A 69,573-nucleotide genomic window follows, 5' to 3' on the forward strand; every position below is an offset into this window, starting at 1 on the left:
TAATCTAGAGGTGTTCATTTGTCTTAAAACTATGTTCTCAGATCAAGTACCTTGCTTTCCTCATGTGGTATGTTTGAGGTGGCTTTGTGGAATATTGGAGAGGAGAGGCTAAAGCCTCCCCCCCATTTAGGAGCCATTCCTTGACACACAGTTGAGAGAATACTTCTCAGCAGTTGAGAAAGGGAGGGGGTGTCCATGAAAGGGTCACTCCCTGTGGCCTTGGAGGTCAGGGCAGGTAGACAGGCAACACATTCTAGATGAACTCTGCCCTCTGACACCTCCCTCACACCACTATCCCCTGGCTGGGTCAAAGTCCCAAAGCCAAATTTAGAAAGCTTGGACCGTGGGCATCCACAGGCTGCTCCTGTGAGACCCAGGCCCCAGGTGCTGCGCCACCCAGGCAAGCAACACCAAGGAGGAGAAAAGACAGTGAGGTGGGAACTGCTTCCATTTCTTCCACTAAGACTGCTCCTGTGACTGGAGGCACCCGGGCTGCCACAGTTAACTCCCAGTTATCTAGGCCCCAGGCTGTAACATTTAATCCTAGGTAGACTTCACCAACTGCCCTGCCCCTTTAGGGTCTCTCCTCTGGGGGCTGTGCTTTCTCTAGCGCAGGAAGCACAAAGCCACCCCCACGAATTCCACAGAACTGAAGAAACTTTCCACGGGGCTTGCGCTATGGGTCTCTGAAGTGGCTATGGGTCTCTAAAGTGGCGAAGAGGTCGATATATGCAGCTTTAGGATTAGCCCAAGCTGGGCAGATGGGGGGGCCCCGGTGAATGACGGTGAGGATGTGCGGGTCCAAATCTGAATCCACCGGGCTTTTATCCTTTCAGCCAGTGTCTGTTGAACATGGCGCTGTGCTAGGCAGTTTCAGGCTCAGAGTTCACAGGCCACTGTCTCAGAACACCACTGTGTGGTCGCTTTAGCTTCAGGACTCAAGTATTTTGGTTGGGGGCGGCGTAGCAAACAAAATGTCCTTTCTCGAATCAGTTTCCTCATCTGTGTAATAGGAACAGGGACGTCTGCCCCCTTTCTCCCTGGGAACTAGAGCCCACTGAGTATGGGAAAGCGCTCTGGGAAGAGTGGACTCTGAACACTCGTCTAGTTCCAAGAGTGCTCGGCTAGGAGTACCCGGCCCCACGCGCACCTGAGCTGAGGGGCGCGGCTAAACCCTCCCTACAGGTCTTTGTAGCTTCGCGGCCGGCTGGCGAGGGATGGCGGATTTCCCCGTAAGGTGCGTCTTCAAGCCCATGCACTCCTTACAGAACGGGTGAGGTCCTCTTATTTTTTGTAAAGTTGCGGGAAAAGAGGTGAAGACCGGGCGCGCTGGAGAGCTGAGGCTTGGCCGACCTCGTCAGAGCGCGGGGAGCTAGAGGCGCATGGCTGCGGCTCCGGCCTGAGAGCCTGCGGCGTCCAAGTGGCCAGAGCTGCGTCGGGAGGGAGGCGGAGGGAGGAGGGAGGGGAGCCGAGGTGGCGCGGGGGTGGGGGGGGGGGGAGGAGGAGGGAGCGTGCAGTCCGGTCCGGGTTTTGCCGGCAGCCCCTGGGCAGCGTTCAGAGCTCCTGCCCGGGCGGGCGCGCGCCGGCGGAGCCTGAGCGGCGATGTAGAGGCGGCAGCAGAGGCGGCGGCGAGAGCAGGCGCCCGAGCCGAGAGAGAAGAGCAGCCGAACCTTGTTCCCCGAAGCCGGGCCCCGCGTCCCAGCCCTGCCCAGCCCTGCGCCCAGCCATGCGCGCCGCCTGCTGAGTCCGGGCGCCTCACGCTGCGCCCTCAGCCAGCCGCTCCGCGCTACGCTCGGGGGTGATTAGTTGCTTTTTGTTGTTTTTTAATTTGGGCCGCGGGGAGGGGGAGGAGGGGCAGGTGCTGCAGGCTCCCCCCCCTCCCCGCCTCCGGCCAGCCGCGGCGGCGTGACTCCGGCTCTGGACCCGGGCACGGCGGGCGGCGCGGCTGGAGCGGAGCGCACCGCGGCGGAGGTGCCCAGAGCGGAGCGCAGCTCCCCGCCCCGCCCCTCCCCCTCGGCCTCGCGGCGGCGGCGGCGGCAGTGGCGGCTTGGACGACTCTGAGAGCCGGTAGGTGTCGGGCCACGGCCCTCCCCCGACCCCCCCGGAGGCCGGCCCCCTCCCCTTCCCCGCCTACCTCCCTCTCTTCCCCCGGGGCCCGGTGCGCGGCCGGGGCCGGAGTTCGCTGCAAGTCTGCGGAAAGTTTGGCGGCGCGGGCTCCCCCGAAGTTCAGGTGCGGAGAGCGAGGGACGGGAAAAGAGGGGTCCGTGTTTGGGTGTGGCGGGGGGCGCCCGTAATCTGAGCCTCGGAGCCCCGGGGGCTAGGAGCCCTAGCTCCAGTGATCGCTCAGTGGCCTCTTCTATACTCAAGCCTCCCCAAGCCGCAGTCAGCTCGGTCGCAGATCACTGAGTTCAGACAAAAAGAGGGGTTTTAGGGTCGGGGACGGCGGCTTGGGCGCCTTGGATTGGGGCAGGGGCTCTCCCTGCGGGGTACTGTCCCCTCCCCAAGTACTCGAGCTTGAGGGCACAGGGGCGGCGGGAGCCAGTGTCTTTACCTCTCGGCGCTGGGCTCGCGCTCCGTCTGCGGGGGCGGCTGATTGGAGATCTTCGGCGCGCACTCCCCCCCAACAGACCCTATTCGTAGTCCTGTCTTTTGGGGGCATCACTCACTGCTCTTAATGTCCTAGACGACGCGCGGCTGAGTCTCCCCCTCCTTTTGGAGGGGGCGGTGGCCACTTCTACATTTCCCCTCAGGCTCCTCGCCCCCGCTGCCCGCGGGGTGTCTGGCGGGCAGATCAAGTTTGACCTTTTTTTTTTTTCGTCGGAGTATCACCCCCGACCACCACTGCACCCCGCGGCCTCTCTCTCCCTTCCTCACTAGCCTTAGGGAGTCTTTCAGCCTGTCTCCCGAGCCCCGCGTGGCCAAGCAGCATGCAAAGCCAGGGAGGGAAAATGGGGGTGTTCTAGCTGCGGAGCTGTGGGAGGTGGGTCCCAGCCGCCTGCTTCGCTGCTCTGGCCCCAAATTTACCCATGAAGTTTGGCCCCGAGCCCCTCTCCCTCTTTTCTTCCCCAGAGCGAGGGGCCGAACCGCCGTGAGAAGAATGTGTTAATTTTCTTGCTGGGGGAAGTTGTCCTCGCCCGTAATGGGCTGCTTTCCGGCGGGGAGCGCGGGGTGCGCCTGGCTTTGTTTATTTGTAGGATCCACAGAAAGTGAGTGACCCCGGTTTTTAAACGGGGGGCCGCCTCCCGGGACCTGTCAGAAGAGCTGAAGCGCCCAATGAGGGAGCAAAATCGCTTTTTGGTGCCCCCACCTCAGGAATCAGAAGGGGTCCGCGGAGTTGGGCTGGTGCCACGGGCTGCAAGGAGGAACCAGCAGATTTGGGGGTTCTGTAGGGACTCTTCCGGGAAGACCTGCTCCCTGTTGTCTCCTGCGACGGCGGTCTGAAGGGTTGGCAGCCGCGCCCTACTTTGCCCCCTGGACCCTGGGTGGTCTGAGAGTCGCGTCTTCGGATTGAAGGGGCTGAAGCGGGGGGCGGGGGGTTCTGGCGAGCCAGCCTCTTGACCTCCGCCTTTCCCTGCGCCGCAGCCGCTGTTCCGAGCCCGAGGTTTTGTGGTGGGCCAGCTGCCCCCCACCCACCCCCGCCTCCCCGCGTTTGCGCAGGAAGCGCTGGGGAGGGGGCGTGTGCGTTCGTTCGGCCCTCGCCCCCGCCGGAGCCGCCCCAGGGCGGCCGGCAAACAGAGTCCCTTTCAAGTTTTCCGCTGGGGCCGCCTGGCGGGGGCTGCGTGCGCGGTCGCTGCGGACTTGTTTGGAGCGCTATTTGAACGCCCGGCGCCACCTCAGCTGCCCCGGCCCGCGGGGGCGGGAGGCGGGGGCCGGGGGAAGGCTCTTCATGCAAGTGAGAGCATTTCAATTAGACGGTTTTAGGGGGCGTACTGGCCGAAGCTTGCCCTAATCCCCCTCCCGAATGACCCCCCCACCCACCCCGTACCCTAGGTGCCTACCGTCTTAGGAAACCAGGGACTGAGACCAGAAGCCGCCTCCCAAACGCCTTTTTGAGAGCGATGCGGGGAGACTGAGGCCCGCGTTACCTACTACTGCGTAGTGTTGATTTAGCAGTTTCCCTGGATGAGACTCAAGCAAGAGCTGGCGGGGTCGGGCGGGAGGGGGGTGGATAGTGGCCCGCTCTGCAGCTGTCACCCCCTTCCCAGAACGGAAATTGTCCTCTCTCCTTGGGGAGGAGGGAGAGGGGGTGATTTTTGCCCTGGGAAGGGGTGGAAACAGCTGAGGGAGGTTGGCCTCTGAGTTCTCAGTTAGTCCTGGGGCACTTGGTAGAAGCCCACCCCTCCCACACCCCCACCTCCAATCTTGGCAGGAACTGGGGCTCTCCCAGGGAAGCAAGAGCTAGCCTTGAGCCTCCCTCTCCCATGCCACCTCCCTTTCCTAGGTGGGGGCCAGAGGTTCCTCTGCAGAAGACAGACCCTTGGCTGACTGTCCGTTGGCGCCTTATTTATGTGTGTATTTGGGCCCGGCTGTTTTCCCGGCTCAGCAGGTGACCCTGGCCGGGGCCTCCTATCTCTCCCCCGACAGAGCCTGTTGACTTACCCGTGGGCCAGCGGCCTCGTCTTTATCACGTGAGGCCTGGAATGTCCACCCGGCAGGGCTGGGCTGGGTGGGGGAAGGGGAGGATTCTGCATCCAGGGCCCAGACCAGATTAAGCCTGTGTTCTGTGGGTTCCTACTGTGACCCTCAGCTCTTGCTGCCTCTTTTCAGCTTCTACCCATTTGGCAAATGAGAAGCTGAGGCTCATAGGATTGGGGGGCAGGCAGGTTCCATCTGGATAAAGAAACAAGTCTATGGGAATTAAATGCCCTGCTTTCTTTCGGACCTTACCTACTTATTCATGGGACAGTAGAATGGAGATTGGGGGGTCTCTCTGGGAGGGAGGGGTGTAGGCTGGGCCGGGGTCAGCTGACTTTCCAGGGTAAAGGATAGGGTGGAGGGATGCTGGGATGCTGATGAGCCAGAGTCTGGCCTACTTTCTTAGATCCCCTGTCTTTTTGGGGTGACCATGAAGTCAAAGCCCCCTGCCCAGCTTGGTGTTCTGAAGCATGTCTCAATCAGCCAAGGATGGGGTGGGGCTCACTTATCATTACTGTTGTTATTATTATTGCTACCCTTTACATGTGGTTCAGTTCTTCATTCATTGGCCCACTGTGTATTTATTGAGCACCTACTATGTGTCAAGCCCCACCCTCTGGGCTTGCAGAAATGAATCATTGACTCTACCCCCCACTGCCCTGGAGGTAGGCCCAGGGCTGAAACTCTGCCCTGTTTACCTGCCCCCTGGGCCCCTGAATGGAGCTTTCCCCTTTTTTATCTGCGGCTCTCCCTCTCTTACCGCCCCCCCCCCCCCACCACCACCTGGTCCCATCCTAGCCTCTGCGTATGGTTGTAGGGTGTGCGTGTGTGTGTGAAGTGCCCTTGATTAAGTGTATTAATAGTTAAACTCTCACTCATAGCTGAAACTCACCAGACCACAAAAAGCCTCCCCAGTTACTCACGCGCTACTGCCCAACAAGAATATCCCACTCAGGTTTTTTCATTTTTGCTTTCTCTTACTTCCCCCTTTATTCCCCCCAACTTTGAGCCCACCTCCCAGGCTGCAGGCAGTGAGAAAGGACTGCCCCCTCAAGGACCCAGGAATCTCCAACCATTCCACCTATCCTCTAAAGCCAAAGACAGTCAGCTGCTCAGTGAGGTTGTGTAGGTCTGGTCTGTTGGTATGGGATGCGGGAATCTGGGCAGTGTGTGTGCTAATGACTCAAGATGGATATATCTGTGACTATGTGTGTTGAATGTGTGTCTGTTTATCTTGGGGTGTTGGGAGTCTGAGCCTGTGTGTATTTGAATCAGGACGTGTGTTTATAGATCTAAAAGTTGTGTCTGCATCGCATATATATATACGTGTGTGTTGTGAGCCTGAGAGTCTATATCTGAAAGTTGAGTCTGTCTCTGTAAATCTAGGAACGTGTATATTCTAAGTTGTGTGGGCCTAGAATTTCGGAGAGGGTGTGTTCATGATTTGTGTATATCTGTGTGTTTTATATACGCTTGTAAATTGGGGACTGTATCACTCCTTGGGTGGTACTGAACTGGGAAAGCGTGTGTGACTCTGGGAGTGGGCATGTCTGAGCTATGCTAACAGTGGTCTATGTCTTTGGTAGCTGGTGTCTGTGTTCCTTGCTCTTTCTGTATCTCTGTCTGCCCATCTGTTTTTCTGAGTCTTTCCCTCCCTAGTTGAGGCCCTGAGTCTATGAACGTGTGTGGTGTTGAACCTCTCCCACCCGGTCCTTCTCCTCCCCTGCCCTCCCCAGCAGTAACTGGGCAGCCGCCCCGTCTGCCTGCCTGCTGGGAGTTTGGAAGCCATGGAGGGAGACAGGCTGGGGCCGGGGTGACAGCGCGTATCCACGGCAATGGCAGCCTGTGATTACGGGAATAAAAGGATTTTAAGGTCATGGGTGTATTTTTTTGTTTTGTTTTGTGTTTTTCCCCTCTTTGGTGGAGCCACTGGCAACAAAGGGCCATTGCTGTGTGTCTGCAGGTTGGGAGCCTGTCCCCATGCAAGTGGGCCTGTCCCCATGCATGGATCTGTGGGCCTTTCCTGGGAGCATGAACACGTGTGTATATGCATGAGTGGAGCCTGTGAGAACGTGTGTTCCTCTCTGCCTGCTCCCGGTGATAGAGTGCATAGGGCTGTTCTCTGGGGAAGAATTCTCAGGAAAACTTGATTTTGGGTATTTCATGGAGCTGGAACCCTGCAATCCTGTGTGTGCTGAAGAGTGGTCTGGCCCCAGTCTTTGCCTACCTGTCTCCTTCTCCCCACCCCACTCCCCATAGGGTGTCTCTGGCCAAAGACTGGCTCAGCCCAGTCACCTGGGCCAGGCCACATCTCAGGGTGTCAGTGCCCCTGGCCCTGCTCCAGCCCCTGTAATTGCATTCTGCCGCCTAATCCCCCGCCAGCTCAATTAGATCGCAAATTCTTCTTCATTTCCTGCCTCTGATGCTGGCCTCCCTCTGGGCTCACAGGGCCTGGGAGGGAGGGAGGGGATCTTGCCCCCCCTCTTCCGCCTGCACTGTGGGCTCTGGAGGTGGGGTGTGATTAGTTCCTGGCACACCGGCCCTCGGGTGCTGGTTGCAGCCCTGGGGGCCAATAGGACAGGGCTTTGCTGAGCCTTTAATGACCAGCCTCAGTAGCCCTGTGCTAGAGGGAGGGGCTTGTGTTGTCTGGTACCTGGGCTCTGAGTGGACCAGGCAGGTCACTCTGGCCAAGCCCCTAAACAGTATCTTCACTGTTGATCCCCACAGGCTCTGCCCATCTCCTTATTCCCAGAGGAGTTGCTGACCACCCCTTGGTCTAGCAGTTGTGACTTTGTTTTTGACCTTTTCCTGGTGGCTGTTCCAGGCACCGATAGCATCACTGAGCTCCCCCGCTACTGGCCCCTCCTAACTCCCAGCCTCGACCTCACCCAAACAGGTATATTTGACCACTGGCTCAGGAGTCAGACCTGGCTCCAAATCCTGGCTATGTCACTGCCAAGCTGGATATATGTATGACCTGTGGTCCATATATGCTCTGTGATCCTCAGTTTCCTTATCCCTGAAATGGGAATGTAAGAGTGCCTGCCTCACAAGGCTATTTTCACATGGACACAGGGATGGCTGTGCAGTGCCCACCATCAGTGGCTAGCCCACAGTCAGCATTCAATGGAAGCTGGCTTTTATGGTGATGAGGCCTTCCTGTCCCCCACATGGCTCATGGTTAGCGTTTTTGTCTTTATTCTGCTAGTTGCCAGGTGTATGACCTTGGGTATGTCACTCTGGCTTCTGGGTTTCTCTTCCCCATTTGTGAGATGGGACCCACGATGGACCTGACCTCACAGGATTACCTGCATGCTTGGCCCTAGCCCCCTCTGCAGGTTTTCAAAGTGTTACTTGTACTCTTATTTCTTTTCCTCACACCAAGCCTGGGGTGGGGTGGGGCTGGTGAAGACACAGGCTCGGGGACAGGGGGACTGGCCAAGGTCATGAGGTTGATGGTGGGGTGGGGGAGAGGGGCGGCGGTGTGAGGGCTGGGGGATGACCCACTGGCTTGCTTGCCCGTTGACTGGCTGGCTCAGCTGAGCTGTGAGGCATGGCCTTCCCTCCCGCTGATCTCTGTGGAAAGTGGTGGCGCGGCTGATTTTTTTTTTTTTTTTTTTCTGTGAAGGGGAAGCTGGATGTCTAACCCCTCCTTTCCCAGGAGGTGCCTGTGGCAGTGGCTGTGCTGACAGGCCTCCTGGCCTTCTGACTAGGGTGGCTGGCAGCTCTGGAGGGCTGGCTGTGCACAGATCAGCCGGAGGGAAGAGAGAACCGCAAAGGTCCCCTACCCTCACTAATCCCCTGGGCCCCTCCCACCCTCAGCCCGTCCTCCGTCTGGATGGAAAGACAGAAAGCAGCCACGGCAGGAGGAGAGCTGGGGGAGGCTGGCTGGGCTCCGGAGGTGGTAGAGGGGGACTGGGTGGGGGGGTGGTCTGCTCCAGGGTCCCTGTATCTCCCTGGCTAGTCTCCTTATTTCTATGACCTCTGTCACTCATTGGCCTAAGGTCTTTAATATTTCATGGCCTTCGGAGCCAGCCCCCTGCCCCAGACCACAGGCCCCCTTTGTCTGCCTGCTGCCCACCCTGGGGTATCCCTGTCACTGAATTGCTGAATTACTGACCTCGGGGCTGTCTGTGCCTCCCCCCCAGCCCTGATACCATCCGTATCCCTCTTGACCTGCCCCCCCAAACACACACCTCTGTCTGTCACAACTCATCTCTCCTGCGGGTCCTCTCCTCCTCTCTCACATCTCTGACTGTCCCTCTGCCCTTTCCCTCCATTTTTCTCTTTTTGTTGGCCTGCTCCTCCCCAGCAGGACAGAAACAGTGGCAACTGGTGTGCCTGGCCGCCCCCCCGCCCCAACCCTGTCCACCCCTTCCTGCCCCCGTCCCCCCAGCTGTGCTGGCCGTGAGAGCTGGTTTTATTTATTTTTCTGTTTGTTTGGGAAGAGGGCAGGGGCAGTTCTGGGCCCTGGCTGCTGCGCTCTGCCTAGAGCAGCGGGCAGGCGGGCCGCACTGGCCTCCCAGGAATGTGGCCGGGACGCCCCGCGCTATATTTACTTCCCTCCAGCTGCTGGCCCCAGCAGGGCAGAGCCAGGCCTGCCCGGTGGCCCCGGGGGAGCCCTGTGCCCACCCTCCCCTGTCCGGCAGACCCCACTTGGCCCTTGGGCCTACTGTTCCCTCCCTTCACCGTGACCTCCCCTGACCTCCTCGGACTCGCCCGGTCTGCCAGCAGGAACGCTCATGTGCCATGCTGGGACAAGCATAAGGTGCAGGCGCAGTAGCCTGCCCCATGTGGGACTGCAAGCACCTGGCAGCCCCCACATCCCCACCTAGGGGCCTAGTCTAGGCCTGTAATCTGGTGGCCAGAACTATGCAAAGCATCTTTTCGGGCCTCTCCCCACTGGCCTGGTCCTTGCTCTTGCCACAGTCCCCTCAGCTCTGCTGTGATCACTGGCCAGGGTGGGGTGGGCTAGGGAGGGAGGCCTGAGCCAGCGTCAGCAGTTGTGTTCCCTTCACTGCCGTCTCGCTTCCCACCTCACCTGCTGGCCCTCCCAGCTTTCATGTGTAGACATGTATTAATGTGCATGGTTAAAAGCTTGCTATACATGTGCAGCACCCATGAACACATGTTGGAGTAGACCTTCTGTGGAGGCAGGGCCATGCTTCTAACCATTGAGTCCCTTGATCATCAGATGCTAATGGGAGGCTACTGGGCTTGCTCCTTGCCAGCCTTGCAACGGGATGTGGCAGTGATTCCTTCCTGTCCTCTCAGTGTCTGGCACCAGTTAAGTGTTTGAAGAGCTTTAGCTGCTGCTCTAATCACTTGTTGTCTCCCAGTTATTACTATGATAATCATAGTAGGTCTTAACAATGGTGATGACAATGGCTAACCCTTCCCAGCCCCTGACTGAGGGTAGGCACTGTGTGGACGGCTTTCTAGCCTTCACTTCATTCTTTCCTCACAGTAGGCCAGTGATGTGGGTGCCATTAGCTTCCCCATATACAGATGAGGAAACTGAGGCTGGAGCGTTTGGGACTTGCCACTCCTGCAAGTGGGATTGGGTCCTGGCAGAGCCCTTGATGGGCCATGAACACCACAAGGACAGCCAAGGTTGGGCTGTGCGTGGCAGTCCATACTGCCTAGCACACAGCAGGTACTCCGTCAATGCCTGCGGGGTACAGGCCTTGTTCTCTTTCCTTCTTGAGTCCCCCAGACCCCTGGCAAGGGACCTGGCACTTGTTGGGAAGATGGGCTGATTGGCTAGTTGGGTGAATGAAAGAATGAATCAATGAATGAGCAGGTGATTGGCTGTGGAATTGAGTGCTCTCAAGGGACACCAGGAGGGGGAGATGTACTTATGTTGGTGATGAGACTGTTTAGGGGAGACCCACTGGCCCTGCAGAGGATTCTAGGAAGCAAGGTTGAGGGGCGGGACTGAGAGATGCATCCAGAGACCAGTAGGCTACCAAGGCTGAGCCCTTGGGGCAGGTCATGTCATCTTCTCCCTCCAACCTCAATTTTTCCATCTATCAAATGGGCTTGGGAACCTTGCCCCGGCTGGCTGGCTGCCAGCTGGCCTGGGCTGGGGCTGGCCTGGGAGCCTGAGAGGTGAGGGACTGTGGTGGGAAGGAGGAAGCAGTGGGTGGTGAAGACTGGAAGATGAAGCGTGGAGCTTGGCTTGGAACCTGAGAAGCAGGGAGACCAGCCCTGACCTGACATCTCTTCTCCCTCTGAGCTCCAGGGTGGGGGCACAAGCTGACAAAGCCCTGCCTACCTGCTTGCACTCTGGTGAGGTCTGGGCCTCCTGACAGCTGCAGCGTCCATGGCTGTGTTTGCCACAAGGTGGTGGCCTGTCCTCCAAGACTAGACCAGCTTGATCCCCATAACCCCTTGCCCTGCCTCACTGCCTCATGTCCAGTTCCTGGTGACCCTGATGGGAGAGCCCAGCTCCTTTCCTGCCTGACCCGCCTCCCCCACAGCTCGATAGAAAATTGCTTAGCTGGGCCTCCAGCAGCAGGTAGGAATGGACTTGGCCCCGTTTCTTCTGGTGGTGTCCGATCTCGGTGGCCTGGAATCTAAAGTCACAGAAGTCTAGAATCATAGAATGCTTGGAGCTGAGGGATTCTTGTCAGGATTCTTGTCGCGTTGAGAGTCTAGAATCACAGAACCGTGGGCTCTGCTGCTGGAAGGAAGAGTGAATGGTCATGTTTCAATCTTGTTCGATGCTAAGAACACTGAGAATCTGAGAGGAGGGGCTTCCCTGTGGTGCCCGCCAGTGACATGAAACCCAGTTCTGCCTCTGGTCTGCCCCTCTCTGGAAATAAACCACGCCAGCACGGGGAGTGGGCTGTGTGGGCCCAGGCAGGCAGTGAGGGGACGCAGCTAGCCTGCGGGCACGGGAGGGGTCCTCACGGCAGTGCCCACCCGCCCGCTGCCCACGCTTCCCCAGGCACCAGTGTGAGGAGGAAACGCAGGCTGTTGCTTCCAGCGACAGCCGGCAGGGCCGGGCGGCTTCCCAGCTCCCCCTCTGATTCACGGCCGCCTGCAGCTCCCCCCTCCCCTGGGGGCCTCTGCAGCCCCATCTGTGCAATGGGGAGAGGAGGCTTCACCCCACAGTCTAGTCACAAAGACAGTACAGTTGCGATTCTTTTAAAGCCCACCCTAATGCTTTGGGAGAGTTGGACCAGTGGTCCTGAATAGTCAGCTGGGCATTTGGCCCCAGAGCACTGAGAAATTCTGTTTGGAGTCACCCTGATGCCTGAGAAGCTTGGGAGGGCTGCACTGGTTCCTGGGGTAGAAAGTGTACCAGGTGGGAAACAATAGAGAAGGGCCCTGCCGCCAGGGCCATTCTTCCCATTCAGGAAGAGCCTGGATGGGAGCTGGGCTCGCTCCTGATCTCGGTATACCCATCTGCAAAATGGAGCGTGTCATTCCATGTGGCCATTCGTTCATTGTCTAATCAGTGCCTGGACATGTGCTAGGTACTGGGGATGCTGAGGCAAGTGGGAGGATGGTAGAGAGAGGAGGGGTGTCCTTGGCGGTGGGGTGAGAGTATGATTTGGCTGAAGGGGTGACTCTGGGAGAAGGAATGAGGTTGGGGGTGCATATAAGGGGCTGACCGGCGAGGCCAGTGTCCAGTGGAAAATCCCAGCTGTTCTCAGGAAGTGTTTCCTCCACTGGTCCCCAGGGAGGGAGGCAAGGCAAGCAGGAAGGAGGAGAGTTGGGGGCAAACGAGGCCCCCAGCCAGTCTGATGGAGGCGTCCCAGGCCTGGCAGCTGGGCGGGTGTACCCCTCACACTGCAGGAGGGCTGGAACGCAGCCCCTCAAGCTCCGGGGCTGGGCCTGTGGTGGGGGGCCGGGGCTTTCAGGAGGGGCCGGGCCATAGTCCAGATTTCAAAGCCTTCCCCAGGGGCCTTGCGGTGCCCTCCGCCCTGTCCTGAGCTGCCGCCGCGGGGGTGGCAGATGCTGTTTCATCGGCTGAGACGAGTGGGAGGCCTCCGGAAGGTCCTCCTGGGAGGTTCCGGGTGGGGGGGGCAGCGGGGGCGTCGGCAGCTGCCGCCCAGCTAAGGCTGGTTCATGGTGGCCTCCCAAGTCCCTCAGTTCCCCCAGGCCTGGGGATGGAGCACTGAGACTGATTCCTCCTGCTTTCACTCCCCCTACTGCCCACCAGGCTTCTTGGCTCTGGCCCCCCTCCCGTCCCTGGCTGTGTCTGCAGAGCCCCCCGGGGAAGGCAGGGGAGGAGGCGCAGCGGGCTCAGAACAGCGGGTGCCCGCGCAGCCAAGTATTTGCGCGAGCTGTCAGAGACAGACAGGCATGTAGGGAATTTGGTGCGTGTGGGGCTGGGGGAAGCAGCCGGGTGGGCAGGCAGGCAGGAGGGGGAAGCTGGGGCTGCCTCCCCCGCCTGTTGAACCCTGCAGAGACCACCGTTCTCCCAGCCCAGGCCAGAAGGTGCATCCGGCACCTCCTTCCTGTCTGTACCAGTGCAGGGGACAAGAGGGACTGGGTGGGACCCTGGCTGATGACGGGGCTGACACTGGGGAAGGGGTGCCCTGCTGAAGGCCAGAGCCTGGGAGAGGCTGTCCGGTGGAGTGTGGAGCTGGGCAGGAATCCGGGTTGTGCCCAACTGTGGCCTCCAGGAAATAGCAGCTGTCATGCTCCCGCGTCTCCCCCCTCCCCAAGCCTGGCACAACTTGTTTCCTGGCCAGGGTCCGGCTGGGGCAGATTGGAGGAGCCTGGTATTGCCCAGCCTGGGCAAAGAACAAGCAGGATGAAGGGGACCATGTTTATAAGCCTAAAGGTACTTGGGGATGCTGGCTAGAGCTTCCCCTGGTATTCTTTTGCTGAAGCGGGCTGGAGTCATTTTGAAGGAGGGGACTTCAGCCCTTACCTCCCTGGACAAAGACCCCAATTTAGTCACTTGCATCTTCTCTCCGATAAGGCCTATTAGGGCAGGTCAGGGCCTAGAGCTGAGTAATACTTCATGTTTCATAGCTGAGAGCCCAGAGAGAGGGATACACTGGCCTAGGCTCACACAGCGGGTTCTCCAGCCTTCTCCCTACCCTCATGTGGGTGGGATCAATGGGAAGAGGTGAACATTGGGGGTTTGCTGGGGTGGGGGCCTATATTTAGTTCAGTCCTGCAGAGCCAGGGGGCCCCTGGGAGCAGCTGTTGGGGGGGTACAGACAGAGGCCTTGAGCTCCATTTAGTCTGGACAGAAATATCCTCCCCCCACCCACCCACCCACTGGCTGGGCGGCCAGGCTGCGGGCTTGTCCCCTGAGGGGCAGCTTGCCTGGGCCTGGCGGCCAGCGGGACAGGCAAGATGACCCGATAGGCTTTTCCCAGCTCAGGTTTCGATGAAACAGGAACCGGAGCCGTAGCCTGGGCTGTGGGGGCCAGGGCCGCTGAAGCTGGGGGGCCAGGACTGCCTCCCTCCTGCTCCCCCCTGCTCCCTACCATGCAGCCTCCCCTTCTCAGAGGCCTGGGGAAGCAGCAGGTTATTTATCAAGCGGCCTCCCTGCCGCGTCTGCCCGCGCCTGCCTCCCTCCCACCCCCCCAGCCCCCAGCGCTGGCGGCCATGAGCCCAGCAGAGCAGGGTGAGCTGGGCGGGCTGGCGGCAGGATGAGCTCAGGAGATGTGAGTCACCCCATCCCCAGCAGCCCCACGGGGCCCTGCGGCCTGGCAGGCAGCGCGTACTCACGCACATCCCACGCGGCACACCCAGGGGCACACGCTTGGGACGAATAGTCACTCAGCACACTACTCAGCACACATTGCTGACACTCACGGGCAGGGCCCAGTCACAGTCGTCGTGGACACTCGCTGTCACACTCACAGCCCCAGCCTCTGGCGCACACACAGCACATGCTGACACGTACAAGCCGACGAATGGACAAACACAGTCACACATGGACCCCATACACGACTCCAGTGAGGCGCTGGTACGTGTGCTCCATCCTGTCACAGGCTCGGGCCGTTCTCCAGCCACAGCTCTCAGCCAGATGGTGCGAAGAGTTGGGCACAGGGCACTGACCCCATGGAGCCTGGTGTGCACACAGGCTCGCTCCCAACAAGGCTGGGGCTCCATTCACTGAAAGGCCCCTGTGTAGGCTCACACAAAGGAGACCCACCCTCAGCCGTGTAGAGTCAGCTGAATTCTGCAGGGTGGGCATGGGAAGGGAGATGTTTCCCCACCCCTGGGGAAGGAAGCCCCAGTCACAGGCATGAAAGTGTTAAACTCACTTGCCCTCCAGTATGGGGAACGCTAGCCCAGGCAGAGCCGGTTGGGGGTTGATGGGGAAGGGACAGGGGGAGCTCGGTAGAGGAAAGGCTGGAGAAGGAAAGCCATGGAGAATCGATTTTCCTGGGAGCGCCAAGTGGCCAGCTGCTCCCCCCACTTGGAGAGCGGGGTCCTTGAGAGATTGCAGGGTGCCAGAGACGGGAGGAATGAGACTCCCTTGATCTAGTGGGCTGAGTGCCCTCAGGAGTCTGTCAGCCCACCCTCCCTGGTCACCCCAGCCTCCTGCCTTACAGCCAGCACACTAAGACTCAGAATTCAGACTTAGCCCCTGATTTTTAGTCCCTGGCCTGAGTACAAGGAAGGGCTGGGCTGCTGGGTTAGGGGATGCCCTCAGGGAGCCTCTGTGCTTCTGCTGCCCATTGAGGCTGGCGCTTGCCTTCCCTGAGTGAGCAGAACTGGGGGCATAACCCATATTTCACACACAGAAAAAGGCATCCTTTTTCAGATGAGAGAATTGAGTCCAATGAAAATGGCTTCATTGCTCATGAAGGACTTTGGACACAGTCTCCTAACACTCAGAGGGCAGCTCATTCTGGTCCCACAGGATTGAGACAGCCTAGCAGAAGTCAAGGGGACAGGTGAACGCTGGCCCATGTTGGCTCCTACCACCTGGCCACATAGGTCTCCCCCATAAAGGCCTGGTTAGTGGTTGGGGAGAAGAGAGGACCAGGCAACCTAAAGAAAACAAACAGCAGTGGCCAGTCAGGAGAACTGGATGTCCCCCGAGCCATCAGCTCTAGAATTGGACAGGCCTGGGCTCCACACCAGGTTTGGTTACTGCCTGCTGTGTAATCATGACCTGGTTTGCCAACCTCTCTGACTTCACTTTAGCCACCTGTAAAATGGGTATGAGCCTTATCTCTGTCTTAAAACTGCAAGACCTGAAGTAGATGGTGGGGTGTGGTTCGCACCATGTCACACTTGGATCTCCAGGTGAGTCCAGCCCTCCTCTCCACCTGTTGGCTCCACCAAAGCTGGCATTTTTCTGGGAGTGGTACCCCACACCAAAGACTCCTTAATTAGAATGTGGATTTAGCCTTCTCTAGGGCTGTTCTTAGATGGGAATGACGGAGTGTGGGATTGAGGAAGCTTGGGAGGGGAATGGTTGGGAATGGATGGGACCCAGGACAGAGGAACCTGGAGTTCTTGGGTGCACACTCCTGGGGACTTCACAGTATGGTTAGATACACAGAAAGCCAACCATGGTTCTCAGTTTTTTTTCTAACCCCTAACCCCCAACAGATAGCAAAGCCACAAGTTAGACTCAGGCAGGGATTTCCAGGTGGCTGATGTGGCCTTTGCAGGGCAGTGAAGGGCTTGGAATACACCTATGGAAGGGCTGTTGGGACTGTGGGAGCTTGAAGAAGCGTGGACATGGAGCAGGCCGGGCTAGGGTGGGGAGGGGACAAGGAAATAGGAGGAAGGGTTGGTAAGAAGCAGAGGTGGGCTCTTCCTGTGGTCAGAAAAGCTCAGCTAAGTACTGCCCTCGCTGTAGCCCTCAGACCCCTTTCATGTGCGTACCTCCCCGGGTTCCTGCAGGTAAGAGGGCAGGACAGGGGATGCTCTACTTGAGCCTGGGGAAACTGAGACATAAGCGATTGGCTCAGACTCAAACAGTGGCAGAACTGGGGCCACAGCCTGGGTTACCCAACATCCTTGGTTCGAGCAGTGCTTTCACTCATTCTGGTGTTGGCTGAGGATGACGGTAAAAATAACCACACAGCCCTCATTTATTGAGCACCTATGCATGTTGGCCCTGCACCTCACATTCATCCTGTCTAGGACCCTGGTGGAGGTGGGGCTATTATGGTGGGCATTTCACAGATCAGGGAGTGGGCTCAGCAAGGTCAAGCCATTTGTCTGAGGTCTCCTAGCTTGAGGCTGCCGAGTGGGAGGGGAACCCTGGCTCCAAACCCCATGTAGACCTGTGCCTCAGGGGGGCTCCTACCCATCTCCCATAATTAACACAATGAAGAATATTCCTAGTTGAGCCAGCCCCCTCCCCACCTAGGCACTGCCCCATGACTCTTCTAGGGCCGTCTGTTACCTTGGACCCAAGAACCTTGGGACTGCTGATCCCGTAAGCCCGGGGAAGGTAAGCCTTGTTGCCCTTGGCCTCTGTGGAGACATGATTCACTGGGTGTCGGGTAGGAGTCAAGGCGTGGCCCAGGGAGCAGATTGAGTCTCCCTAGGGTTGCAGCGATCTTCTTGCAGACTTCTGAGAAGGTCAATTGCTAGGCTTGTGAGAGCTGCTTAGGGGCCTGGTCAGCATCATACACCTCTCCCATCCCTACCCTCCCACCTCCCTGGGGATGCCTTTCTCCTCTCTGGGGAGCCCTGCAGGGAGAAGTTAAGAAAGTGCCCTTGAGCTGGAGCTATCCTCCTGTGCACAGGGGTGACAGTGATCACCCCAACCCGATCAGTGTACTGTACTGGTTAGCTAAAGAGAGCACCAGGCACAGCGTGGCCCTGGGGCAGGTCTCACTAAAGGTCACCGAGTTGGGTTTGTTTTGCTGGAAGTTGGTGCTGGCCTGAAATGGAGGGGCAGAAAGTCTGGGTTTGGGGCCCTGTGCCATGTGGCAAGTTACTTCCCCTTTCTGGTCTCAGTTTCTGCATCTCTGAAATGACTGAGAGTCTGCCGAGCACATGCTCTGAGACAGAGGTAAGCCACAGTTAGACAGCCACACTCATAAACTCTGCAGCTGGTCTCCGGGTCCCCCAGGCCCAGGGCTCCTGCACACCTTGTGTCAGCAGGGATTTCAGCGGGCAGCAAGGTGGGCTCTAGAGATGGGCCACTTTTACCATCCACAACTTGAGTGAATTTTAACTCAGTTCTGAGCCTCAGTGTTCTTATCTGTGAAATGGGAAGGCCATGGTGCCTACCTCTTTGGGCTGCTGGGAGAATAGAAGAGGGTGTGGACAGAGCACTTGGCACGGACTCCATCAGTGTGGCCCCCGCCCCCACCTCCGCCAGCTGTCCTGGTTGCTGCCCCTCCCAGTCTTGGTCTCCGGGCTTCTGGGAAGGCGACAGTGCCAGTCTGCTGGCTCAGCCGGCTTGGCCACTGACCTTCAGAGCACCCAGGCTGTCAAGGCCGCCTGACTGCACTGCCTGCCGGGCGGGTGGGGGGAGTGCCAGCCAGCTCCTTGCCTGACGCTACCCGCCCCTGCTCCCACTCTCCTCTCCCTCTCTGCGCCTGTGTGTGAGCTAATTAATCTCAGCCCCTTTGGGAAATTAGAACGCCGCAGTCGTGGCCTCCTCAGCCTCGCAGTGCCTGTGCTGCTACTGGGCCCTGCCAAGACCCACTGTGGTTTGGGGGCACAGGGTGGGGGGTGGGGGCAGCAGGATGAGCTGGGTAGGCATGGGTGTCCCTGAGCCCTCCACCGCCTGGCTTGCAGGGGTAGGGGGGCTCTGGTTTCTTGGCCCCCTCCCCTTCCATTCAGCATCCATAAGGATACCAGACCATCGCCCTGCCGGGGTTAAATCCAACCTCCAGTCTCTGACTTCTTCCTGGGGCCAGTATGGTCACCCCCTGGTATGGTCACATTCCATCATTGCGGGGTCGTCTTGCCTGCCCAGCTCAGGCTGATGGTGACAGATGTAATTATGGAATTTTGCTTGGGAAATTAATTTGAAAAAGTTAATTAATTGGCGGTTCCGGAGGTGGCGGGCTCCACGCCCAGCTGGTCCTGCTGACGTCAGTGCTGACCTGCCTGAGATGGGCAGGCCGGGGAGAGGGACCCCGGTGACCTGGCTGGGCAGGCCAGTGTCCTGGCTCAGGGGGGACACCTGGGAAGTGGGTGTCACCTGGATCTGCTAAGAGGCACTCTGAAATATGAGAACTCAGCCACTTGTATGTTCACCAAGCAGTTGTCAAGCTTCTACTATACAAGTGCCCCCAGCCAACATAGACCACTGAGTGTTTCATCCAGTTCTTCTGAATCCCTTTTCTCAAGGAAAACCTCTAAACCTGTTCCCAAAGCTTTTCCATAGAGTTTGGATCCACTGTACCGATGAAACAACTGAAGACTCAGAGGGTATGACTTGCCCAAGCCATTCAGCTATATTCTCCAGCAGAATGGAGTAGCGGATGTATAACGGTTAGGCTTCTTCCCTTCTTCCACAGGCAGCCCCCTCCCTAGCGTGTGATAGGAACCTTAAAGTTGACTGTACCCAAGAGAGGGCCAAAGAACATGGCCAACCCCCTCCACCCTGACATCATTGTGCCTCCTCCACACCCCTCCCCAGACATTTGTGGTACTCTGTGTTTGTATCTTGGGACTTTTCCCACCCAATCTTTGGGATGACCCAGCTGGGCTGAGGCAGGAGGCCCCATACCCTAGGGCTCTCGGAGTATGTAAGGACCCCTGCTACCTCCTAGGCCCCCTCCAGGGCCCCTAACCACAATGGTCTGACCGAGATCTTGTGTCTGGAGGAGTGCAGATTCAGTATAGTTTTTGTCTAGACAGAAGATGGGTTGGGGCTTCGGCAAGACGTAGCCAGTCCTGGTTCAGGTCAGGGATGTGACCTGTAGGTGGCCAGCAAGGTGAGCAACGTGGGCTTTCAAGAGATTTGGGCCTGGGTTTTCTTAAGCTGTGTGGCCTTGGGTAAGTCCCTTAGCTTCTGCTCAGAGCCTCATTTTCCTCACTGGGACACAGGGACGATCACGTATGCCACTCAGGGCTGTGAGGAGGCACAGGGAAGAAGGAGACAGTGGGAGGTATAACCACTTGAAGCCTCTGTTTCACTGCCTGGTGGAGGCCGGCTGGGTGGGAGAGCAGGGAGCCAAGGGAACTGAGCAGGTGCCAGGGCCCAAGAAGGCAGAGTTTGTGGAGGGAAATCTGGTGCAAGTTGTTGGGACAGGAGCTGGAGGACACATGAGGAGGTAGTATCTATGAGGTACCCAAGAGCCGCCAGCTAGCGGCCCAGAGCCCTGGGGCCTCTAGGGGGAGTCAGTCCATACAGCATTTACTCTGTCACTTCAGTTGTGTCCGACTCTTTGCAACCCTACGGACTGTAGCCTCCCAGGCTCCTCTGTCCCTGAGATTCTCCTGGAGTGGTGGGTTGCCAGGCCCTCCTGCAAGGGATCTTACTGACCCATGGATTGGACCCATGTCTCCTGTGTCTAATGCATCAAAGGTGGATTCTTGACCCACTGAGCCACCAGAAAGCCCCATAAAGCATCTGCTCCTGAATTTGTTGAGTGCATTTACCTCCGGGATGTCCCCAGGGACCAAGTGGGCCTTGCAGATAATTGTGTAGACCTCACCTCTCATAGTTGTTCAGGATAAAAGTGACTGTCCTGGACAGACTAAGCTGGGCATTTTGCATCGAATATCCCTCTGATGTAGTCTGTAGTTCTGGGTTTCCTCAAGGTCTGACCTCTAGCCGAGGGTTTAAGTGGGTCACACCCATTCCCTGAGCATTCTGTGTGGGTTGTGTTAGTAGCTCAGTTGTGGCCGACTCTTAGCGACCCCATGGACTATAGCCCACCAGGGCTTCTCTGTCCATGGAATTCTCCTGGCAAGAATATTGGGGTGGATTGCCATTTTCTTCTCCAGAGGATCTTCCTGACCCAGGGATCAAAAACCCTGGTCTCCTACAGTGCTGGTGGATTCTTTACCATCTGAGCCACTGGGGAACGTGCTTAAAAGGGAGATGCTTCCTCTGCCCACCTCACCCCCATGAAGCCCTCAGCAGGTGACTGGCTGAGCTCTCGGAGTTCTCTGCACAGACTCTACCAAGCCCTTCTCTCTGTGTACATCCATGTTCCCCTAGACTGGGAGCTCCCATCTCTCTGATCCCATGCCCAGCACAAGTGAGCACTGGGTGGGGGTCATAGGGCTACTGTTTCCTATTTGACAGATGGGCCAGTTAAGGCTGTGTGAAGACATTGCTCAGTAAGGTCACACAGCCTTGTGAGGGGCGGAGCTAACCTGGCCCAGGTGGATATGGCGTCACTCGACCTTTCTGGGGTCTTCTGGAGGCTTCCTTAGGACCTGCAGCTCCTAACTCACTGGCAGTGTTCAGGTGTCCAGTCCTAAGCCCCAAGCTACTGAGACCTTGGGGAGTGAGGAGTTTGGGCATCGGAGGGGCAAAGGAGAGACCTTAAGCTCTCCAAGCCTCAGTTTCTTTCACTGCAAAATGGGGATTCTGGTACCTCTTCCTGGCAGTGCTTGGGGATTTAGGGTAGGTGGTTAAAAGAGATGTTCTTAACTGCATGTCCGAAACTTAAGTGAGAACTTTGTAAGTGTTCACCATCTTTATTATTACTATTAACACTTTTATTTTGTTATCATTATATTATTATTCACCCTCCCAGGGCCCCAGCAGCTGCAGTGGCTCTGGGCCTGGCTGCAGAGCTCTGGTCTGCAGAGAAGTCACAGTTGCTAATTAGTGCCCTGAGGAGAGGGCCGGGGGTTTTTATTTTTGCTGGAGGATCCCACCTGCCCGAGGCTTCCCCAAGCCCTGTATTCAACTGGGCAAAGGTTTCAGGCCCCTCTCCAGCCTCAGGTAGGGGGCCTGGCTCCCAAATTCCCCCTGCCACTCCCTCCCCTTCCCAGACCTCCAGGGCCATGAATCATTTATGAGGCAAAAATGAAACCAATTAAGGACAAACTTTGAAAGCCTCTAATTGCTGCGCCTGGTGGCACAGAGGAATGAGGGAAGGCAGGCCTGTTCGGGGCCGGCATCTCCTCAGCCCAGGCCTTCCCAGGCCGCCCGGCCGGCCCACCGCGTCCCAGGGCGCGCGGCCTCCCGGCTCCCCGCCGCCTCCCGGCCGGGCGCGGACGTGCCTGCGCGGCTCCGGCGGCCGCGTCTGCCGCCCCGGCGCCCGCCCGGGTCCCAGGCAGACTAATTAGGCCCGGCTGCCCTCCCCGCGCCGCCGCCTCCCGCTCCAGGCCCGAGGAGATGGCGGCTGTTCCTGCCGTTCTGGGGCCTGTGCCCCAGAGCTGGCCGCCCTTCTCGGGGCGGGAGCCAACCTTGCTGGCCTAGCTTAACCCAGCCGAGCCCAGGACGCCCTGTCCCTGAACTGGGAGCCTGGGGTTCCCTGCGCCCCCTCACCCTAGGATCCCGGCGTAGTTAGGGGCTGGGCGGAGCTGGAGTACCTGACTTGAACAGTCCAGTTCCAACTCAGGGAGAGAGCTGCTGGTGTGTCGCCTCCCACACACACCCCCCACCCCAGCCGAGAGCGGAGGGGGCCGGGGGATGACCAGTGAGATAGGGAAGCTGGAGGACTACAGGGGAGGGGAGGGTTTTGAGTTTTGGGGTGCCCCATTGGTGCTGTAGCTTTGCCACAAACACCATAACCTTACAAGGATTCCTTAGCCTCAGTTTCCCCATTTGTCAACTATCAGGACAGGCCAGTTTTCTGTTGGATTTGGAATTTGAGGAGCTGGGCTTTACATGTCCCCCGCACACCTCCACCCCCACTCTTGGGGGCTGCTGAGGCGGAGGAGGTGGGGGTCTGGACCCAGCTTACCGCTGGGAGCCTTGGGCACCGGTGACCAGCCTGCCCACTGTGCTGAGGGCCAGGCAGACCCTGGGCACTCAGGCACGTTGTTTGCTGAAACCGAATTTCTGTGCTTGTGTTTTTCCATAATTATATTAGCAGGTGGGATTTTTCCTCCGGGAAGCAGTGGGAGGGGGAGTGCCATGGCCGTGTCCCCACCCGCTCTGAGCGTGAGCTCACATGGCTCTGCCCGCCCGCCTGCCGTAATGATTTTTTAATTATGTAGCCAGTGCTCGGAATTGCTAATCCGCCTCTAGCCCAACATCCCCTCCTGCAGCTTGTACCCCAGCCCCTCACTGGTGTCCCCAGAGTGGTGGTGTCTAGCTCCAAGCCCATCTCTGTGCCTGGAGCACCCATGCGGGTGAGAAAGGGGAGGCCAGGAAGACCACAGGGCCACCTCTCCTCTGTCTTCTAGTGACAGAACTTGGTGGTAGCCAAGGATCAGGGTGCCTTTGGCTCTGTTTGCACCCCGCCACCCCTGACCCCAGCATGGGTTGCTCCTGCCAGGACCGGTGTGGCTCTGGAAGAGGGCAGAGGAGAGGTCGGTGACACCAAGGACACACACACACATATGATCTCCGTTATACCCACACTCACAACTTGCTTCTCGTAACCACACACCCTCAGCCTCTTAGCTACCCAAGCACAATAGTACGCTCTGCATCTTTTTCCTGCGCACACAGCCACACCTGAGGGCCAGGGTGCCCTCCGGAGACCCCATTGCTGCCTCCTGTGCCCAGGTCCTGCCCCCACTCACTCTCTTTGCCTCCATCTCCTCCCCCTACCCGCTGCCTGACTGGGTTACACTCTGAGGTCCCCCAGCTCCCACCTGGTGGGGTGGCTGCCTGCGGCTGGGGCCTGTCTGAACCTCCATCGACCCGGTCTGGGGGAGGTGGCGTGTTGCGGGGGGGCTGTTCTGCAGCGCTGTGGCGGCGGCTCCTCTCCAGGCGCCCAGCTGTGGCATCTGTCAAGGTCAGATAGCGACTCCGGAACCAGCCGGCTCGGCCCCATGGCCCCTCTCGCCTCATTATTTTTGTGTTCCGGGGCTGCGGCGACACCTCCCTCCCTCCTCCTGAGCCTCCCGCCTCTTGCCTGCCTCCCCCACGCCTCTGCAGGGAGGGCCTGCGGTCTGGGGGCTTTTGTTTTCCAGTTTTCTCCTCGCTCAGGCCAGGCACACAGGTTTAGATGCTGGCCAGAGTTGTTGGGTCTTGAATGGCAGATGAGGCAGGTGCCTCCCTTGAGGCTGGGACAGCTTTTTGGCTAGTGGAGCCTTGGGTTGATTTCTTAGGGGTACAGACTGAACCTGAGTGGAGCCCAATCTCCACCATAGCCCAGGTGTTCCTGTGGGCAGCTTCCTGTTTCCATAGGGGCCCCAGCACCTGGCATGAGTTCCTGTCTGCGCCATCCCCATGCCAGTTGAGCCCCAGACCCGTATCTCAGAACCCCTCAGAGGTCCTGATAGAATTCAGTGAGTGCATGCACACGTGTGCATACATGCGCGCGCGGGTACACACACACACACACACACACACACACACACACATTCACACACACACACGACAGGCCAGGAGAACCCACTGCACACTCAGTCATACACATACATCCACAGATGCAGATAGCCACACTCCACTCCTACACACAGGTCACACAGAGACCTCCACCTCCACTGGTATCTAAGCCCCATTTGTATATCAGTACTTAAAACCAGAGAGTAATAACTGAGACTGTACACGCACACCTGGGCACAGCCCCAGACACACATTCTCATGCATGCAGTGTGCACAGGTTTCTGACACACCTCCCAGGTGGACACACGCAGATATACTTGGCCCTAGTGCTGCTCCTCACCATATACACTCCAACTCGAGCGTGCCCCCTGGGGTTCTGTGTTCTTGAGCACTTGCAACACCCAAGGAGCTTTGGACCCCTGAAATGCTGAAGTGAGCTTGAGGCCTTCCCTTGGATGCAAGTTATATGTCCAGGGAGTTCCTGGAAAATAGGAAATGATGATTGACAGATGGGTCACCCTACCCACCTGGCCAGCCTCCATGGATGTCCACCAGCCTGGGCACAAGTGCACTGAGATGGAATGGGATGGCAGAGTCCTGGATGGGTCAGGATGGGCTTGGTGACAGCTGGTGGGGAGGGCAGGCTCAGGGGGGTGGCCTCTCAGGCTCTGTCTCTGGGTCCCTTTGCCCACCTCCAGCCCCTGATTAGGGTGTGTTGGGGGAATGAGATGTGGACACACGTCAGGCCCCGGGGTCTTTGGGGTAGCCCTGGTCATCACTCACTTCCTCCTCCAGCTGCGGACTGCTGTGACTGCCTCTAAGAGGCGGAGGTAGCTGGAGGTTTAGCAGTGGTGGGGCCCCCACCCCCCAGGAAACTCAAAACCCTGGGCCAGCCGCGGGTGGCGGGTTGGGGCAGGCACAAAGAGGGCCTCTGTGCAGGCCGGCTAGGCTGCCCACAGGATTCTGGGGGAGGAGGCAGGAGCCGGTTTCCGTCCCATTCTGCTTCCTGCGGAGGCCGCCGGAATGCCCGGAGCTCTGGCCCAGCCTGGCCCGTCCGGCCCACCCGCAGCCCCTTCCCCTGTCTTCCTGGGCCTTAGGGTACAGCTGCAGACTTCTCTGTGACAGCGTCCCAAAGTGTTTTGCTCAGAGCCTGAGAACTACCCCCCTCCCCCCCAGGACCGATGAGAAACCAAGAGGGTAACGCTAGGCTGAGGGTGCCCCTGGACCTCACCCTCTAGCCAAAATGTGCCTTGAAACTTTTGGGCAGTGCTGGAGAGCCAGGCCCTGGAGTTGCAGAGATCGGTTTCAAATCCTGACTCTTGTGCTGATTGACCTAGTGACCTTAGGCAGGTGACTCTCATTTGTAAATGGGGTTAATAGTAGTTACAGAGTTAGAGATTTCAGTAAGAAAATGCATGTGAAATGCTTAGCACGATACGAAGCAGAGAGCAAGTGCTCAATATTGAGGCCTGCAATTATCATGTCCTCTGGGGAGACAGGAAAGGGAGGGGGCTGGATGCTCCTCAGCCCAATCAGCCTCACATCCCCTGGAGCTTGGTCCCAACCCTATGGCCTGCTCAGAACCCTTTTCTCCAAGCTTCAGTTTCCCATCTGAAAAATCTCCCTTCCTCCTGGGATTTGGAGGTTGCTATCTGGATTTGGGTTGCTATCTGCAGTCTTTTTTCTGTATCTCTCCACCTCCTTCCCCACAGGACCTTCTGGGCTCATGGTTTCTGTAGCTTGGGGTGAGGAGCAAGAACCATTGATCTCTATTTTACAGATGGAAGCTGAGGCTGAGTGCAGGGAAAGGTGTCAAAGTTAGCAAGAAGGGACAGGATGGAGCCACAAACCTGGACCTGCCGACTCCAGGCCCTGGCCAGTCCTCTGAATACATGCCCTCTCCCAGTGGGGACCGAATATCTCTGAGTTGGCTTTCCCTGGCTTGTCCTGTGGTGAAGCCCACCGGGAGGGAGGTCCTAAGAAAGTGTGGGCTCTGATCCCAGGCTAGTGTCAGCTCAGACATCTCCACTTTGGGAAACCTTAGTCTATGATCCAGGAGCTCCCAAACAGGGAGGCAATCATTTTCTCACAATTGCTTATCAAACTGTCTGTTCTAAATAGGGCAATCATAGTACTTCCTTCAGAAAGTAGATATGAGGATTCTACGAGACAAGGCATGTCCACTGTCTAGCACATAGAAAGGTCCCCATATGTGTTAGCTGTTATCCTCATGGTGCCATGTTACAGATGGGGAAACTGGCTCAGAGGCCATATGCCACAGTCACACAGTAAGGAGAGTCCTCCGGCTCCTATGACCTTTCTAAAGAAGGAACCTCGCCCAAAGGAGGTGCCTGTTGAGGAAGGCCTTGTCTTTATCAGAGGTGTCCCAGGATCCTTACCTCATTCCCTAGAAGCCCCATGTCAGGGCATACCTCCTGCCTGGGGCCTCAGTGTTTTTGTCCATGAAATGGGTTGATCTCCTCCTTCAGCTCCTTTTGGGAGCTCTGTAAGGGCAGGCAGAACCCCATATACTCCTGGGTTTTCTCAGCAGCATGTATCAGTCCTTAGGGAAGGGGGCTGAGCCTGCCTGAGGAGTGTGGAGTCAAGGATATAGGACTGCAGCCTCCACCCCCATTCTGTCCTTGGCAGTTGGTCTTGGGGTGTTAGTCTTAGGGAGACCCTAGTGGCATTGAGGGTGTGGCCCTTTCCAGACCATCTGCTGGGTGCTAACAGTGGTCAATGTGTCCTTGTATGTGTGTGTCCATGCATAGCTGGCTGTGTGCCCTGGTTTCTCTAGTAAGGCCTGCATTTCTCCTGGCCTCCAAGACTAGTGTCCCCGTGTGTATCTCCTTAGGCCTGAGTAGGGCTTTTTTTTTTCCCCTCTGGAAACTCCCCAGGCTGAATCATGGAAATCAGAGATGGAAACCCCCACACACACCCAGTTGCTCAGCTTAGTTCAACCACCATAGCCTGTGGTCTGGCCTGCCCACCATCAGTCAGTCTGTCCAACGCCCCCTCTCCATTGGAGACCAAGGACACCAGCCCATCAAGGTGGATTGGAGGGATGTGAGGGGGTGTAGCACGTAAGTGTGGGGAAGGGTTCAATGAGCCAGGATCTGCAAGTCTGCAACACCGGTGGGCTCTACCAGGCCACACCTGGGATCCTGAAGGCCCTGATAATGCTGCCTCTTCGAGGAAGCCCTCCTTCGGCAGGCGGGACAGCTGTTCCAACCAGCAGAGGAGTAGGGGATAGTTGCACAACTCCATAAATTCACTAAAAATGATTGAATTACATACTTTGAAATGGGTGAATTTTGTAGTATGTCAACTATACCTCAGTAAATGTTAAAAAAAAATTCTGCTCTTGACTTCAAGGCCCCTCCCAGTTGAAACCCTGCCAACCTCATAGCCACACCTCGCCCCCGCTTCCCCTTTTCTTGGGAACCCTTTCAAGCTTGTGTCCACGTTGGTAACCTCTCCTTATCCTTAACTCACAGGCTAAGCAGCCCCTTCCTCCAGAAAGGTCCCGGTGTCCCGCTCGATCCTTTTCCCACCCTCCCATTTCACGTTGGTTCATGTGCCCATCGGCCCAGCTCCTTTGTAACCCTCCAGAGCAGTGCCAGTCTGGTCTGTATCTTCCTAGGATCACAGAGCATGGGGCTGCTACTGCTACTGTGTGCAAGGTCTAGAACATCTCACTGTGGCCACCTGTGTGCAGGTCTCCATGCAGACAGCTCCAGCCCACCCCACATGCCCTCCTGCCCCACCCCCTGCCCATTGCTGTGTAGCCTGGAGGACCCGGGATAGAGCCCTGCTGAGGACAGTTTGGGCTCCCCTGGCACAGAGGGTGGAGTGAGCACTCTGCCACCACCTCTGGTGACCTCATTGCCAGCTGGCATTATGACGTCACTGGTCCAGCATTCCCTGTTCCTGCTTGGGTATCTCCAAGCTCCCGGGTGGGGATACTCCCCTGGGGCCTGTGACAGCTCATGCCCCCAACCCCGTAAAGGTGACAAGCATGGTAACAACCCGCAGGGAGGGGATGAGGGCAGCCTCAGGGTGGCTGGGTCACCTTTCCCTAGTAAAGCAAAAGCAGTCACAAAGCAAGGTGACTAACATTTGGGCTCTGGGTTCAAGTTCTCCCCCTACAGGGAACCACTCTTTGACTTTGGCCCTACAGCTTGAACCTCTCTGAACCTCAATTTCTTCATATCTGGAATTGGTTCATAGTTCCGGTTCCTTGAGTCCTGGGGAGGAATCAGAAGGGAGAGAGAACGTGTAGAACATGGGAGTACAGGGCCAGGGACACAGTAGGTGCTCACTAAATGCTAGCAGATAGGGTCCCTTAGGTAAGGGAGCCTGAATGTCACTTGGCGAGAGCTGGTTAGGGAGGGGCCATGTCCCATATTTTCTGGGGCTGGCCTGGGTCTGGGAGTAGAAGGAGGAGTGGCCCCAGCTTTGACTGTCTCTCACGTCCCAGGATAGCCAGTGAGCTCCAGCCTGCAGGAGGTGGGGCCCCACAGCTCGGCCCTGAGAGCAGGAAGCCCTGACCCCCAGCCCTCCTTCCTGTCTCTTCCTCCCGGGCCTTGGACCAGAGCGGCCCAGGGCTCATCTGGTCTCCCCCACCTCTGCCTCCACTTCCCTCTCCCAGGGGCATGTCCAGCTGCCTTCTCTTGGTCCCCAGGCCCTCACATCTGGGATTCCCCTCAGGGTTCTGTCTCCATGTCTCTCAGATCTCTCATCCCTGGGCTGGGCCAGGTAGCCTGCATCTCTGAACCCAGTTGCCCCAGTCTCTGCTCCGCACGATGCTCTAACCTTGACCCTTTACTCTGTCCTCCCTCAGCCCCTTTCTCTGACCCACCCCTTGAGTTCTGTGTCTCGGATTCTCTGTCCCCACCACCTGTCTCTATTCTTCCCCCTCTGCCCCCTAGTGCTCCATGACTGGTTCCCCCCCACCCCCGCCCCCTGGGCTCTGTCCCCGCCCGTCAGCCCCTGGTCCCCACTCCCGGCCGGCCTGGCTCCTGCATGGACAAAGGGGTCCTTTGTGGGCTGACCGCGGCTGGCGGGGCGGCGGGGCGCTGGCTCCGCATTGCTGATGAAACGGAGCCCTTTGTTGTCCCTCCTCAGGCGCAGTATTTCTTTTTGGGGGCTGGATGCGTTCCTGGCAGGGCCGATGATGGATGCGCCCGCCGCCGCCCGCCTGCCCGCCAGCTTTCCCTCCCGCTCATTCCCGCTCCGCTTCAACGCAGCCCCGGCTCCTCCCCTGCCGCCTGGGCACTGCCAGGCCCTTTCTGGCCTGGGAGAGGGTTGCTGTGTGCCTTGCGGTAGAGGCTGGGGCCTGGGAGAAGGTCTCCTCTTATGTCTTCCCCTTTCATGAGTAGAGCCCATGAGGCCTGTGGTCAGTCGTCCGCTGGGACAAGGGCGTCAGCTTTTCCCAGGGTCTGAAGGAGATGGGCCAGGTATGCGGGGATCTGGGACAGCCTTGGTTGGGGACCAGGCCATGGGGACTAGAGGTTGGTATCTGCCCGCCCTGGGGTTTCAGGACAGAGTTACCCTGTGTGCCAGTCCTCCTTGCGTACCCCCAACTTCACTTTCTGAGGCTGACAAACCAGCGATCACTGCCTGCAGCACCTGTTCCATGACATATCACGTCCTCTGGGCCTGAGCTCAGCATGTCCCAGGACCTAGTTGGGGGGGTTGGGGGCGTGGTGGTGGGGGCGGGGGGCTGGGGGAGGGGAGTCCCTGGGGAAGGACAGAAAATGACAGATTGGAGACATTCAAAAAGGGGGCCAGAGACTAACAACGTGAGATTAGGTCCCCACCAAGAGAGACTCGGTATGGAGACAAAAGCGGAGAGAGACTTAGCCTGAACACAGGCCTGGCTGTGTGGCTGTGTCTGTGTCGGAGGGAGCTGACTTCTAATTGACCTGCCCGCCCCACACGCAGAGCCAGATCGTGGAGCTGGAAGGAGGGAGGGAGTGGAGCAAAAGCAGCGTTAATGCAGCTATCGATTTCTGCCACCAGCCTGCAGGCCTCAGAGGCGGGGGACGCACAGAGGGGCTGGGGCACAGACTGCTCCCCTCCCCACCTCTCCAGCCCGCGGGCGCCTGCCTCCTCCTATCTTTTCCCTCACCCTGCATCTGGGGCTGTGGTCCAGGGCAGGGTAGTTGCGCTCAGATGGGCCAGGGGCTGGGTGACTGGGCATGATAGTCACTGGCCCTGGTCTCAGTGGTTATGGTCCCCCACACCCAGCCAGGGTCCCTGATGCCTGGAGGGGCCCTGATCTCTGATGACAAGGGCCCAACGGCCAGCCTGGGCTAGAGTCTTAGTGGGTAGAATAAAGCATGGCTATCCTGGGATGTATATATGCACTCTCCCTCCTTTCCTCTTACTGTGACTCTGACCCCTCTGACACTCCCTGGCCCAGTCTGGACACCTCGCCAGGCCATCCTGGGTTTGTCCTAGTGGAATCTGCCAGCTTGCCCAACTCTTCCTCACCACTCATCCACCTTCACTACGAAGGAGCTTACATGGGCCAGTACCTGCTGGGGAGGCAGAGTGGCTGGCTAGCTGCTGATGCCTGCCCTTTGCCTCACCCCGGAGAATGGAGCTTTTCCCTTGCCAGCACTCGCTTCTCCCTTGCCAGCTCTCGCTTCTCCTCATGGCTGCTCCTTAGCAGTCCTGGGCCAGGGGCCCTACCTGCCCAGGGCCTCGATTTCCCCTTCTGTCAGTTCACAGGCTTGGGCTGGATGACCTCCCAGGACAGGCTGAGTTCTGTGACTGGGGGATGGTGGGGTTGCCTGGGGACAGAGATGCAACGTGCGCCACCCCCAAGCCCAGGGTGGGACAGGCCTGGCCAGATGTGCGCCTCCCCCGTGAGTCGCCAGCTGCTCCTGGCGGGGCCCTGTCCTCCCACCCCTCTCTTGGGGGTTGCTGGGCTGCAGCAGGCAGATGCTAGGGAGCCAGGGCTGATGAGGAAACTACCACTCAGCTCCATCTGGAACAGTTTCTTCCAGAGCTCTGGCCAAGGAGCCTGGCTGCTCACATGCCTTAGTCTTGGGGCCTGAGCAGAACAGGCTCTGTCTTGGGAAGGGGCACCCCTACACGTGGACATGGCCAAGGAACAGACTTCATTCCTGAGAGGGTCACACCTCCTCTTGGTCCCAGCTTGCAACAGCCAGAGTTCCCTTTGGCCCAGAGTCCACTCTGTGCTCTCTGCTCCCACTGGGAGCTCCCTCCAGACCCATCTGGGAGCCAGGCTGGGCACAGCAGTGAGGCCTGTCTAGAGACAAACGTGGGTCTTGAGGTTTGAGAGGGAGTGGGAGTATGTGCTGATGGATGCACAAGGGTGGCCCCCTACTCTTACAGGAGGAGGCTTGTCCTCTGGCACAGGGCTGCCTGCCCTCTAGCAGGAGGGTACGTGCTCCTTCAAATAAGGGCCCTGTGCTCTATTTGGCAAATTCTGTGAAACAAAGTCACTTACCTTTACCTGCAGGACTTGACAGAGCCTTGAGATAATTAATGTGTCTTAGGCATCTTCGGCTTCCCTGGTGGCTCAGATGGTATCTGCCTGCAATGCGGGAGACCTAGGTTCGATACCTGAGTTGGGAAGATCACTTGGAGAAGGAAATGGCAACCCAATCTAGTATTCTTGTCTGAAGAATCCTGTGGACAGGGGAGCCTGGCAGGCTACAGTCCACAGGGTTGCAAAGAGTCGAACGCAACTGAAGGCTTAACACAGCAATTAGGAATCTCTAATAAGCATCCAGAAGCAGCTTCCATACTTTGGTCTGTATTGCCAAGCTCTGTGTCCACCCCTCTTCTCCATAATTGGGTCAGTGAAAGATTAGGAAGCAAAGGGTAACCTCTGAGGTTAATGGAGCTCTTCCGCTCTCTCCATCTCCACTCCCCCGACAGGAAGGACCGCCTGCCTCCTTGAGGTCTTCCCAGACCCTAGCAGGGGGACCCGGCTGAGCCTCCACTGCGTTGCTGAGTGGTCATGTATCCATGGGACAGTCAGTTCTTCTCCCAAACCTTGTCTTCCTCACCTTATCAGATAGGGTATTCCTAGCCAACATTTGTACGTTTTTTATGAGTCTTAACTGAGATAGTACAAATGAGAAATTCCTAACTTTGGCTGGCACTTGATGAATGCCCTGGTGAGGCTGTGGTGGTTACCGTGGCGATGCACTTGGTAGCAGCGGGAGGTGTTTGCCACTCTGACCCTGTATCCATCCTCTTGTCCCGACAGAGTGAAAGCACTTCCACGTGGACACCCGACCATGTACCTGCGCTGAGGGGCAACTCCCACCAGGTCTCTCTGTCCTGGGCGGCAGGACCCCGGTGCTTGTCTGTGGACCCCCCGCAGTTGGCAGGCTCCCCCGGCAGCGGGGTCCGGGCCTCGGCCCCACCATGTCGAGCCTCAGCAGTAGCCCCCAGGACACCGGTGGCAGCGGCAGCAGCAGCACCAATGGCAGCAGTGGCCCAAAGGCGGGAGCGGCTGACAAGAGTGCGGCGGTGGCCGCTGCTGCGCCAGCCTCGGTGGCAGATGATGCCCCACCCCCCGAGCGGCGGAACAAGAGCGGCATCATCAGTGAACCCCTCAACAAGAGCCTGCGCCGCTCCCGCCCCCTCTCCCACTACTCTTCATTTGGGGGCAGCGGCGGCAGTGGCGGTGGCAGCATGATGGGCGGGGAGTCAGCCGAAAAGGCGGCTGCAGCTGCCGCCTCCCTGTTGGCCAACGGGCACGACCTGGCGGCGGCCATGGCTGTGGACAAAAGCAACTCTACCTCAAAGCACAAAAGCAGTGCTGTGGCCAGCCTGCTGAGCAAGGCGGAGCGCGCCACGGAGCTGGCGGCCGAGGGACAGCTGACACTGCAGCAGTTTGCGCAGTCCACGGAGATGCTGAAGCGCGTGGTGCAGGAGCACCTACCGCTGATGAGCGAAGCGGGCACTGGCCTGCCCGACATGGAGGCTGTGGCGGGTGCCGAAGCCCTCAATGGCCAGTCCGACTTCCCCTACCTGGGCGCCTTTCCCATCAACCCAGGCCTCTTCATCATGACCCCCGCAGGCGTGTTCCTGGCTGAGAGCGCGCTGCACATGGCCGGCCTGGCTGAGTACCCCATGCAGGGAGAGCTGGCCTCTGCCATCAGCTCCGGCAAGAAGAAGCGGAAACGCTGCGGCATGTGTGCGCCCTGCCGGCGGCGCATCAACTGCGAGCAGTGCAGCAGTTGTAGGAACCGAAAGACTGGCCATCAGATTTGCAAATTCAGAAAATGTGAGGAACTCAAAAAGAAGCCTTCCGCTGCTCTGGAGGTAACGGCGCCTTAGAGGGAGGTGTGTGGGCTCTTGCGTCTGTCTGGCAGTCCAAACCCACCCCCATCCCCATCCCCACCTTTCCTGCTTGGGCCTGTGTCCGGGATGCCCGGCTGTCCCTGGGCTCTGCTGTTTTAGGCCAGGCTCCAAGACACCAGTTCACTGCCCCGAGAGTCAGAGCCACATCCCAAGATGCCCTGAGGTTGTAGTCTGCAACCTAGGCAAGCACGTAATTCCACATGGGGCCCTAACATTCCCTCCAGGCCCCAGGACTCCGAATGCCACCCCCCCCCAGCCCCCACCCCACACCACCCAGCATTCTGGGTCAGATATAGAGATTCCCACACAGGTCCTAAGTCTCTGACTTTCAGACATGTCCTAAAGTTTCCAGTTTGTGACCTAAGATTCTGGGACTTTGCCCTGCCCCACTTGAGGGGTTCTGTCCCCTGTAGATCCTCTGGGTTTGAGGGATAAGCCCTCCGTTTGTCCCTTCAGACCCTTTCCCAAGAATAGAGCAGCTCCAGTGCCAACTGCTCTGCCCTGAGTCCTGGAAGCCCCTAGCTCTGGGCATCTAACTGACAGACTTGGGGTGCCTAGAGGCTCCAAGTTCAGTCTGGCTGCATAGTTAATGGCCAGGGTTCCTATGGGCCTGGGAGGTGGCTTGAGCCTGGGATGTGGGCAAAGCTTGCCCACTGTGGATTGGTTTCGAGAAGGCAGAAAGATTCCCGTGATGCTTTCTCTCCATCCTCGTGGCAGGGCCTGTCCTCATGTCCCCAGCCATGACAGCTTCACTGTGATGCCAGGCCTGGGTACAAAAGCATCTTTTCAGCCTGCTGTCTCTGCCCTGCCTCGCCCCTCTGCAAATGGGCTTGACACAAATGTCCAAAATGGTTGCAAAATGATAATGGCACCCCAGCGTGGCTGTCCCTTCCACCTCACCCAGCTCTAAACCTCATATGTCTGCTCTCCTGCCCAGAGAACATACCTGGATGCACACAAAGGCACCTACTCTCCTCTTGTGTAGAGTCAGACAGATACACACACACATCCTGCCTTGTACACAGTCTTATTATAGATGCAGTGTCTTAATAAACACAGCAAGCATCCTTCCACTTCACCACAGCTCCAGACACACTACACACTGTAGAATAGCTCAAGGCACACATCCTTGTGTGTGTCCAGTGCACATGCGTACACGCTCATTCAACAGAAACGTGAACACAACTAGAGGCACCAGGGTCACCTGGCGCTTGTGGCCTCTGGACCAGGGAAAGGGGTCTTCTTGGCCAGAAGGAGGGTTCCTGGGCACAGTGGCTCAGCGGGCCTCAGGGTGCTCCGGGTGCTCCAGGCCCTCCAGTGGCCAGCGGGCCAGGCTCCTCTGGCCCAGCCAGGATGGCAGGAACTCCACGGGGTGGCTGCTTTTACTCCATGCCCATCCCTCTGCCAGGAGGCCATCCACGGGGGAACGTCTTTGCGCCAGGCCCAGCCGGACCCTGACTGAACTCTCTCCTTGTTTTTGTCTCCCGCCCCCGCCAGAAGGTGATGCTTCCGACGGGAGCCGCCTTCCGGTGGTTTCAGTGACGGCGGCGGGAACCCAAAGCTGCCCTCTCCGTGCAATGTCACTGCTCGTGTGGTCTCCGGCAAGGGATTCGGGCGAAGACAAACGGATGCACCCGTCTTTAGAACCAAAAATATTCTCTCACAGATTTCATTCCTGTTTTTATATATATATTTTTTGTTGTCGTTTTAACATCTCCACGTCCCTAGTATAAAAAAGAAAAAGAAAAGAAAAAAAATTTAACTGCTTTTTTTGGAAGAAGAAGAAGAACAACAACAACAAAAAACAAGAGGTAAAGACGAATCTATAAAGTACCGAGACTTCCTGGGCAAAGAATGGACAATCAGTTTCCTTCCTGTGTCGATGTCGATGTTGTCTGTGCAGGAGATGCAGTTTTTGTGTAGAGAATGTAAATTTTCTGTAACCTTTTGAAATCTAGTTACTAATAAGCACTACTGTAATTTAGCACAGTTTAACTCCACCCTCATTTAAACTTCCTTTGATTCTTTCCGACCATGAAATAGTGCATAGTTTGCCTGGAGAATCCACTCATGTTTATAAAGAGAATGTTGATGGCGCCGTGTCGAAGCCCCTCTGTATCCATTCATGCGTGTGGAGCTGCCGCTAGGTGCTCACAGCGCGGGAGGGGGCAGCCCACCTACCCCCGGGGCACCCAGGGGCCCCAGAATGGGAGGCCCCCCAACCCTAACAGTGATGATTTTGCAAAAATGAAAGTTCTGTTCATTTATCCATTGAGATCTGGGGAGCCCATGTCTCTATTTCTGATCCTGGCTACTTACCTTAGAGAAAATAAGTTCTTTTTTCTGGCCTTACTGATGGCAACAGAAGAAAGGACTTCCCTGCGTGGCCCCCTGCCGGTGGTGGTGGGTGCCCAGGGCCCCCCTATGGCCTGGGCCCGCTTGCTCATGGCCAGCTTCCTGCTGATGAACATGCTGTTTGTATTGTTTTAGGAAACCAGGCTGTTTTGTGAATAAAACGAATGCATGTTTGTGTCACGAAACACCACTGGCTTCTTGCTGTCCGGGTTTGGGGCCTTGCTTGGGGACTGTTGCCGGGCAGGGGTTGTCTGGGACAATCCTGGGAAGGAGGAAGGACGGCCTGGGGACACTGAGAGTAGGATTTCTCGGGAAGTGAGGTCTTCACTGAATCCAGAAATGGGGCAAGCCAGAGCAGCCAGCCTGGCAGACAGGATGGAAATGCTCTTAAATCTGAAAGTGGCCGGTATTGGAGCACCTCACCTGCCTGATTGTGCCCCCCGCCCCCTGCTGAAACCTGGACCACCAGGGACCATCACTTATGTGGGGCCACCTTCCCTCTTCACCTCAAGTCACCAGGTCCCATCAGTGTACAGTAGCCAGCAGTTCTAGCTGGGGGTAGGGCCTGAGCTGCCTGTTCAGGTTCTCATTTCTTCATCCTTGCAGGGATCTAAAAAAGTGAAGCTGCAGGGAGCAGTTTCAGCCCAGGTTCATGGGGACCTGGCTGTGCCCAGCATGCACACACACAGACAACGCCCCCCCCCACACTACCCCTCCATGCCCCCCTTCAGAGCTGCGGGAGTAGGGCCTGGAGGTGTCCCAGGCTTGGGCTCTTGTTTCCACCCCACCCTCCCCTCTCCCCACTCACCCTAGAAAGACTGTTGGCGCAAGGTTGTCTGGGGCCTCTGAGGCCAGGTGTATGGGGAAGTCACCACAGCCACATGGTCTAGGCCAGGGCAGCCTGAACAGGAAGGGGTGGCAGCTGCACGCCCCAGCCCTGGATGTCACAGAGGCTGGATGTGTGCAGGATGCAACCATCATCCACTTGACCAGGAGGGGCTCTTCCCACGCAGCAGCTTTGAGCCTGGCTGACATGGAGCTAGACTCAAGGAAGAACTTCCTGACAACATTGGAGCCTGGCTTCAGGTGGGTGAGGGCTTTTCAGATGATGGAAGGGGCAACTTCTGAAGCTAAGTGGGTGGTCAGGTGGGGGGAACATCTCTGCTATTGTTCCTGAGAGGAGAGAAAGCAGCCAAGTTGGGTGGGGGCTCTGAACCCCCGACCCCTCCCCAGGTGTCACAAGCTCCCTCCGAGCACCTGGAGCTCGGCAGCCTGGCCTGGCACAGCAGGGGCAGGCGGGGTAGTGGGAGGCAGCTTTCAACTTCATCTCTGCCTGGGAAAAATTCCCTTTCATGTGGCTGCCTGTGATCTCTCCAGGCGGCTCTGCCGAAGGGGGGTGTCCAGCGGGGAGCAGGGGGAGGTGTTACAGCCCAGGGCACCCTCACCCCCTGCACAAGGCAAACTGCAGCACCTGCAGAAGCTTCTGAGGACAGGGAGGGCCCTCCTCGGGGGAGTGGGGATGGGAAGCCTGGCCAGCAGGGGGCACCCGGGCAGGAGGCCCCAGCCTGCCCCCGCCGGGCTGCTGGCAGTGCATTGGCCGCAGATGGCCTCGGCCAGTCCTCATTGGCATGCCTACAGGTGTGGGGTGGATGGCTCTGGTGCCAGCCCCAAGGGGGGTATGCCGTGACTCAGCCAGCCTGTCCCCTTTTCGCGTGCCAGCCCGTAGCCCAGCTCCTGGGCTCACCCTCCATCACAGAGAAGCCTGGAGTCTGAGGCCCCGTACCTGTTCCCACTTTGTCCTCTTGGGCTGTGCTTTGTGGAGAGGGCAGGCCTAGGCAGGGGTGGGGATGACTGCGAGGTTGAACACATGATGAGACCTCAGTTACCTCATCTGGGAAATGGGGACAATCATAGTCTCTCCCCCATCAAGTTGCCTGAGGATGAAATGATATCACTCTAGGGAAGGGCCTGGCTCCTTGTAAGCACTCTCTCAATAGTAGCTGGTGCTGTTATTTTAAAACTATTATGCACCTAAATCTAACCAAATGTCCCCCACCTCAGGGGGTGCATCCTCCCTAAAGCCCAGCCACCCCAACTCCAATCTGCACAGAGTGGCCTAGCTGCTGCCCCAGCCCTGGACCCTGCTCCCGCATGTCCGCCTCTTTCTCTCTTTTTTAAATATTATCTTTGGTCACACTGTGCAGCTTGTGGAGGTCATAGCTCCCCAGCCAGGGACTGAACCTCAGCCCCAGTGCTGGAAGCACTGAGGGACCCCCAGCCCACCAGGGGATTCCCTGTCTGCCTGTTTCTCTCTGGCTCTGTGTCTTGGTGGTCCTTGCTTGCTTCTGACTCCATTTTCTGTGTTTCATCAGCTTGCCATGCACCTCAGTCTCCAAGTGTCTCTTGTGTCTCTCTCCCTGTATCTCTCACTCCTGTCTTTCTTTTGTGGGCTCACCCCTGCTGCTCTCCCATCTGACAGAGAAGTTCTTAGAGGCGGGCTCCCCTGTGGAGCTGAGTGTCCAATTCCCCTCCCTGGGGGTGCCCTCAGCTCCCTTATGCTACAGTTGGGAGCCTGACCTCCTGGTGACCTGAGAGCTTTACCTCAAGTACCCTGTACCCCCGCTTGGATGGCAGGGGGTGGTTGGAGAGGCTGGAAGTGAGCGCACCTGGGGTTGGAGATAAAGCCAGCCTCCATGTAGCTCTGTGTGTGTATGTGTGTGTGTGAGAGAGAGAGAGAAAGAGACGCTTCAAGGCCCTGACAACCAGGTGAGGTCTTGAACAGCAGTGTGGCTATACGTGAGACTGAGACATTATGAAAATGGGTCTGTGCAGTGTGTGGTAGACTGATGTGAGGCCTCATGTGGCCATGGATTAGAATGGGGTGTCAGCGGCCCCACACTTTGGGATGTCCTGTGACACTGCATGTATAATCCTGTGACGTTGTTCAATCCTGTAACAGACCCAGTGTGATACCAGGTTGTACAGCCGAATGTGTGGTACCGGATATGCGACGCATACTGTATGGTACACATGACCCTGAGACAAGATTCTGGGTGGTTCTCTGCGGTTTGCGATGCCGTGTCTGTGTGGCCATCATGGGTGCAGCCCTGGGGACTGGTACCAGGATTCTGTGTGAGTGTGTGCTGCCAGCCTGTGATCGTGCTGTGACCTTGTGACGCTGCCTGGGTGTGTGCTCATGACATTGTGTGTCGGTGTGCACCTGGGCTCCCCTCGGTGATGCTCACGTTATGCGCCATGTGTCTTTGTCTACAGCATTTCCTGGGTCTCTGCCCTGACAGCCGTGCCACTCTGGGGACAGAGCGAGGGCCCTGGCAGCCCCTCTTACCCCAGCCTGGCCCTGAGGCCCAGTCTGGGCGGGGGAGCTGGCGTGGGGGCAGCAGGCACAGTTCCCACGGCCACCACAGTCCCTCTCCCAGCCCCACTACCGCCGGTTTCAGCTCTGCAGAATATCCTGGCAACCCCAGCCTCTTTGTTCTCTGTGGCCGCCAAAGGCCTCTCCCCACCCCAGCCTGCCCAGAGCCTGCCAGGCGCCCCCTCCCCCCCACAGCAGTGGGGTTTGGCCTGACCTAGTCCCTTGCTGCCCTTAACCCCCACTCAAACTGGGGCCCCTGTTTCATGCCCTGAACCTGACTCAGCATGCCAGACTGGGCCTCTGACCCCCTGCTGTGAGCCTACTGTCCTTGTGCAGGAAGAAGGAAGCAGGACAGCCCCTGTAATATACTGGGTGACTGTGGGCCAGGAACTAGGCTCTCTGTCTGGGTACTTCTCCTTGGCGCAAGGCTAGTTGGAGGCTGTCTTCAATCTGGGATGGTTTCAATTTGTTCAATAAATTTGCTTCTTTGGCTCCAGAAAATCATCAGGATAGAGATGATCTATTTTACAGATGAGCAACTGAAGCCCAGAGAGAGTTGCAGACACACCCAAGTCACAGAGCAAGATGGTAAAGGGACCTGATTAGAACTTGGACTCCTGGCTGTCAGATGCCTGCGCCAGGCCTCTGGGAGGATCACTTGCTGCCATGGATGGGAAAGAAGGCAGGGCCTGGGAGTCTGAGTCTAGACACAGAAGTTCTCCCCTCTTCTTGGTCACTATGTGTCAAAGCCACATTCTCTGTGTGTGTGTGCCCTTGTGGATGACCTCGGCTAAATGCCCTTGCCTCTCTATTCCCAGGAAAAAAGGGCAACATAACCAGGGACCATAGGGGGAGGTACTCGGTGGGGTGCTTTGCAGAGCAACAAGGTCACCTCATGGTGCCAAAACCCATAGCACCTCCAACAGGGACATGGGGCTACTGGGCCTGGAGGCAGATTCTGCTGTAGGGCCCCAGTCTCTACTCCCAGAGCCAGCCCAGCTCTGCTGTCACAGAGGCGGTGGTGGTGGCCCCATGGCTCTGCTGCATTCAAGGCCACTTCGGCCTGACCCGATTGCAGCCCCAGCTCCCACTCCTTCCAGGTGCCGGAGATGGATGGATGGAGGTCACTGTTCGCTTGGCCCTGGCCCCCACCACCCACCCACCCGCCACCTTGTACTGACGACAGCCAAGGTCGGGGAGGAGCAGGCAGCCACCAGCATGTTATTAAGACCTTGACCTAGGCACCCTGCAGGCAGTTAAGCGACACAGAGAGGCCCAGCTGCCCCCCAAGCTCACACAGCCCTGCAGGGAATCCTGTCCCCCGAGGTCTACATCTCCCCCAAGGGCCCCTTGAGGGCTCCTCCTGCCACACCGAGTGGAGAACGGCTGGGGAAGATAGAGGGGGTATGGGAGGGTCCCCCGAGGCCATCGACCCAGCTGCCAGAGCGGACACTTTCATCTCTCTTCGCCTGTCGACCTGCCATCCCTCAGTGGCATTAAATTCCCCTCCTGCCAGAGAACAAGGGCTGCCTCAGATTCCAGGCAGCAGGGCGTGAAGATGGGGTGGGCCCAGGGGAGGGGAGCCAGGCCCTCCAGGGCTCCGGCCTGGGCTGGGGGCAGGGCTTGGGCTGGGCTCTGGCGGCCAGCGACAGGTCTCCGTCCAGATGTAGTCTGTTTCTGGCAACCTTCTCCTCCCTGACTGATGCCTTCCTCCCCTTTCAGGTGCTACCTCCTCAGGAGCTTTCTTAACCCTGCAGGCCATGTCTATTGTCCCAGTGCCACCCCCATCACTGCTGACCACTCTGGGTGACATGGCCTGGCTTCAGGGCTGTGTTCTGCAGCTCAGTGAGGCGTCACTGGCACCAGAAACCTTCCATGGACTGAATACACACATTATCTCCTCTTTCTGGGCACGTTTTCCCTCTTGTGTGTTTCCAGCTCTAGTTGACATACCAGTCACAGGTGAGGGGAAACGTACCAAAAAGAGCCCTCTTTTCCCAGCCCGCTGGAAACTGCAGATTCTGCATCTCTGCCCTTGGTCAGAGGTGCTGATGACATCGCCGCCTCACAAGAGGCAGAGCTTGTTGCCTGTGTGCCAAGCATTGGGTCAGTCCATTGCATTTACCAGCTCACTCAATCCTCACAACCCTGTGAGGACAGCAATGATCAGTTATCCCATTTTCTAGATCAGAAAGTTGAGTTTCAGAGAGGTAGGAGTAGAGAGACATACACAATGTCACAAAGCCAAGTTCCTCTGCTTTCAGATGATAAATACCTGGTGATGCCTCAGGCTTTGGCTGGAAGAACCCCCCACCCCCACCCCACATGTTGCCTGTGATCCTGCCCAGATGCGGGATTAGGGTCAGACATTACTTACTTAAACTTCTCTGCACTTTTTGACTATTTTTTTTACTTTATTTTTTTTCCCAGTAAATATGTATTGCTTTTCAAATCAGAAAGCCCAATAAAGTTCTCTAACCAAAACTTCTTAGGCCCAGGAAGGTTTGGAAACAAAGAGCACAGTGTGGAGTGAGGGTGGGGGGATGAGAAGGGAGCCCAGGATCACAGACCCCTCCCCTGGAATGACAGGATCAGGTATAGGGGCCCCGAAGTGGCTGCAGCCTGAATCTGCAGAAGCCTCTGCCCTTCCACACACCCCCGGCCCTCCCTGACCTGTCCCTATCACCCTCCCAGCCGCTCACCCAGCTCTGAGGCTACCCAGGAAGGGGCACCGCCTGTGGCTGAGTTGGCTTGGCTGCAGTGGGATCCACAGGCAGCTGCCAGGGTCCAGGGGGAGTGACTGCGAGGGTGAGGGCAAGGGCAGTGCCCGCTGCTGCTGTTGATAAGGCGACGGAGCCCTGGGGAGCCAGGACGCAGTGAAGCCATGGAAACAAGGCTGAGGTGTGAGGCTGAGGCTGGCTCAACCACTTCCCCCAGGTGGCCGCCTCCCAGGCCTGGCGTGGCGGGGCCCCAGCGAGACAGGTCCACTGGCTCCCTGACCCCAGGGGCCGGCTTCTAGCAGGCCGCTGGGTAGGCTTGATGTCACCCCAGCCCTCTTTCCCCAGGGCCAGGCTGGGGTCAAGCCTTGGGCCTGAGTGGAGAGGGTTGGGGACAGGGGCAAGGGTGCTCTGAGCCCTTGGCTCCAAACCCCCCTGACCCCTTCAGTCCCTCCCACTTTCCACCACCCCCTCCTCTCCTATGAATCTGTGTGCATTATTTACCTTAAGCATTTTGATAAATCATAATAGGAGAGACATCTGCCGTCAAAACTGCAAACTGCATTTGGGGCTCAGCCGTCGGCTGAGGGCTAGAGGCTAGGGGGTGCACCAGCTCTGGTGGTCTGAGGGGGATAATACAGACACCCCCTCCTTCCCCTCATCTAGGGCTGAGCCTTGAAGGGGACACAGGCCCCATTATTTGGGACCCCCTCTTCACCAGCTGCTGACCACGAAACCTTCCCAAGGAGTCTATCTACTCCCCCCGCCACCCCTGCCTGCCTCCCTCTGCCTCAGAATTAATGCAGCCGTGACAGCGGCTGAGAAGTCCCCCGAGCGGAGATTAACTCCCGGGGCAGCGCGGGCGGGGTTGACCATGGGAGGCTGAGGAGTAGGGGGCTGACGCACAGGCCTCACAAGATTAATCGCCCTGCAGCCGGCTTCATCACGAGGGTGCCCAGTGCTCCAACCCCCACCCCCAGGAGGGGCGCTGGGTCCTGTGTTAGGAGCCCGCCCTGCCTCCTGCAGCCCCCGTGGTTCTGACGAGTGGGAGGATTTGAGAAGCCAAGACTGAGTTCTTTCTCATTTTCTCTTCCCTTCCTTGTGGCCTTTGGGGATCCTGAGGACCAAGCAGCAATCCTGGGGCCTCTTTCCCTCCTCTGTTCCCAGCTTGGCTCAGCAGCTGGAAGAGGCGGGGCTCTGACCCTTGCCTGTCTACCTACCACCTGCTAGACCCCACTGATCCCAAAAGCAGAGCTGAGGGGTTGGGGGGTGCTCAAAGAGGGGTGTAATGGATCTGTTTGTCCTAGGCCTGCTGGGCCTGTGGTCCAGCTAGCCCCTTTGACCATCTTGGTGGGTCTGTGGAGACAATGGAGGGAGGGCCATCCCCAGCAGAAACAGTGAGATTGCTGGTTAATACAGCGCTCGGGGCAGGGGCCTGGGTTTTGGGCTTTCTCGGCCAGTTGTCTTTCAGGGGTTGCTGCCAGTGGGACTGAGGTTAGATATGGGAGTACAGTTTCCTAAGCAGGCAGAACCTAAGGGATGCTGAGCTGTGGTTGGCATCCACCTTGACTCCGTAGGTCCAGCTGGAGAACTCTCTTCTCTGTACCCCCTGCCCTGGATGCTCCCATCACAGCCCTGCTGAGATCAGACTGAATGAACCCTCCTCTGTTCACTTGCTGGTCTTCCCGGCTAGAAAGTAAGCTCCAAAGGGGACAGGCTTGTCTACCTGGAACATGTTAGGTACTCAATAATGTGGAATAAATAGCTGAAGTGGAGGTAGAGAACATGGGGTGTGTGCGTGCGTGTGTGCCTGCTCAGTCATTCAGTCATGTCTGACTCTTTGCAAACCCAGGCTCCTCTGTCCATGGGAATTTCCCAGGGAAGAATACTGGAGTGGGTTGCCATTTCCTCCTCCGAAGGATCTTCCCGACCCAGGGATCGAACCTGAGTCTCCTGTGTCTCCTGCATTGGCAGGCAGATTCTTTACCACTGTACCACTTGGGAAGCCCAGAGAACATGGGGTGGCCCTCTATATACAAGGAGTTGGAAAAGGACCTGGATCTCAGCTGGAGGATCCCAACTGCAAGGTCACAGGCTGGTGACTGCCAAGAGGGGCCCCCCAGAGAAAAAGGGACTTGCCTGGAAGCTGACGCTCGCAGGCTGCATACCCTTCTACAAGAAGCTTCTCTCTCTTGGCTTTGCTTCCCAGAGATACTCTGAGAATGGAATGAGACATCTTGGGTGATGTCCTTGTTATCTCTCAAGCCTTGTACCCCTCAGTGAACAAAAGATCTATGTGGATGGGAAAAACCAAGAAGGCTTCTTAGAGGAGGGGTGAGTAGAACTGAGCCTTGAATGACTGTGTTGCTTACCTAGGAGACTTAGAGATTCAAGCAGTGAGGAGACCACACTGCGCAGAGCCAACAAGACTGTGGTGTCAACCTTGAGCTCCAGGATGAGTGAACTGTGTTTTGTTCTGGGCACAGTGGGAGCCAGTGATGGTTCTGGAACCTGGACAGTCTTTGAAGGAACTTAAGTCTGCAATGAGGTATTCCAGTCAACCAGGGTTTGTAGGACAAATTCCCAACCGCATTCTGGACCCCTGGGGCTGGGCTAGGGAGTCAGCAAGAGAACATGGTCATGCTACTTACCATGCCCCTTCCCAAGGAAACGTGCTCTTAATTAGGAACTAGGGGGCTGGGCTTGCCAGAAGTGACCTATCTGTTCTGGGGCCTTGACCACTCATTACAGTATGGGGAACCCAAGTTGCAGAATGGCCAGGTTGGAGAGCTTCAGGACCTGTTCACATCCTGGGGACATCTGGGTCCCAACTCCTATCCCCCAAACCTTAGCCTTGAGGCAGCAGAGTCCTGGGCTGAGAGGCAGGGGGCTAGGACTTCCATCCAAGCTGTAACCTGGTAGCTGGCTTTGTGATCATGCGATCAAAGGTATAACCAGTCCCCCTGTCTAGTCTTTCCAATGGATGCAAAGGAGTCCTTTCCAGCATCAATCAGCCAAAGTTCTAGGCCTTTCCTAGGGGTTTAGACATCAAGAAGGAGCTATAATTTGGGGGTTCTTCAATACAGCCCCCTCTCCCACCTCCGTGCTGGGCTTCCTCCTTTCCTTTGCTCTGACACCCACACCTCCTCACCCCTGACCCTGTGGCCAGCAGCCTCTGCGGCTGTCATCCGTTGTCATGGGAACCTCATAGCTCTGACCTGGCTGCACAGGAAGGAGCTGGCCCGGAGCTCCTAGCAGGGGAAGCTGAGGGTAGCAGGGGATGACACGGGGGTGCCTGTCCTTCCCAGCGTGGCTGGGTGATGATGCACCCCACAGGAAGGGTGTGTTGGAAGGATGACCTGAATGGGGGTGGGCTGGGGTGCAGCGTTTCAGGGCCTGATTTCTCCCAGCCCCTGGGTTCTGTGCTGTTTCCTAGGCTGCCCCCACTACCTAAACCTGGCTCCACACTGGTGATGGTAGGGAGGGGTGGCGGGGACCTTCCCATTTCCCTCACTGCTGGTGGTTGCTCAGAGCCCTGAGCTCAGCTCATTCTCGAGGCTAAAAATACCAGGGAGGCGGCAGCGCCAGCTCCCCTGACACCCTGTCCGTCGCACCCCCACTCCCAACCAGCAACACACATACGCCCAGCCTGGACCAGGTGCCAAGGTGCAGCTTAACTCACTATGATCCATGGAGTTTCCTAAAGTCCCATCCCTGTGCAAGACTCAAATCTTGGTTTTGCTTCCCAATCTGCTATGAGATCTACAGTAGCCCTCTGGCTTCTCTGGGCCTTGCTTTCCCTTTCCATGTAATGAAGGTGCTATGAGGAAGAGGGGCGACTTGAGAATGGAGTAGATGGCCAAGCCCTGGCTGCCCCAACTCATTCCATTGCCATGGAGGTCCTGGCAGCACCCCAAACTACCCACTGGGCCATTATCTCCCTTTTCTGGATAAGCACACTGAGGCTGCAAGGTAAGTGTGGCTCAAGGGTGCTAATCAGGGCTTTGGGTTCCAGGATGGCCCTCTCTTGTCCTGCAGTAGTAAGTGGAGCTTCTGGGACCCCCGGACATCTGCTGAAAAAGAGGTCTGTGCCTGTGTAGTAGGGGAGGTGTTAGCTCCCTCAAAACTCAGAGGAGTCCCTGGTTCTGTAAGCATGACTGGGATTGAGGAGGAGTCCACATGGCTCTCCACCTGCAGTCTGGCCATGCTGCCCATCTGCAGTTCTGGCCGAGGCCAAGGGGTCACACTGCCCACAAGGCGCTGAGGTCAAAGTGAGTACCCACCCCAGCCTTCTGCCCTGAGCCTATGTCTTCTCTCCACCAGCCCTGAACTCAGCCTTCGTTTTAGGTTTCATACTCTCCCTTCTCTCCTAGACACCAGATTTCTTTTTTTTTTTTTTTGACCATACCACGTGGCATGTGGAAGTTCCCTTAACCATGGATTGAACCTGTGCCCTCTAAAGTGGAATCTTAACCACTGAACCAGGAGGGAAGTTCTGGAAACCAGAATTTTTGCTCATCTACCCTGCTTTATTTATTAATATATTTATTTTTATTTATTTATTTGGCTGCGCTGGGTCTTAGTTGCAGCATGCAGGATCTTTGATCTTTGTTGTGGCAAGCGGGATCTTTAGTTGTGGCATTCAAACTCTTAGTTGCAGCATAAGGGATCTAGTTCCCTGACCAGGGATGGAATTCAGGGCCCCTGCAATGCGAATGTGGAGTCTTAGCCACTGGACCACCGGGGAAGTCCCTACTCTGCCTTAGAGAAAGCCTGGTTTCTTTCATATGGGGAGCAAAGGGGAAAAGAAAGATGGGTGCCACTGCTAATTCCAGCACCCTACATGGAAGACACAACCATTGGGTGCTGAGAGGCTGGGAAAGCTATACCCAGATCTCAGCAAACCCTGGGGGTCCACGCTGTGAGACCTGTGTTACTGAGTCCTACTCTTCCCTACTCCATCCTGGCACCCAATTCCACTGACATCCTGAGAACCACAGGGCACACTTCCCCTAAGGTCTCAAAGGTTGGAGCTGGTATCTGTACGACCAGTGCATGGGTTTTCTGAGGGGGGTCACTCAATCCTGCAGTGCAGAGAGTAGGCTTCAAGTCATAGACCCTAAGTTTGCCATGCTAGTCCTTCCTAAGTGACCTTGGGTAGGATACTTCCTCTTCCTGGGTTTGTCCATCTGTAGAACAGGTGTTTAACAGCACCAGTCTGTAAGGGATGGTGAAAGAATTAAATGAGATATTCCCATAAAGTGCCTGGCAGAGTAAACTCTCAATAATCATCATTTCATTCTGAAGGCTGGAAGAGAAGGGGCATTTTCTGAGAGGGTTCTGGGATACCTGTTTGCTAAAGAACTATGTTGTTTGCTGGGTCATAGGACCTAAGGCCCCAGCTGGAGTCCCTGGGTCTGAACTAGGGGACTCCAAAAGAGAAGCGTTGCCCATTAGTTTTCTAAACATATTTTTAGCCCATAAATAGATGCTCTTAGGTAAAACATTAATAAACTGCATCACGTTGGTGGGGAAAATTAAATGTAAATTGGATAATTAAAAATGAAGCCTATGCCCGCTGCTTGGTGCTATTACTTCTTATTAAAAGTTATGAGAGGTGGATCTGGGTGAGGTGGGAGGCTGGTTGTGAGGTTTCAAGGAGGGTATGGTCTGCAAGAGATTACCAACTGGAGCCCAGTCGGGTCTTTGGAAGAATCGGACCTAGGGGATGCTGGAGGGCCCTAGGGGTGCTGTAAAAACAGCCCTGGGGTCCCTGAGTCAGTGCCTTCCCCTCACCAAACTTTAATGTTCCCTTATTTGTAAAAGAAGAACAACAGGACCTACCCTCACAGGACTGAGGCAGGGGTGATGTGAGATAACTTCTAGAAAGTAACCAGCCTAGGGCTGGCATGTAGTAGGTGTTCATTAAATAACTGTGGTTACTAGTAATGACATCACTACCATCATGGCGATTAGGTCTCTCTCAAGCAGCAGACAGACCCCGAGCTGAGGACCTTATAGACCAAAGTTTCTGCACAGGCCACCTTGGCTAGCAAGCGGGGTCAGTACTACAATCTTACTGTATAAGATGAAGTAAGGCTCAGACAAGGGGAATAAGGGATCCAGGGTGGCACAGCCTAGGAAGTAGGTGGCACTGTTTGCTATTCCAAGGTCACTGGAGGGGAACGTTGGAGGAAGACCACTTCTGTCTCATTGCTCTGCTTCCCTAAGGTAACAGGTTACACTGACTCCTTTCTCTTTTCTGCACCTGCCCTGTGTTTCAGGCTCTTTGACAGTGGGGACCCAGAGGTGAGTGAGTCATCCCCGAGTGAGGGAAACAGCCTGAGGGGCTATGTCCCTAAGAAGCTAGTCTTTAGAGCGAGACTGGAGAGAATAGACAGGCCAGGGGAGGGGGTCTGAGATCTGCCCAGGAGGTGTGATCTGGCTGAGCAATTTGAGGCTGATGGAGCCTGGAGGGCAGGCAAGGCAGGTAGCAAGACCAGCTGGAGCAAAGGCAGGGAGGCTGGGAAGCCTGCGGCCGGGCCGGCGGTGGGCTGTGGAGGGTGCACGATGAGGGGGTGGGAACACGAACACGGAGCGGGTGAGTCACCGTTTCTGGGCCAGGCAGGCGGCGGCTGCGGAGCGGGGGGCGCATTCCTGGCTGGCAGGGCGGCCGGCACTAATGTCTTTCCCACATGGCCCCGAATTCCCGGCTCGGCACGATCACACGGGCAAGACGCTCCCGCGGCCACCCCCGCCCCAGCTGCCTCCTTCCCACGGAGAGGGGAAGGAGGGGGGCAGGGAGTGTGGTGGAGGCAGGCTGAATGGCGCCCCCAGGGCAGTGGAGGAGGGGGGTCTTCAGCTTAGCTTCCCAGAGAGCAGCGCCCAGCGCGCCTTGTGCACCGTGACGGAGTAACACTATGGTGTCGGTCAAAGAGCAAGGTCCAGCCTGCGAAGCAAGCGAGGGAAGGAAGGAGGTCCTAAAGAGCCATGGGTCCTTCTGGACGCGTCCCTGCTTCTCTGGTCCCATTCATTCACCCCGCCCGGTGTAAGGCCCTGGTGGCAGGGAAGCGTTATTTACTTATTTTTCTTGAGCGTTTGGCCTGATTCAGAGCCATCTGCCCCTACCCCTCCTTGCTGCCCCTCAGACTCCGCAGTCTGGGGTGGGGGATTATCTGAGGCTGTGGGGCCTCCAGCAGGGGACTGGAGCTGGGGTTTCTGGAAGAGGCCATACCCAGTCCCCCATTCCATGGGGCGAAGGACAGGCCCAGCTCAGACTAAGGAGACTGTGAGCCACTGCTTTCCCACACAGACCCTGTCGCTGGGCCAGGCCCTTGAGGGGAAACTGAGGCTGCAGGGGTGGCCCACCCAGAGCTCCCTGTCTGCTGGGGGAAGATGGTGGTTGTCCATCCAATCTGGGTTCAGAGGCGCTAATGAGAGTTAAATGTGGGGCGTGAGTCACTTCAGAGGGGGAGGCTGGACCCACCTCCAGATGTGGATCCTGGGTGGAATGGAGTTCTGTCCAGACGGCTCGGCCTTTCCCCTAGTCCTCTGTGCTTTGGCAAGGGGGATGGATTTCTGCCCTAGCAGATCAGGCCCTGTCACCTGAGCCAACCTCTTCCAGATGGCTGGCTCCTTAAGGGCAAGGGGCCTATGGAACCACAGGGGGATAGAGATGGGGCTCAGTTCCTCAGGACTTGGGGATAGACCAACACCTGGAGTCATCTAGTGATTATGAACTCTGGGATATGGTGATGTGTTTGGGATGGGGGTGGGCAAAGGGCCCAGGCCACCTGGAAGGATTCCCTCACCCGCTACAGCCCATCTGGCCTCATTCAGACCACCAGGCTTTGACCACACAGGGTGCCTGTCCCCCCACCCCCCAGACCTGACCTCAGGCCAGCACAGGGACTTCAGTCTGCAGTCCCTGTGTCAGGACAGATTCTGTGTGTGTGTGTGTGTGTGTGTGTGTGTGTGCGCATGCTCCTGCGATTGGGTCTATTTGTGTGTATTTGTGACTGAAAATACTTTTGTGTATATTTATGTGTGATTGGCTGTCTGTGTGGGTCACAGTATTGCAGGGAACTTGAGAGGGGATGGTGGGTTTCTGCACGTCTCATGTATGTCTTCATGGATCTGTCCGTGTGACTGGGTGTCTGTGTCAGGCTAGCCCCATCCACAAGTTCGCTGGTTCCTCCTTGAGCATCCTATCACCACCATCAGGAGCCGCAGGGTTAGGGGAGTAGATCAGGAAGGGAGCTCTGGGCGGGGGGGGGGGGGGGGGGGGGGGTGGGGGATGCAATGCCCACTGTTCCCAGAATGTAATGGCCTGGTTGGGTGGGGCAGCACCAGGGGGTGGGCAGGGGCGTGGGCAGCCCCAGGAGAGAGAGGAAGGGGGACAGGGGAGGGCCGCTGCTCAGCAGTCCCCTCCCTTCTCCCTCCGCTCCCAGCCCAGAGCCTCCTGGCAAGAGCTTATTTGCATGGTATTTACATTTCATTTGCATCGCGTTCAATTAAAAACCTGACCAGCTCCCGCCTGCCTGGCGCTGCCTGCCCAGCCTGGTGAAATCGTTGGTTGGGCATTGCCTGCTGCCTTCCCTCCTGGCCCCCACAACCCACATGCATTGACTGATGTGGGAGGGGTCCTCTCCTCAGTGAGATCATCCAAGTCACCCATCCTAGGAGTCAGAGGGCTGGAGGTCCAAATGGAGAAACTGAGGCTCAGAAAGAGTTGCTGGTGGCCCCAGGCTAAGGGCCAGACTTGGACAGAGCTAGAAGAATATTAGCTGCCCCTTTATGGCAGAATCTGTGTGAGGAGGGGTGGTAGCACCTGGATGCAATATCTCATTTGAATGAGGGCAGGCCTTCCATTATCCCCATTTTACAGATGAGAAAACCAAGACTGGAGAACGCAAGCCCAAAGTCATTCAGCTGACCCAGAATTCAGATCTTTGTTGGTATGACTTACAAGTCTATGCTCCAAACCCCAAGCATAAGCATGCCTGCCAAAAGTACGGTGCTTCCCTCTCTCTTCCTGGTGAAAGAAGCTCGTTACCTCCAGAGTCATTAGCTCTAAGATGAGCTATTACAGCTATCACTCTAACCTGGGGGGCTGACCCAGCTGTTCCCTGTTCTCTGGCTTCCTAACTCTGACAGTCATGTCTATCCCTTGCTACAGGGTGGAACACTCTCCCTCTAGAAGTCCTTCCTGGAACCTGGCCATAGTCTTTCCTGTTGCAAAACTGCTCTTCTTGGCAGTCAGAGCTGGTGACTTTGTGAAAGGCAATTAAAGACCCTGCTAATGAAACAAACTCTAGGGGAAACAGCCAGGCTAAGGGTGAAGGATAGATGGAGAGATCAGGCAGGCCCTTGGAGAGACATCCAAGGCCCCGGAGCAAGCTTGGACGGGGGAAGTCTCAAGGCCTAGATCAAGAGGCTTCCTGGAGCTCCTTCTTACCTGGCCAGAGCTGGACTGGTGGATGTCATCTACCCAGGTAGGAATTGGGGAGAGTAGAGGTCCTCAGGCTGCCCATGGAGGAGTCATTCAGGACCCAGAATCTAGCCCTAGTAATGGGGAACCCTGGTGTTGACTGGCCCCAAATGCCTCCCCAATTCAGGGACCTCCTTTACCTTCCCCGTCCACCCTTAGGGTCTTAGAGGGACTCCATCTATTCCTGGATTAGTTCAGGGTCTGGCCAATCAGATTAAACCCCAGGGCTTTGGTTGGAATTATGGGGTGGGGGTTGTCTAGTATGTTGTGGAATTTGAGGCTGCTACCCCTTGGGGACAGTTATCCATGAGTGAAGCAAGAAAAGGGAAACTGATCCTTGCTCTTGAAGCCACTCTTATACTTGATCCTCAAAATGAACCAATAGGTTCTAATTTTGTTTAAGCCAGTGTGTGTTGGGTTTCTGTCACTTACAACCCGAAGTCCTGACCAGTTAATGCATGCCTTACCCAGTTCTGCCTTCAAGCCTTTGCCTGTGCAGTGGTCTTCCTGGAACACCTTCCTCTTGTCCTTTCCTGACTAATCATGCCTGTGTTAGAGGTCCAGCTCACCTTTCTTCCTCTGAAAAACTCACTTCCATTCTGTACCCATCTCTCCTGGCTCCACTCTTTTGGGAATGTTATCTGGAACTTCTGTCCCCAGCCTGGCACTCAGCATCTATACCCAGAACTGCTGTGTTAATTCCCTTTCCCAGGGCTTGTGTCTCATTGCCCCAAAGTGGATTGTAAATTCCTAAGTGGCAGGAGCTGAGTCTCCTCCTAGGGAGAGAAGTGATATACTATAGTGGTTAGACACTAGCTTTGGCATCAGGCAGCCTCAGTGCAAATCTTAGGCCATCTGTGTGATCCAGTCCCTCCACCGCTGAGCCTCGTTTCCTATTCTTTAAAATGGGGATGCCCTGAGGATTGAATGAGTCTGCATAAAAAAAAAATGTACTTAGCATAGTCAGTGATTAAATATTTACTGGGTACCCACTCTGTGCCCAGAACTGAGTGCTCAGCTGTGAAGCCCCCACAGGCATGGCAAGGTCCCTGCCCTCAGAGCGCTAAAGGTCGAGGTTGGGGCAGCAGGCCCCAGCTGGAGCAGCCAATCAGCAGACTGGGGCAGTCCTCCCCAACTTGCTAAGGCTCTTCTCTGAGAGCTGGGGCCCTTTCCAGCCCCCCTTCCTTCCAAGGCACAGGGGGCTCTTGGTGGGGGGGAGGCTTGGTCATCCCCTCCCCCTCCCTGTTGTTGTCCCTGGGAGCCAGTGCCGCTGAGTTAATCTCCTCGCCCGTCAGGGGGTGACAGGAGGTGTCTGTCATTCGGAGCCGAGGCCGTCAGCCTCGCTGGCTAATTGGGGCGCAGGCGCCGGGAGCACGGGAAATGGCCGGAGGGAAGGAGCGGGAATGAGGGGAGGGAGGCTGCCCTCCCCTCCTTCCCGCCAGGCTCCGGGGCTGATCCACAGGGCTCCCTAGGGGAGGAGGAAGGCCAATCAAAGGGAGAAGGGGCTGTGGGATGGGGACTCTGTGACCTTGGGCATATTGCTATTCCTCTCTGGGCTTTATATTATTATTATTATTCACAATGACAACAGCCAGCCTTTATTGAGCAATTACTGTGTAAATCAATTCCTAGTGCATGCCTGCTGAAAACCTCCAGTGATTTGCTAAGGCCCTTGGAATTCAAGACAGACTCTTTGCAAGGTCTTCGAGGACCCCCAGTGCCCATGCCTCTGCCCTACCTGTTCCCCTTGCTCTAGTCATACCAGCCTCCCCACAGGGCAAGCTCTTCCTGCCTCAGGGCCTTTGCACTTGCTGTTTCTGCTCCTCGGAACACCGTTGCTCTGCCTTTTAGCATGACTGACTCCTCATTATTCAGATCTCAGCTCAGATGACACCTCAGAGACAAAGTCCCTGACCATCTTATCGAAAACCACCCACTGCTACATTCAGTGGTCCTGTTATGTCCCCCTATTACATTATCCTATTTATACTTTCATAGCATTTATCATAATGTGAAACATATATTTGTGGTTTATATTACTCTCCCTCTCTAGAATGGAAACCCCTGAGAACTGGGGACCTTATCTCTGTGATTTACTGCTGAAATCCCAGTATCTAAAACAATGCCTGGCACATGGAAGGCACTCAGAGAGAAAATGATTAAATAAATGAAATTTAGGGCTTCTGTTAAGGACTTCACCCAACTTAATTCTTATAAGAATCTTTGAAAGTTGGCATTGTCTTCATCTGAGATGAGAAAACTGAGGCCCAAGGAGATTGTATGACTGCAAGTTACGGTAGCTGAAGTTACGCCCAGGGCTGTGTGATACCAGAAGTGTAAGGGCTGTGGGAATGACTGTGAAGGTCTCGGCTGAGCACAGGCTAGTGACAGGCACATGCACAGTGAGAGGCCAGGGCTCGGGAGAGGCCATACCAGGTGGCAGCATCCTCTGGGAGCTCAGCTGGAGCCTCTCCTGGGCATGGGGGCTAGGTCCACTTGGGCTGCTGTAACAAAAATACCATAGACTGGGTGGCTTAAACAATAAACATCTATTACTCACAGTTCTGGAGACTGGAAAGTTCCAGACCAAGGTGCTGGCAAATTGGGTGTTCAGTGAAGACATGCTTCCTAATTCAAGGACACCATCTTCTCACTGTGTCATCACATGGTGGAAGGGGCAAGAGATCTCTCTGGGCTCCCCTTCATAAGGGCACTAATCCCATTGATGAAGATTCCACCCTCATGACCTAATTGCCCCCAAAGCTCCTACCTCCTTATACTACTATATTGGGGGTTAGGGTTTTCAACATATGAATTTGAGGGGGACACAAACATTCAGTCCATCACAGAGGCAGATCCCAACATACTGTGCAGGGAGGTGAGTGTATGGAAATGACGGTGACTGGGGGCCTTACAGGCCTAGCACTTTGTATATCCTGGGGCAGGGTTAAGACGTGAACTGTAAGCCAGGGTGGCAGCCTCTTCCTTCAGTGTGCACCCACCTTTCATGTCTTCTACGGCCTGTCAAGGTGCCGGTGTCACCCCTCAGTCAGTATCTGTCTCCCAGTCCTCCAAGGACCTCATGTGAGCCCACCATTCTGAGTTCCTGTGTCTCTGGTTCCTGTTCAGCTTCCGGGTGCCTCCAACCCTAAAATCTCAACCCTGAGTAGGGGGAGGGGCATGTGTGGACTGCCAAGATGACTCTGCAAATCACAGTCCTCAATTGTTGACACCTCATGGCCCTTCAGACCCCTAGACACTCATTACAGTGATGTCTGAGTCCAATCAGGACAGGTTATCTTCCTCTGTTAACTCATGTGGGTCACACCTCATTGGCCAATCACAGCAGCTCTCTCTTCCTATGCCCCCGCACGGGGGAACTGGGTCTCTTAAGTTCCTGATGTGGTTAACAGCCCAGGCTGAAGCCAGGCTGGACACAGACTCTCCCTCTCTTTTCCCAGGATCACAGAGCCACAGTTTCCTTCTTTCCAGTCCTTGCTACCATCCCATCACTGGTGTCTCTATTTCTTCCTGTCCGTTCTCCCCATGTCCCTCCAGCCCAGGCAGCCAGAGTAGAGGGGTTTGTAGGTGTGAGGCTGGCTGTGGGGGAGGCCGACTGGCCCTGTGAGAGGAGAGGCTGGGGGCGTGAGGATGCCCAGCGGTCGCAACAGCAGCAGGACCCCCTCTTCTCCCTTCTCCTCATCCTCTGTCACGGGGTGCTGAGCACCCAGACCCCAGATGTTTCCTGCTGCACTGCCTTGTGAGTGTTTCTGTGTGAGCGTGTAGCTTCTGCACAAACATTGCCTCTGCCCCTGGTTCCCCTGCCCTGACCCAGAATTCCGCCAGGAAGGGATGTAGGGGAGGGAAGGATGAGGGTAGACAGAACTCTTCCCATCTCTGTCCACACAATGTTGCAAAGAGATACGGTGGTTGCTGCTGCTGCTGCTAAGTCGCTTCAGTCGTGTCTGACTCTGTGCGACCCCACAGATGGCAGCCCACCAGGCTCCCCGTCCCTGGGATTCTCCAGGCAAGAACACTGGAGCAGTTTTGTGGACCCTAAATGAGTACTCCCCAAAACCCTTACCCCCTTGTTCTGGTCAGCAGGTTGTGATGGGGGCAGTATGCCAAGAATAGGGTACCTGGGGGGACAGGGTGCCAGGACCAGGCTTTTGTGTATTTTGATGTTATATGAACATCATGCAAAGCAGATGCAAATATTATGCAAACTAGAACTTTTCTTTTTCCAGTCAGCAGCACTGACAGGCTCTGAAATGGGATACAGGGGCCCAAGAATCCAAGGGGAGTGGTGGTGAGGGCAGGCATCAACACTGCTTTGTCAAGAGGAAGCTATGTTTAAGTAGTACTACTGGATACCTGGCACCAGGCTGGGTTCCTGAGGGTTTAGATAAAGACTCAGGCATAGGGAAGTTGAGTGAAGTAAGGGCAAAAGCCATGACCACAGGAATTTGACTGAAGGCCTTTCAGAGATATCCTTGCATTTAATAGAATCTGAGACCAGATAGTAGAATGTTTAAATTCTCCTGTTCTGACCTCAGCCAGACCTGAGTTTGATTCTCAGCTCCACCACTTAATTGCTATGTAATCTTGGGCAAGGCACTTCACCTCTGGAAGTTTCTGTTTATTTGCTCATAAATTAAGGCTAGTAATAGTATGGACCTCATTGGGTGGTTGTAAGGACTCAATGACATGCCTGCATGTACAGTGACTAGCTCTGGGTAAAGGCTCCATAAATGGGAGTTGTGACTGTACTAATTGCTTTCCCAACAGAGCCCCCTCCACCACCCTCTCCGGTCCTGCTCTAAGCTCCTAGAGCACAACATTCCCTAACTAACCACAGTAGAGTTAGCCTAGCATCTGCCTGAGGGCAGGGCCTAGGTTTGCTTTTCTCTGTTCCCAACTCAGCCTTGCCCAGAGGGGCACTCATCTGATTGAATGAATGATAACTGAATGCTCTCAACTCCACTGGCAGGCATGGAGGGCAGGCCCATATGGAGACCACTGAGGGGCTTGGAGGGTTAGATGGATTGATAAGCTGGGGTCCTAGATGAGGGATCCCAGCAGTCAGTTTAGTGAACAATGACTGGGTTAGTCCTTTTCCAATTAATTCCCCACCCAACTTCCTTCTAAATAAAGGTGGGGTGGGGGGAATGAGAGCAGGAGTTTCTACTCTCAACAAATGAAAGCAAGGCCAGAGGTGGGGTAGGAATGCCAGGGGATGGTCCTGATACAAAGAGGCAGGTGGCGGTGGTGGTGGTGTGGGATGTGGGTGTGGGGGAAGTAAAGGCCCATAAAAATAGCCCAAATTTATTGAGCACCTATTTACCAGGCTTTGTGATAAAACACTTTTCAGATGTTATCATATTCAAACCTTACAATGACAATCTGCTATTCTTTTTAAAATGCTTGGTGATACTGATAGAGACACTGCCCAAGGTCACTCGGCTGGAAAATATCTGTACCAGCATTTGAACCCTGTCATTCTTGCTCCATAGCTTTACCCTTCACCTCTGGGCAGCCCTTCCATGCTCCCTCCCAAAGGCTGACGCAGGTTCAAGGCCTGCCTCTTTCTCACCAGGCTTCTGTTGTTGCTTCACCTCACCTCCACATCCACTTCATCAGTCAAAATATATCACTACAGCAGAAAGCCATTCCCCCTCCCCACTCCTCCCCTCCAGCCCCATCCTCTCTGCTCCTCTCTGGTCTCTCTTATCCCTCTGCCTTCCTCTGATCTATACAGTAGCCAGAGGGATCTTTAAAAATGTAAGTCAGACCATGTCACTCCCAGCTTAGAACCCACCAAAGGCTCCCACTGCACTTTTCATAAACCCTGATGCCTCACCTGGTCTGCAAAGCCCTGTCCTGTCTGCTTCCCCTTTGAACCGAAAGTCATGTCCACAGTGGCATGCTCCACATCCTCTCCTTTGCTTGACTGGTTCCTTCTGGTCTTTCAGGCTTCAGTTCAGATGTCACCTCCTCAGAGAGGCCCTCCCTGACTACCATAACACGGTCCCCTCCCTGAAATCCAGTCTCACATGACCTGTTTTAGTATCTTTATGGCTCCTTAGAATCTCCGAAATGATTCTTTTAAACTATTTGTTTACTTGATTATGGTCTGTCTCCCTGAATGAGAATGTAAGCTCTAAGAGGCTGATGTCCCCACCGTCTAAACTGTGCCTGGTACTTAGTAGGCACTCGATAAACATCTGAAAAAATGTTGTGGTTGGTGTGACCTGGATCAAGAAGTCCAGCCCTTCTCTACCTCAGTTTCCTTTCTCTGTTGGGCTCTTGTCTCCTTCTGCCTTCCAGGGAGAGCTCCGGATGAGATCAGAGATGGCAAAAGCGTTCCTCCGGGGGAGGGAGGGCACGATGCCCGCCTGGAGATGAGGTCAGCGTGGCAGGCACCTCTCCGCTGTGTAGGAGGCAAGGAGAGTTGCAAGGATCGTTTTGACTAGATCCCTGCCCCGAATGAGAGCCTAGACGGGCTGGGGAGGGTGCGCAACCCCTTCCTCCGGTGGGAAGCTCCTCCCGGCGGGGCCTCCAGTTCCCCCCTCCCCGGGGAGGCAGGTGGAGCTGCGTCCCCATCTTTGTTCCCATCTGGAGCGCGTTTGGCGCGGCGTGGCGGGGGCGGGGCTGCGCCCCCGCGGTGCCCGGAGAGACGGGCCCGCCCGCTTATCTGATCTGCGGCTAATTGAAACTCCCTGCTCGCGAAGGTCAGCTCGGTCCCCTGACAGCTGCCGAGCCGAGCCGGGCCGGATGGAAAACCCGGGCTGTGCAGGGCCCGGCCGGGCGCGTGGGGGAGGGGTTGTGGGGGGCTGCTTCTGCGGCCAAGTAGACAAAGGCTGCCCCTCCCTCCTAGTGCGCGCTGCTGGGGGTCGCCAGAGGTAGCGGCCTTCGCCCTCACCCAGCGGGGCGCTCCGGCCGGGATCACGTGGCCTAAGGCTACAGAGGCGGGGGTGGGGGCGCGCCCTTAATCCCTACGCGCCCGCCCACCCCGCTCCCACGCCGGGGCCTGTCTAGGGTCTCTGGGAGAGTCACCCCCAACTTCCTGCCCCTACCCCGCCTCCACGCCCCGGCTCTGAGACTTCCTGCCTCCTCGGCTCCGGGCTGCTCGGGCTGTGGGAAGCTGGCTGGGCGGGGGCGGCCGGGTCCCCTCCTCCCTGCGTGCTCAACAGGGCGCTGGGGGTCCGGGAGGAAGTGTGCGCGGTGGGGGGGCACGGCCTGGCCCCGGGGCGGCCATCCGGTGGGGCAGGTGCGGCCTCAGCCCTGGGAGGGAGGGCAGGCAGGCCCGTTGCTAACAGTGCTAGGGCAGGAGGGGGGTGGGGCGCGCACTGCGGGGAGTCCCGTCTCCAGGGTTCCGGGTGCGGATGTGGCTGGCTAAGAGGTCCCTCCCGTCGCACCCCCAGGCAGGCCCAGGCTCAGCAAAGCAGGCACACGTCCCCTCAACCTCCGGCCTGAGACTAGGCTAAGATGCTGGGAAGCTCCCAAGGTGTAACTCAGCCTTTGGGCTGACCGCGCCCTTGAGCCATGGTTTTTGGGCTTCGGCTTTTGCAGTCTGTAAAAGATAATCCTAGTGACAGCTACCATTTTTCGGAACCACGTGCCAAACATAGTGTTAAACGTTTAACGTACTTTGTTAGTCTCAAGCCACGCGACAATTCCATTTTGCTGATGAGCAAGGTGAGACGCAGAGAGGTTGCGACTTGCCCGAAGTCACAGCTAGTAAGATACCTAGGCGGGACTCCAGGTTCTTTACGGGTGGTCTTGTTTTAGCTAGAGGTTTGGAGTGGTGCGCCTATATAGGTTGATCGCCCAGGGCATTCACTAGTTCCGTGAGCCCCTTGGTGGCGTCTCGCTGCACGTGTTCTAGTCTTGGAGCTGGGCACGTGTATCTTGGCGCACTCCCGCGTGCCAAAGCCTGGGGACAGAGGCATAGCCTAGCGCACTGGTGCCCAGGTGCGCCCTTCCCGGTTAGGACCCGCCAGAGTCATATGGCCTGAGCCGCGGGCTGAGTGGAGCGGGGGCGGGGAACTCAAAGTAGAGTCCACGCGGGCCGAGGCGCCTGGGAGGCCGCAATCCCGGCGCCTGCAGCCGGCGAGGCTCGGGGTGACGCGAGGGGGCCCAGCTACCGTGACCTCCTCCGCGGTTTCCATGGAGACGGTGCACTATAAATAAAAAAAAAAAGAGAGAGAGAGGAGGAATTTCAAACCCGTTTTCTACCGCGCTAGGCGGGAGGGTGGGGGGGGGAGGAAAGCTCTCTTTGAATCGAGTTTCCCATTTCACCTTCCCAGGCGGTGGGAGCGCTTCCCCCGCAGCCTAGCCGGGAAATTGCCGCCCCTCACGCCGCGTGGCGCCCCCCGAGGAAGCTAATTAGTGCAGCCCGGGGAGCTGGGGACTGGGGACCTGGCCCCGGGGGGCCGGAGCCTGCCTCTTGAGGGGGGAGCGCCTACAAATTGCCGCCCCCCCGAATCTCTCCAGGAGCGCACGCAGCCCGGCGCGGGCAGGGGCACAGGGCGCAGGCGGGAGGTCGCATCTGCAGCTTTGGCGCAATGAATCAGGCGCGGCCGCCGCCGCCGCTGCGGAGCGCGTCTGGCATCCGGAGTCTCCCGGGATCGAAAATAATTTGGGCAAAGCGGTGGGAGGTGTGTGCGCGCGCTCCGAGAGGAGGGCGGGGGAGCCGGCCCGGCCGGGTGCGCAGGGCGGGGGGAGGTGCCATCCGACAGCCCCGCTGTGGTGAGAACAGAGTTGACACTTCTTTCCTTTCCACTTACTGCGGCAAGTAACGCGAGGAAGCTTAACCCTCTCATTGCTTGGAGGATTAAAGATGCCGCGAGCGCCCTCATGAGGGCGTGCTAGTGTTGGGGGGGTCAGGTGTGTGGGCTCTTTTGAGGCTGGTCATTGGGGCCTGCTGGCTTCAGCCCTTTGGCTCCTCAGACTGGTGCTCCCACCTGAACATTCTTTAAGGCATTCTCCTCGGGGCTTTTCTCCATCCCTCCTTTTACCTTTTCCAGAACGGCTAGCGTCAGCGTTATGGCCGCAGTTTCCCCACTTTTACAAGAAGGTCAGAGTTCTGTAGCAGCTTCCTAGTCTGTCTGGAGACCCAAGTTTTATGACCTGGCTGGAGCCCTGGGCCAGAGGCAAGAGTGGGTGGTTAGGGCGGTGGATGTAGGAGTTGAAACCCCACCCTCTTTCATCTCCCGCCTGCACTGTGGGCGCCCTTCAAAAAAATGGCCGAGTTCCTGTTTTTGCCTCTGACGGCAGAAATGTCACCGCCGCTGCATTAAGCACGCTCGGTGGGAACTCGGGTTTGGATGGAGAAGCTGGCGCTCAGCTCTGCCAAGCTGCCTGCCGCAGAGGGGTGGGGATGAGCTGGCTGGCCAGTAGGCCTGGCTGGGGTCAGCTTTTTTATGTGCGTCTTCCCACCTTCCTGCCTGCCACTCCAGTACCCCCAGGCTCCCCCTCCCTCAGCTATGCTTGTTGGTCCCACCTCACTCAAATTTTTTTTCTTTTTTGGGGAGGAGGCATCTATTCAGACCCTTGTGCCTGACCATCTCAGGGATGGCAAGGAGAGCTGATTAAGGGGTAGAACCCACTTCTTCCTTCTCCCCACCCCCATAATAGGTAACACCTTTAGAATTTACTGATCTCCCCATTAGATGAGGAATTGTCCTTTGGATGAGGAAGAAATGGTAAGCCAGACCCCAGAGCATTCTCAGCCTTGTGACTTGAAGTCCTTCTAGCAGGGCTTGAGTTGGGGGAGCTTTCCACTACCTTCCTTCTTGTCAAAGGATCCCACCACCCCAGAAATTCTCAAACCTTGGTGCACAGCAGATGATTTGGCCTTGTGGGCTTGCAGATGTGGGGAGGGAGGGGTTGCAGTATGTTGAGAGTCTGATTCAGTGGGTTTTGGTTGTCCTGTCATCTGCGTGCTTCACAAGACCCTAGGGGGAGGCCTTGGCTCTCAGAGGCATGATCCCCTCACCCAAGGAGTCAGAGCTGGAAGTCCCACAGAGCTAGGTGGTCATGGCCATTAGCAGCCCTACTGCATAGACTGGGAGATGGAGAGAGGAGAAGGGACCGTCTAGGGTGACTCTGTAAAGTAAGGGTTCTATGGTTAAAGTGTAACTTGACTCAAGCTCTCTTGACTTTACTAGGAATCAGCTGCATGTTGAGCTAAACTGTGCATGTTTTCCTCTATTGTAAAATGGGGATAACAGTAATAGTCCCTAACCTCACTGAAACAGTGTGTGACCTCAGTGAGACAGTGCATTGAACGTGTGAGCATAGGTCCGGGTGTGATAAATGTGAGCCTTTATTATCATTGTTATCACTATTAGAACTAGAACTCAAGTCTGAGGTTCAGATACTAGTTTTGGGGGGCAGAGACTCTGGCCCAGCTGTTGCTGATTCCCCAAGTCTGGTCCTTCAGGACTTCACCAAGTCTTAGACAGGGAAGAGTGTGTATGGGTTAGGAGTCAGTCCACCCAGGGGGCGGTTTCATCTGTGAGTCTCCCCACCACAAGCCCTACACTTTGGTCCTTTTTTACCCTTGGGAAGTATTGGTCCTCTCACAGTTCCAACAGTTCCAGATGCCCAGTGGGCACTGGCCTAGTTAGTGCTTGAGGGCTCACCCCCACCCTAGGCCCATGTCCAGCCATGCTTCTTTGTCAAGCATCAGACCCCATGATGGTGGGAAATAGGCCAGGTAACAGTACCTCCTCCCCACCCAGGGAGTGTTGGTGTGGGGCCTTCTGGGGACAGGAATAGGATACTCAAATTGGACAGATCTTTGAGGGTGGGGAAGCCCACCTTCCTCTTTGGAAAGGCAGGTCGGACCTTAATGAGGACATAGGACGAACATGTGTTTGGAACACAGGACTGATGGCTGTTTCATTTGGGAGCTTTTAGACTACTGGTTTCTGAAGTGTCACCCAGGAATTGTGGTTAGAATGCTGGAAGGACTTCCTGAAAACCAGGGGAGGGTTCTAGGGGGTTGTCCCTGGGCACAAGAGCATTGAAGTCTGATGTGGGGAAGGGGTGCGTCTATTCGAGACCGGCTGGCAGATGGCCGAGATGGCCTTCAGACCTCCTTCTTAGACTGTAAGTAGTGGAGCACCAGCTTTGGGCTCTAAAGATCTCACACACGCTTGCCTAAACATCTGTCTTTGCTCACTCATCCAGACTCACACTGTGCCCATATGTTCTCATCCCCCACATGTATGTACCCAGGAAGATGTGCATACACATGTTAAAGCATCACACACATGTGCAACACACACGTATACTTCTGCCTGAATTCACACTGGTATGCAGCTGAGCTCCCAGATGCACAAATACTAACATGCATGTGCACACAGTATCCTGATGCACTCGATGCACACATTAACACCTATGCACGCACATATGCACACTCTGACACTCACAGATGCACACATGGGGACTTCCCTGGTGGTTCAGTGGTAAACAATCGGCCTGCCGATGCAGCAGACTTGGGTTCAATCCCTGGGTCAGGAAGATCCCCTGGAGAAGGAAATGGCTACCTACTCTAGTATTCTTGCCTGGGAAATCCCACGGACAGAGGAGCCTGGTGGGCTACAGTCCATGGGGTTGCAAAAGAGTCAGATGTTATTTAGAGACTAAACAACAATAACAAATGCACACGTGGGCAAACCCCTAAACGTTTGCTCTCCCATCAGCTACCTTGTGTGTATGTGGATTGTCTGTTTTCCATGAGGATAGTTCTATCTTCAGGCGTTTGCAGGTACCCCAGAGAACAGGGATTTATTCTACTTCAGGGCCCACATGCCTGGTATTTGGAAGGTGTACAATACCGTATTATGTGAAATAGATGAATAAATGTGTTAGTGTACACAGGAATGTATGCGTGAACAATAACCATAATAGTAAAAGCAATTACCATTTATTGAGTCCATGCTAAGAGTCTAACCCTATGCTAAGTGCTGTCTTTAGAGGTAGCATCTCATTGAAGCTTCATAGCAACATATGGTTGGTAGTTGGAAGTTTAGTTGCTAAGTCATGCCTGACTTTTGTGACCCTATGGACTTTAACTCGCTGGGTTCATCTGTCCATGGAATTCCCCAGGTAAGGATACTGTAGTGGGTTGCCATTTGCTTCTTTAGGGGATCTTCCCAACCCAGGGATTGAACCCATGTCTTCTGTATTGCAGGCAGATTCTTTACCACTGAATCACCAGGAAAGCCCTATACAACCTATGAGGCAAGTACTATTATATTTCCTGTTTAGGACTGTGGGAACCGAGGCTCCAAGCAACAGTCACTACTTGTATTAGTTTCCTAGGGCTGCCCTAACAAAGTACCACATACTGAGTGGCTTAAACAACAGAAATGTATTGTCTGAAGGTTCTGGAGACTAGAAGTCTAAAATCAAAGCATCAGTGACTCCTATGTGGGCTGTGAGGGAAGGAACTGTCTGAGACCTCTCTCCTTGCCTTGTCAATGACAGTCTTCTTCGTGTTTCTTGTATCATCTTCCCTCTATATGTGACTGCGTCCATATTTCCCCTTCTTGTAAAGACATCAGTCATATTGGATTAGGGCCCACCCTAATGACCACATTTTAACCTGATTATCTCTGTAAAGGCCCTATCTCCAAGTAAGTTCACATTCTCAGATACTGGGGTTAAGGACAGCAACATACGAATTTTGGGTGGAAAGTAATTTAACCCATAGTGCTACCCAAGGTCACACATCTGGGAAACAGGGGAAGCAGGATTTGATGCTGGGTCTGGAAAGTGAGAGCCCACAGTACCATCGTACTGTGCGGTGCAGAGTGAGAGCACATGTGTGTGTCCTAGCAGTCACTCTCCGTGGCTCCCCTCTCCCGTCAGCACGTGGGTGTCCAGTGCCTGCTTGCATGAAGATGTTGGCCTTTTGCCGCCCGGTCTCACTGGCATGCTGGTAGCTTTAATGCTTCTTTGGCCATGATACGGGCACCTAGAACCATCCCCTGGGACCCTGGTGGCCAACGCTGCCTGACAAGTCAACATTGACAGGAGTGCCTGGAGATACACACAGGGGGCCAGGGGGCTGCCTGACTCCCCCCACCAGCTGCCAGTTTGGATGCTGCAGCCTCATTTCAGAGGCTGCTGGCTTTAAAGCGCTCAGCCCAGTCAGGTGGGAAGCTGGAGCCCGAGTTGGGGAAGAAGGGGCAGTCACGAGGCTTCTCTGCATCACCTGGGGCAGCTAGGACCAGGCAGGACTGGGCCAACTTTTTTCTACCGCCTGAACCTCTGCTTCTGCTGCGAGGAGACAGGGTGGCTGGACCTCTCCCTTTCTTGCTCTTCTGACCTTGGCTGGGGGAGGGTCTAAAACAGAGACCTGGCCCCCAGGCCAGTGAGGGAGACAAAGTTTGAAGAGAGAGGCATGGCGTCATTTCTATGGGGAGCCCAGACTTTGGAGACATGGCCTCTGCCTTCAGGGAGTTTTCAGTCTGAAAAGTCCTAGCTTTTCTGAGGCCCAGAAAGTGGGCCTCATCCAGGAAGTGGGGATGACAGTTCGTTGTGAATGTTCTGGAAGTTACTATGGTAGAGGATGGGCTTCCCTGGTGGCTCAGATGGTAAAGAATCTGCCTGCAGTGCAGGAGACCTGGGTTCGATCCCAGGGTTGGGAAGATCCCCTGGAGAAGAGAATGGCAGCACACACTTCTTGCCTGGAGAATCCCATGGACAGAGGAGCCTGGCAGGCTGCAGTCAATGGGGTCACAAAGAGTTGGACACGACTGAGCAACTCACACACATAGTAGAGGAGGATTGGGATTAGCGTGAGTATCATACCCTACACATAGCTACAACGTTTATGGGGATGATGATGGTAATGGTGAAGGGTAACAGTTACTGAGCACTTACTGTGCTGCAGACTGAGTGCTAAGTGTCCTCTTAACCCAGTTATCCCATTTAATCCTTCTGAGATATCTAGAAGACAGCTACCATCATCATTGCCATTTTAAGAACATTTATTTGACTGTGTTGGGTCTTGGGCTTCCCAGGTGGCTCAGTGGGTAAACAATCTGCCTGCAATGCAGGAGATGTGGTTTCAGCCCCCAGGTTGGAAAGATTCCCTGGAGGAGGCATGGCAGCCCACTCCACTATTCTTGCCTGGAGAATCCCATGGACAGAGGAGCCTGGCAGACTGCAGTCCATGGAGTCTCAAAGAGTCGGACAAGACTAAAGTGACTTAGCACACACACACACATACTGGGTCATGCAGCATCTTCAATCTTTGCTGTGGCCTGCGGGATCTTTTAGTTACAGCATTAGGGTCTTTACTTGTATGCAAACTCTTAGTTGTAGCATGTGAGATCTAGTTCCTCAACCAGGGATTGAACCTGGGTCTTCTGCACTGGGAGCACGGGTCTTGGCTACTGGATCACCAAGGGAAGTTCCATCATTGCCATTTTTAAATGAAACTGAGGTTCAGTGAAGTGGACTTGCTCAAGGTCACACAGCTAGAGAATGAAGGTATGGTCTGATGCTGCTCTTAAAATTTCACAGCAGGCCCTGCAATTTTATGAGGATGGGGTCTCAGGGGGGGACCTTGGGGTAAGACTGTCATGGCTGGCAATGGGACTGATTTTGGGGTCTCCACACTCTGAGCCCTACGCTGGCCTAGGTGACAGTGGCTGAGGCGTGTCCATGATAACGATGTTGATGTTGATAAAGTGTATCCTCTGTTAAGATGAACCAAGCATCTGCCTCCACACTTTTGAATTTGGTCCTCACAGCAGCCCTGTGAGGTCAGCAGGGTGGGAATTCTTCTTTTACAGATGAGGATACTGAGGCTCAAGAGTGTTGGGGTCAGTCTTCTAAGCAAGTCAGAAGGTGCTGACTTATCACTCAGATTTCCTGACTCCATGTGAATATTCCTTCTGTTAGACACAGGTAAGCATCCTCAGGTTATTTCAGAACAAAAGCCCTCCCCAGTTCTGTTCCCCACCTCTGCATTGCTGGCGCTGTGATTGAGGGCAGGGACAAGTGAGGAAAGGGTGCCGATTCCCAAGTCAACTCCCAGTAGCCACAGCAGCATGAACGGTTGACCTGTCCTGGGCCCTCACTTTGTGATGTGCGTGGTGTCTATGTGTGTTTGTGTGGCCAGTGCTTGGGGCAGCCCTGCCAGCCGATATGAGTAGGCACAGGAATTCAGTTCCAATGAGCCCGCGTCAGTGAGCACCTGCCAGACACCGAGCACTCGGCAGAGACAGAGGGTTGCAGGTGAGAAAAGGCAATGACTAAGAGGCAGATGAGAGACACTGGTGATAACTGTTAATGTTTGGGAACGGCTAGACTGTGAGGACACAGGCGCGGGTCTACCCGAGGGTCTACCTGAGGTGCTAGGAAAGGTTTCTCAGAGGAAGTAATGTCTAAGCTGAGGACTTAAGGGTTCAGGATTTAGCCAGACAAAGAAGAAAGAGTGGCAGGGAAGAGTTCTAGGCTGAGTACAGCCTAGAACCATGAGGCCTAAAAGGTGGAAGGAGAACAATGTATCCCAGGAAATTAAGGATGCTAAAGGTGCTGGAGCGGGAAGGGGTAGAGGAAGGGTAGGCCATTGACTCAGGACATGTCAGGCCAGGATAGGACGTCTGGTATTGTCTCTGTGGCATGGCGGGGGGGTCCACTTATCCTGCTTCCTGTCCCCTCTTCTACTTAGATAGGTACTCTCCTATCTTCAAGACCCTCTTTCATCAAGCGGATTTGCCCAATACCTCTTAGCAGTAGGTGGAGCCAGGGTCACCATATCCACTTTACAGATGAATAAACTGAATCTCAGAGGTTATTGGCTTCGTCCATTTTACCTGGCTGGTATGAGGGGCATTGGGCCTGGGCCCTAGACCTCTTCAGGCCAGTACTCAGCCTGGACTATCTGCAGGACATCAATGTAGATTCTGGGATGGTGGTATGCCGTGGGGTAGGGGCACAGCCCGGTGTGGGGAAGCCCTGGGGATGGAGAGAGGGTGGGGATCCCCCTTCCCCAAAGCTCCAAGTTGGTGAGGACTGCTGCTGCCTCCCTCCCGCAGTCCCCAGAGGCTGGCTAGGGGTGAGTCAGCCTGGATGAAGTCACCGGCTTCCGCGCAGCCTGTGCCCCCTGACCTGGGAGGCGCCTGCCAGGGGCACCCGCCGAGCAGGAGGACAGGCCGGGCAGCTCTCCAGGTCTCTCCGTCGCAGCTGATTTAGGGGGGCTGAAGGTGTCCGGAGCCATCAGAAGCAGCTGGGCGTCTGGGGCTGCGAGGCCCATAAGTCATGCCGCCACCCGCTGTTCCCTGCAGTGCTCCCCGAGAGGTCTGTGATGAATCGCCCGGGACTGGGCTCATCAAAATCAGTTTATGCCAAAGGGAAATTAATTTCTGTCTCTCTGAGATGGGGAAGGGAAGGGCAGCTCCAGAGGCAGGCCAGTGACAGCAATGCAGGAACCGGAGGGGTCCTCGTGTGGCTGTGGTAGTCCCTGTCCCTAACCCTGTCCCTTCTACAGAAGGGGTGACTGAGGCTTGCAGGAGCCTCCTAATCTTGGGGACAAGAACCCAGATTTTGTTCTGTGTTAATTCTTTCTCCCCTCCCTCCCTGCTTTTATTTACTGAGCACCCGCTATGTGCCAGGCTCTGTCATATGATGGGAACACAAGACAGAGCAAGACAGAAATCCTGCTTTCATGGGACAGACATTCTGCCTGGGTAAGACAGACAGACTGGTAATAGGTAAATAAGAAAATAACAGACAGGCAAGCATTAAAGTCAGGTGATGTGGCCAACTTCCCCAGCATGGTCAGGCAAGAGCTCTCTGAGGAGGATACAGTTAAGCTGACACTTGAGTTTCAGAAGGGGGTAACCCTTCCATTGTGAAGCAAATTTTCTGAAAATCTAGTGTTGTTGGGGGCTGGGGTAGGAAGAGTGCATTTCAGGGGAAGGAACCAGCAGATGTCAAGGCAGGCAACCCCCAGACAAGCATTCCCCTCATGATCCTGGGCCACTGACTGCCATCACCTGAGCAACTGTGCCTGGGCCTGGCTGTTTGGGTGGCTGGGGGCAGGCTAGTGAACGGCTCTGCTTCCTGTCTTTTACTGTATCTTTTACTAGGGGGGGAGATCAATAATTTAATATTACGATTTAAATCCAGTAGAAACAAGCCTGAATTGCTTATAGGGGAATTCATAAGTCTTCTTTAAAGATAAAACAGGAGATGTCAAAGAAACGTTGGGTGGGGCAGCTCACCCTGAGTTAATGATCTTCTTTAAGCCGAGGGAGGGCTCCTTTGTGGTTCAGTATGAGCCGCTGGGTCAGTCTCTTCACAGTTGGGCTTGAATCCCTCTGTCAGGAGTTCCTCTGTGGCTCCCCAGTGCCTGTAACAAGAACCTTAGGTTGGGCGTGGCACCTGTCTGAATGCTGAGAATGATGATGCTGTTATACAACTATTGTTACTCCCATGCTACAGATAAGGAAACTGAGACTTGGGCAGGAAAGAGACTTTTCGAAAGTCTTAGGCCTAATTAGTGGCAAAACCAGGATTCAAACTCACAACTTGGGTCCTTCCTCATCACTGCCTTCCCGTTAGCCACAGCCTCACTCTTACTTTCTCTTGATCCACCTTCCATTATCCTGTGTTCCACAGATAGTGTACCCCACAGGTTCTCACCCCAGCACCTTTGTATGTGTCGTTCTCTCCACCTGCAGTCCCCTGCCTCCTTATATCTCTTTGTTGAGACTCTAACCATTTTTCTGCCTGCAATTCCGGGGACTTAAGTTTGATCCCTGGGTTGGGAAGATCACTTGGAGAAGGGAATGGCAATCCACTCTGGTATTCTTGCCTGGAGAGTTCCAAGGACAGAGGATCCTGGCAGGTTACAGTTCATGGAATCGCAAAGAGTTGGGCATGACTGAATGACTTTCACTAACCAGTCCTCATGGTTTTATTCAGCTTCTTCCTCTTCTGATGTGCTTTTTCCCACAAGCAAGGGGCTGCCCTTTATCTCTTATGCCTCATAGTTCTATTTGCCCTACTCTCTGAGCCATAATCACACGTATTTTGTGTGCCCAGAGATTGCAGTGTGACAGACCAGGATTTAGGTTCACGTCTCATTTCTTTCTTTCTTTTTGTGTGTGGCTGTGCTGCTTGGGCTGTGGCATCTTAGTTCCCTAACCAGTGATTGAACCCTGTCCCTCGGAAGTGAAAGCGCTGAGTCTTAACTACTGGACTGCCAGGGAAATCCCCACGTCTGTCACATATATTGGCTCTGTGATCTTGGGAGGGCAACAACTTTTATGAACCTCAGTTTCTTCATTTGTTAAAG

At 56.0% G+C, this 69,573-nt stretch overlaps 1 protein-coding gene across 4 annotated transcripts; it reads left to right on the forward strand.

Annotated features, from left to right (window-relative positions):
• Window positions 1-1,610: 1,610 nt before the first annotated feature.
• On the forward strand, window positions 1,611-35,847 carry CXXC5 (CXXC finger protein 5). Of its 4 annotated transcripts, XM_052643154.1 has the most exons (4): window positions 2,196-2,230; window positions 16,949-17,032; window positions 32,205-33,268; window positions 34,805-35,847. In XM_052643154.1, exons 3-4 carry the CDS (start codon window positions 32,366-32,368, stop codon window positions 34,847-34,849), a joined length of 948 nt encoding a protein of 315 aa, XP_052499114.1. In that variant the 5' UTR covers window positions 2,196-2,230; window positions 16,949-17,032; window positions 32,205-32,365; the 3' UTR covers window positions 34,850-35,847. The 4 variants fall into 4 exon arrangements, with proteins under 4 accessions (XP_052499112.1, XP_052499113.1, XP_052499114.1 ...); XM_052643152.1 differs by lacking the exons at window positions 2,196-2,230; window positions 16,949-17,032 and adding an exon at window positions 1,611-2,067; XM_052643153.1 differs by lacking the exon at window positions 16,949-17,032 and having other exon boundaries at window positions 2,127-2,230.
• The last annotated feature ends 33,726 nt before the right edge of the window (window positions 35,848-69,573 follow it).

This window comes from Budorcas taxicolor, chromosome 7, assembly GCF_023091745.1.
Source record: "Budorcas taxicolor isolate Tak-1 chromosome 7, Takin1.1, whole genome shotgun sequence".
NCBI classification, from domain to species: Eukaryota; Metazoa; Chordata; class Mammalia; order Artiodactyla; family Bovidae; genus Budorcas; species Budorcas taxicolor.

What these genes read in the sequence shown, in the direction of transcription:
- CXXC5 (XM_052643152.1), top strand. Translation starts at nt 32,366, where the DNA reads ATGTCGAGCCTCAGCAGTAGCCCCCAGGACACCGGTGGCAGCGGCAGC. An exon ending in AGCCTTCCGCTGCTCTGGAG is followed by an intron (nt 33,269 to 34,804) that starts GTAACGGCGCCT and finishes CGCCCCCGCCAG; the next exon opens with AAGGTGATGCTTCCGACGGG.